Genomic DNA, 72,089 nt, shown 5'->3' with positions numbered 1-72,089 from the left:
CCAAGTCTCAGCTTGAGCTCTGAGTTAAACCCCCAAAAAAGTATTGCAAAGACAGCAAGCTGGGCAATGAACCGTGAATGGTTTGGCAATAAAGGTACACGTAGAAAAGACTTAAGACATTAAGCCCTCTCCCTCCCAAAGTTGAGTAGAATATTTTGCTGAAGTCGCTATGGAGAAATATAGGGCGGCTCGTGGGGTGAATCTCTTGTGGAAGCTAAGAGAAAACGAAGGAGCTCCTGCGGGGAGCAGGGGTAGAAATCACTGATGTGGTTGTGAAAAGATTGGAGGTTATTGTGAGTGGAGTGAGAAATCATTGCTGCACCGGGTAGAAATTTGCTTAAAAAAAATTTATTCTGAAAGCTGGTGTGAGAGCAGTGGCCAATATCACTGATGCGGTAGTGAGGAATGAAGTTTAATCAGAAGCTGGTGTGAGAGCAGTGGCCAATATCACTGCTGCGGTAGTGAGGAATGAAGTTTAATCTGAAGCTGGTTTGAGACCAGTGGCCAGTGTCACTACTGTGGTAGTGAGGAATGAAGTTTAATCAGAAGCTGGTTTGAGACTAGTGGCCAATATCACTGCTGCGGTAGTGAGGAATGAAGTTTAATCAGAAGCTGGTGTGAGACCAGTGGCCAATATCACTGCTGCGGTAGGGTGGAGGGGAAAAATTATGCAATTGCGTAGGAGGAGAGCAGGTGGAATTTATTTATTTATGAACACGTGCACAGCAAGTACATTGCTGAGTGGGCAATTGATGAGCTTGTGTCACAGCTTTGAAATTTGTCTGTTTGGAAAGCATTTTGGAACCAATGGTTTTTGTAAAGAGATGGGAATATAATTGTCGTTGACGAAGAGGGGATCGGCAGGACATACAATTTTGGAATTTTGTGAACTGAAAATAAGGAAACTGCCTGGGTGTTATATCCTTAGTAAGAAGGAATGAAAGGCATTCTTAATTAAGGAACTCTTTAATGAACAATAGAATATCACGAACCTCTATCGCCACCTACTGGCCAATATGCACAGAAGAACACAACATATTCCCCCATCACTTAAAGCAAACTGTCTACCCAGATATTTAAGAACAAAAGGAAACACAATAACAAAGTTACAAAATTACCAAAGCATTCACTTGGTTATGTAACATAATTACTTATCTCAATCAGACTAAAGAACAAAATAAGTTTCACGATAATCACAAAAATGTAGTATTCAGATCAAAATCAACAACAAGGTGACTTAATGAATTACTCATCCTTTATATTAACGCAATGCAAGCGACTAAGTAACACAGTCTTCCATCCAACGAGGAAGTCGTCTCACATGGGTAGAAACCCTTTGAAGAGCTTCAGGAGCTTGAGGAGCTTGAGGCGCCGGAGGAGGAGGAGGACGAAACTGAAATGACAAGTCCACAGTATCCATATCAGTAGTCTCCGAAACAGGTGCAACAGAACGAGCCAGGTGAGAAGCATGCCAGTTCTTCCCGTCTGATAACAGGTAAGTACACGCACCCAGTTTACGCACAATTTGACGTGGGTTGGTAAATCTTGGATGCGCTTTCGGAATGTGAGTTGGAATGCGCACACGCACCCAAACTCCCACTTTGAAATCAGGAGTGCGAGCCACACGTCTGGAGTCAGTGTATGCTTTCATTTTCTGTTGTTTCAAAGAAACTCGCTGAAGAAGCGCAGGAGCATCCTGACGTGTGGTGAGAAGAGGAAGAACATTAAGACGCATTCGCATCCTTCTGCCATGAAGCAACTCAAACGGGGATAGTCCTGTGGCAGAATGCGGTGTAGCACGATACACTTGGAGAAATTCTGTGACTGTAGGTTTCCACGGCTTAGTTTCCAGAACAGCAGACTGAATGCAGCTTTTCAGCACGCGATGAAAACGTTCCACAGCTCCATTCGCGGCTGGATGGTAGACAGAAGTACGTATATGTTGAATGTTTCTCTCTTTTAGGAATGTAGCAAATTCTGCTGACGTGAATTTGGTTCCATTATCAGACACGATAGAACATGGATTGCCGAATCTACTAACACAGATGACAAGAAGGCAATAACATTTTGAGTAGTGATGGAAACGGTGAAAGCAACTTCAGGCCACTTACTGTGATAATCAATTTATGTCAGCGCATAACGACAGTCCCACACAGCGGTTTCAAATGGACCCACCACATCTACAGCTACCTTGTCCCACGGTACAGACGGAAAAGGCACTGGCTGCAGCGGCGCAGCAGAGGTGTTGGCAGTTCTGTCAGAGGACAGACACATTTGACAGGTCTGTATGTGCTCTTTAACCAGACAATCTATGCCTGGCCTCCAGTACAGTTCACGAAGGCGTTGTTTTGTGCGCACAATTCCCTGGTGGCCTTCATGAGCTAACTTCACCAACGTGTGCCTTAGCGCGACAGGCACAACCAGACGTGATCCTCTCAACACATAATCGTGCTGCACACTCAATTCGTCACGTAGTTTGAAGTATGGACGTAGAATATTATCCACAGAAGTTGAAGAGGAAGGCCAACCGCGAGCTATTTGTGTGCGTAATGCACTCAGTTCAGAGCACGTCGCGGAGGCAGAAGCAAACTCAGCAGGTGACAGAGCTGACATTGCAGGAGACATAAACGCCACAAACTCAAGTTCAGCGTCCATGCAGTCTTCATCCGAAGCAGGCAAAGGCAGACGAGAAAGACAGTCGGCAGTGCAATTTTGAGCCCCAGGCCGGTAAATCACATCATAGTTAAAGCACAGTAACCGTGCTGCCCAGCGCGCAATGCGCATTCTGGCGCGGTCAGTACCTTTGGATGAGAGGAGCACAGTTAATGCCTGGTGGTCCGTCCGCAGGAGGAATTTACGACCCCAGAAGTAGGTTCGTCACTTTTCAACTGCCCAGACACACGCAGGTGCTTCCTTTTTAATGGTCGAGTACTTGCGTTCAGCAGGCGACAATGTCCGGGATGCAAAAGCGACGACGCGCTCAGTCTTATTCTCGTGAACTTGAGCAAGAACAGCGCCCAGACCATAATCAGAGGCATCTGTAGATACCACCGTAGGTAAATCGGGGTCGAACAATGAAAGTGCAGGACTGTCAATGAGCAACTTTTTTACAGCATCAAAGCATTGCTGAGCTTCCTCCGACCAGACGAAATCTGAGCCCTGCCTGATGCATGCACGCAGAGGTTCAACTACCGTGGCAAAGTTAGGAATAAACTTATTGAATTCCTTGCGCATTCACCAATTGGCCAATTGTGTGGTAGTGGGTAGCTATCCGTAATTACAGCCTTGTTGGGTTCTCTCAGATCCACGCACATTCTAATGGCACCCGACTTTTTCTGTACAACTACTATCGGGGGAGACCCACGGAGAAGCGTCTACTCTCTCTATAATGTCAGACTCGAGAAGGCGATGAATTTCCTCACTGACTGCGGCTCTAACAGACAACGGTAAGCGGCATAGTTTCTGGCGCACAGGAGCAACAGCTGGAGAAGTCTTTACTCTGTGCACAAAGCCTTTTGCTCATCCCAAAGCAGCTGAAGGCGTCAACGCAGACAATCGCAGCACAGGTGTTGATGACTGCGCTGGCAAAATTGAATTGCCTTCAAAACGAAGATGTAAGCCATTAATAAGATCCATCCCAAGCAGAGCTGTGCCAGATTCCACCACAAAGAATGACGTGGAGCAGGTGATGTCATCCATAGAGACAGTGGCAGGTAAGCAGCCAAGTACAGGAATCGGAGCACGAGAATATGTCACCATTTTCAATGAAGGAGGCAGCAGAGCATCTTTCTGGAAGTGTGTATCATACACAATTTTAGGCAATATAGAAACAGATGACCCTGAATCCACGGTAAGCTCGATAGGCACAGACGTAGTTGTGGTCGCAATGAGAGCAGTGCACCGAATTTTATCAGTTAGTGAGTCATGCATGTAAAGGATCTGAACTTCAGGCAAGTCAATTTCACGCACTGAGCAAGCTTGTCCTGAACGACACACCCGCGAATAATGTCCCATCTTTTGACAGTTATTACACTGTGCCGATGCAGCAGGACAACTACGATCATTCGCGAGGTGTTTCTTAGATCCACAACGATAGCATTCACAGGAGGACGAAGCAGGTGCAATAGTTGATGAAGGCTTTGAAGAACGCATTGTAGACGGTGGCTTTAAAGGTGGTCTACGATGGAAACGTCCAGCTGCAGGTGGAGGCTTTGCATGTATCACTTGCACAGGAACTGAACGAGTATTCGATAATAATTTGGCTTGTTCACCAGCAGCTTCTGTTTGAGTAGCTATAGTAATGGCTTTTGCCAGAGTCAATTCAGATTCCAAAAGCAATCTCTCACGAATCCGATGACTGGACACATTCTCCACCAGCTGATCACGCAACATGTCGTCCAAAGTAGCTGCAAAGTCACAAGTAACCGCTAAGTCCCGTAGAGCAGCTACGTACTGAATTATAGTTTCTCCTGGTGCCTGAACATGTTTCCTGAAAGCATGGCGCTCAGCCACTATGTTCCGTCGAGGGGTAAAATGCGCTTTCAAGGCCGCAATCGCATCTTCCATCGTATCACCTTGATTCGGCAAGGAATAGAACAATCTTTGTCCTTCAGTCCCCAGACAATGTAGCAGTAGTGCTCGTTTGCACTCGACCGGCCATGCATCTCCAAAAGCACCAACAACAAGCAAATAATTCTGAAACATCCGTAGCCACGTGTCGAAAGGAATAGTTGGTTCACCAGGACATGGCAAAAATGGCGTGGAAAAAGTAGAAACAGCTGCCATCTCCAAAAAGAAAAGTACCTCGTCGCCAATTTGTTATATCCTTAGTAAGAAGGAATGAAAGGCATTCTTAATTAAGGAACTCTTTAATGAACAATAGAAGTAGCAAAATAGAACAGCGCAGATAGCAGCTGGTGCAACACTTCAGACGCTCTTATTTTCAGACGCTCTTATTTTCTGTTCTCAATATCACATATCACAAACCTCTATCGCCACCTACTGGCCAATATGCACAGAAGAACACAACACTGGGTTAGGTTGGAAGGGTGTGGGTAATTTAACAATGAACATCAAATGGTTGCTCATTAACACATCTGTTTTGCTATGCTTGATATTAAAGTGAATAGTGTCCCTGTACAGTACTTGAAGATTGGAGAAAGACAAAATGGATCTGCGGATCAAATTTTAGAATTGCAAGTAGATTCTAAGCATCTGAGAAATCGGAAGAATGTGAGGATGAATAGAACGTTGATTGTTCTATTGGTGTTTTCTTAGTGACTTCCTGAACGGATGAGAAATAATCAGTTGTTTAATACTTCACGAAGAAGATTTACTTGGATGTCAGGTCCACGTAGAGAGGACACTGGGGTATGTGACGGGCCTGTATATGGAGCCAATGTCCTAAATCTCTGAAAGGCAGAATTTGAAAAAGAGAGATTTGTATTTTAAATCCTGCTATATGTTTTGCTGTGCTTATGAAATAATTGCAAGCGGAAGATCAGATTAGCCGTCTGAGGAATTGCATTAGTTCAGAAGAAATTAACACTTCTTTTTTTTCTGCTATCACAGATTGTGGTTTTGGCACACAGAAATATTTAGTGCGCTTACTTGCCTACCTGCCTGGCACTACCATAGCCAAAACTACCTGCAGTCCTCAGATCTTGTACGATGTTGGGAAAATGGCCGCCACAGCAGATACAGTTTTACTGCAAGTAAATATTTTATTGCATTCTATCACTAAAGGAATAGTTCACCCAAAAATCATGATTCTGTCATTATTTGTATTTTTTCCAACGGTTTCTTGTTTTATTTAGGCATTTGTTTGTTTTTGTTTCTTTTTTCTTGTGTAGATGGAGCATCCAAACATCAGTTCCCTTCAGAGAGAGAACTTTATATGGAATCTCACTAGCGTTCCTCTCTTAAATCAATATTTTCATTTGATGGACGGGGATCCAGTTCAAAAGGTTGTTAAAGCCGTTATTGAGCAGTACCAGATCCAAGTCATGCCAAAACTACCATTGTTTCGCAAGTGTAAGACATTATTTTAATTTAAAGTATTTCACTCCTAAGTCAACGCAGTTTTTTTCTTAACATTTTTATTGCATTACAGGCATTAACCATGGAGACTTCAATGACCACAATCTCTTGGTGAAACCTGATGGACCTTCAAAGTACAAGATCTCCGGGATTCTTGATTTTGCACACATGAGCAGTGGGTATTTCATATTTGAGCTGGCCATAACTATCATGTACATGATGATTCAGAATCCCAATCCGGTCGATGTCGGAGGGCCAGTGGTGGCGGGATGGGAAAGCGTTTTTCCTCTCAGTGAGGCAGAAAGAGATTCGCTGTATTTGCTCGTTCTGTGTCGGTTCTGCCAGTCCCTGGTTCTGGCCCGGCACACTGTCCTCCAGCAGCCAGAGAATGAGGAATATGTGATGATGACCTCCAAGACAGGTGTACATCACATCTGCCGTCTTTGGGAGCTGGGTAAAGAGGAAGTGGAAAGAATATGGTTCCAGAGTGCAGCACAGTTCAGCCAACCTTGACTGTACACTAAAGCATAACACCCCAATCAAATCAACTTGTCAAATTATGCCGCTACTGTAGTGTCTGGACTGAATCAAAATGACCGATTCAGTTCTAAGCTTCAGAAAGCTTTTAACATTTTGGACTCTTCGAGGAACATCCCCAAAGCTCCTACGTGACTTCAAAAAGATCTTAGTCAACTCAGATCAACTTCCCCAAGGTAGGCACGAAAGGCCATGTGGCACAGGACATTGGGAAAACACACCCAATATACATAGACAGAGACATTCTCTTCATTTAACTCATTATTAAGTCATCCCAGAATGTATATGAAATATTCCTGTGTTTGTATGTCCCCACATTATATTAGCCTAGTTATGACTTTTAGTTGTGTTAGTTAAATTTTAAATGCTCATATCCCTATGTGAGAATGTTTCACTCCTTTAAAGGTATAGTTCACCCAAAAATTAAAATTAGCCCATGATTTACTCACCCTGAAGCCATGGGATTTTATAATAGGAGTGAATGTGCACTATTTTTAAGTCCAACTAAAATAACTAGCTTCCGGCAGACGGCCCTACGCATCGATTTACGCCAAAAGAGTAACCCTTGAACTTGACGCACAATGTAATGACGAACGCGGTTGCCCAGCCCTGTTTGTTTGAACTGCGAGAGGCGTCAAAGCTTACGCTACTCATACGCCATACATCGTCAAGTGTTACTCTTTTGCCGTAAGCCTACTTGCATATGGCCGTCTGCCGGACTAGTTATTCTAGTCGATAAAGTTTTAAATATGGATATTTTTCTTACACCAACGCATAGCTTCGCTTCAGAAGGCCTTTATTAACCCCTCGGAGCTATTTGGGATACTTTTATGATGCACTTGTATGGACTTTCATTCACTCCCATTATAAAGCATGGAAGAGCCAGGACTTTTTTAAATATAACTCTGATTGTATTCATCTGAAAGAAGAATGTTATATACAGTGAGGAAAATAAGTATTTGAACACCCTGCTATTTTGCAAGTTCTCCCACTTAGAAATCATGGAGGGGTCTGAAATTGTCATCGTAGATGCATGTCCACTGTGAGAGACATAATCTAAAAAAAAAAATCCAGAAATCACAATGTATGATTTTTTAACTATTTATTTGTATGATACAGCTGCAAATAAGTATTTGAACACCTGAGAAAATCAATGTTAATATTTGGTACAGTAGCCTTTGTTTGCAATTACAGAGGTCAAACGTTTCCTGTAGTTTTTCACCAGGTTTGCACACACTGCAGGAGGGATTTTGGCCCACTCCTCCACACAGATCTTCTCTAGATCAGTCAGGTTTCTGGGCTGTCGCTGAGAAACACGGAGTTTGAGCTCCCTCCAAAGATTCTCTATTGGGTTTAGGTCTGGAGACTGGCTAGGCCACGCCAGAACCTTGATATGCTTCTTACAGAGCCACTCCTTGGTTATCCTGGCTGTGTGCTTCGGGTCATTGTCATGTTGGAAGACCCAGCCTCGACCCATCTTCAATGCTCTGACTAAGGGAAGGAGGTTGTTCCCCAAAATCTCGCAATACATGGCCCCGGTCATCCTCTCCTTAATACAATGCAGTCGCCCTGTCCCATGTGCAGAAAAACACCCCCAAAGCATGATGCTACCACCCCCATGCTTCACAGTAGGGATGGTGTTCTTGGGATGGTACTCATCATTCTTCTTCCTCCAAACACGGTTAGTGGAATTATGACCAAAAGGTTCTATTTTGGTCTCATCTGACCACATGACTTTCTCCCATGACTCCTCTGGATCATCCAAATGGTCACTGGCAAACTTAAGACGGGCCTTGACATGTGCTGGTTTAAGCAGGGGAACCTTCCGTGCCACGCATGATTTCAAACCATGACGTCTTAGTGTATTACCAACAGTAACCTTAGAAACGGTGGTCCCAGCTCTTTTCAGGTCATTGACCAGCTCCTCCCGTGTAGTTCTGGGCTGATTTCTCACCTTTCTTAGGATCATTGAGACCCCACGAGGTGAGATCTTGCATGGAGCCCCAGTCCGAGGGAGATTGACAGTCATGTTTAGCTTCTTCCATTTTCTAATGATTGCTCCAACAGTGGACCTTTTTTCACCAAGCTGCTTGGCAATTTCCCCGTAGCCCTTTCCAGCCTTGTGGAGGTGTACAATTTTGTCTCTAGTGTCTTTGGACAGCTCTTTGGTCTTGGCCATGTTAGTAGTTGGATTCTTCCTGATTGTATGGGGTGGACAGGTGTCTTTATGCAGCTAACGACCTCAAACAGGTGCATCTAATTTAGGATAATAAATGGAGTGGAGGTGGACATTTTAAAGGCAGACTAACAGGTCTTTGAGGGTCAGAATTCTAGCTGATAGACAGGTGTTCAAATACTTATTTGCAGCTGTATCATACAAATAAATAGTTAAAAAATCATATATTGTGATTTCTGGATTTTTTTTTTTAGATTATGTCTCACAGTGGACATGCACCTACGATGACAATTTCAGACCCCTCCATGATTTCTAAGTGGGAGAACTTGCAAAATAGCTGGGTGTTCAAATACTTATTTTCCTCACTGTACACCTAGGATGGCTTCAGGGTGAGTAAATAATGGGCTAATTTTAATTTTTGGGTGAACTATCCCTTTAATGTCTTTCCATCCTATTGGTATTTGGTATTGAAATGTTCCTCTCTTTACGCCTTAATTATGTGTTGTTACGATAAAATGCATTATAATATTTTTACCATCCTTTGGTGTAAAAACTACCAATTCTGACACCATCATAAAAAACATGCAAAAGCTGTCAGAAGGAGACAAAAAAAACTCTCCCACTAAAATTTCCTGCCTACTATTGGTCATTTCACTGATTTATCCTTAAAGGACGATGACGCAAGCTCATCTTTGCTCATTCTTCCCTGTCCGCTTATTTTCCTTTTCTTCGGAAGAGACAACATCATCTTGATTTTGAACTTTGCTTTCAAGTTAAACCTTGTTCGAACTTCCTGCGAAAGACGTGTCCTCCGGAAGAACCCAAAGAATGCCTCAGGCTCACGAACCACGCACCAGGAATCTCTACACACACGCCTCCACTCTTGTTTAGCACCAAAGATCCATGCAAGTATTATTTCTATCGATATATAGATGTGTTTAAGATTGTTTGCCCCTGCTTTAAGGTAATTTGATGCTTTGCTGGCTCTCAAAGGTTAACTGTTTGTGATATTTGCCATTCTTTGATCTTCTCTCTTTCTTTCTTTACTTTACATTATTCTGCACATTTGTATTCTTTGTTTAGTCGTATGTATTCGTAGTTTCATTTATTAAAAACCATTATATTTTTGATTGTCTCTGTTGCTGCTCACAGATCATAGTCACTTAAATGTTTTGATTTTTAATTCAAGCTTTTATACTGTTGAGTACTTTAGTAGTTAGTTAGTACTCTAATAGAACAGAAAAGTTATTCTTCATGGCCAGAAGAATAACCTTTCTTGAGAGTTGATAAGAAGATCGTTCAGTGGACAAACGGGCCAAAAAAAGGGAAGAAGAAGAAGAAGAAGAAGGAGTGGCCCTGTGTCTTAATGTCCATCATATCCATCCTAAATAGTATGTGAGATTAAAATAAGTGTGTCCCAAAGCATGGTATGTTTAAAAGAGTAAGTCCCAGGATGGTCTACTATTTCCAGTGGATTTTACAAGTGTGGATCTGTGTTTACTATAACAGCTAATATTGTCTACAACCCATTGCGCTTTGGAGGAGCATCCAGTTTGCTTGTTTGTAGAAGGACTCTTTAGTCCCTGACAATATCAAGGAGGATAGTTCACCAAAAAGGCTATTTAACCTCAGGACAACCTACTTCTACCCTCCATGTGATCCTTTGGGTCAAAGCACAAGCGGATATGTTTGATTGCACGCATGATATTTGATGGATTATATCAGATTCAGTCCACATTGTTCCAAGACTTTCGTGCACTTGTTTACAGCAGCAAGGACTTCGTCAAGAACTTTTGCAATCTCTGCATCTGTGAAAAGTGTTTTTGATGTGTGACTTTTTCCTCCCATTGTGAAATGCTTTGACTCTGTTTTTTATATGTGTGATCTCATATACTCTTACTGAGTATTTAGACTTTCACAGATCTCAGCCGGTGGTTCCCTCCCTAATATAAATCTTGTGACATTTAGTCTGGGTTTAAATACTAGACAAAGTGCTACAATACTTATTTCACTTTACTTAAGTTCACTTATAGTAAATGCTGTACAAATGAGAAATGTAGTTGTGAACTAATTGTGCACTTAAAGTTTACTTAAAAGTGTACTTTTTATATACTAAAAGTGGGCCAATTTAGTCCCAAGCAGTATAGACCCTTTTACAGCCCACGTGATCAAATAGTTGCGCGTGCATTTTGGCAACGGAAGTGGTGTTTTTCCCCACTGGCTCTAACGTGTTGGCACCTCCGAAAGTTTATCAAAACGGTTTCCCAGCATCAAAATGTCTGGTTGTTGCGTTTACGGTTGCACTAATAGATATTCCACCAAGGGGCTTAAGTTTTATAGGATTCCGACAGGATCACGGCCGTTTCAGAATAGTGGCTGCAGGCGATTAAACGTGTTGATTGGAGCGAGGACATAATAAAAAATGCTCGCGTCTGTTGTTTAATCCGCTCGCGTAGCTTGACACGCTGCTGATTCTCGCCATACTTCCGTTGCCAATATGCGCGCGCATATGTCATCATTGTGTACAAACAGTAAAAGGGTCTATTGAAATAGTACACTTACAAGTATACTACTAGTACATTGATATTAGTATACTTACTGCATAAAGTATACTTAAAATATAAGTGTACTTAAAGTATACTTAATGATCACCTGAAGGAAAGAGCAAGAACTTAAAAAGACCACAAAAAAAGTTAATAATAAGACTGAGTGACAGCCCAGATAGCAGACCAACATTGAATCTACATTGAATCAATGTTAATGCTTTAACCAAAAGATCATTGAATCAATGTTGAAATTTAACATTGATTTTTTATCAGGTTTGCACCCTGAAATAATGTTATATCAACGATGAAAAATCAATCAATATGGTCATAAAATCAATATTATTTCAACCATAATTAAATCACTTATTTAAAATTTAATCAACATAGAAACAATATAAAATCAATCTTGCTTCATGTACAGCAAGATTCTATGCTAGTTTATCATGCTTGCACTGTGCATTTTTAAATGACTCCTTTCAGACAGAGACCATGTAGGTGTTAGGAGTAACAGTAGGGTTGCAATTAAATATGTTTTTTAATCAAAATGTCATTCAAAGTAAACTACATCCTTCAGTTTACAAGCAAATGTATTTATTTATGCCCCCAAAACTGAACATGAAATTTCACATTCAGAAATAAATGGCATTTTGTGGTGACAAAGACAGCGCAGTAAGTTACTACGGTAAGAAAGAATGAAACATTACTCTGATAAATATTTCAAGTTCAATTTTCTCTTTCTCTCACTGTCTGTGTGTGAAATGCTCACCTGACTGAAGTTTGAGTATTTAAAGGTATTCTGATGTAGTGGGAGGAGCCTGAATATTCTGCTTAGACAAACCTCTAAGTTGCAAATTTTGCACACCACATCATGAATATTTAATTATATTGTAGTTCATTTTATGTTGGGAAACTAGTGAATCAAAATCTTTGTGGTGTAGAAATTGGATTTCCTGTCCAGTCAGACATTCACAATCCTATTTCTGTCAGGTCCATTAAGTCAAGAACACAGACAATAAAAAAAATTAAAGAATTTTTATTGAATAGATTGCAAACAAGTTGATGTTCCTGAATTGAAATTTGGCGGTATGGCTCTGTTCAGGGAGTTCTCTGACCTTTCATGAGCACCATGAAATAGCAGAGAGTCAGAGGACAGCAGCAGCAGCAGCATTAGGGAACGCTCACACAGTTTAGGACTGTGAGAGCTAAAATATCCCCCTGTGAACAGAGCAGGCAACATGACATAAAGCAAATGCCACATTATGCATGGGGAGGTGGCGGGCAGCAGAAGCGAGCAGCAAGCATGTATGAGCAAACTGAATGTGCTTTAAATAGGGCGCCTTGTTTGAGCTTTGGCCATTGAGCAGCGAGGGGAGTTAATGAGCTAATGCAGCTCAGCTGGAGCAGATTAGCTGACGGGACAGTGTTGTTAGCAAACAGCATTAGCAGCGTCCCTGAGGGTTGTTCCATAAAACAAGATTAGAATACAAGTCAGGCTTATTTTGGTTAGTCAGACTTAGGCACGGCGTCATGGGTGGGCCTGACGGGCCTAGGCCCACCCACTTTTCAACAGGCCCACCCAAAAAATAACTAAAAAATAATAATTAATATATTCTAATTTTGTCAAGAATTATAAAAAAAATCGTCAATAAGCTCATAATTTGTACTAAAATAGTCAAAATGTTTAGTTTTAAAAACAATTTTAAAAAGCTGGCTATGTCTATTTTGATGTTTCTGCGCAAGTTCAGCAGACAGTTCGGGTTTGTTCCGATCAGAGCTCGTGAGTGGAGAGCGCATTTCTGAATATTCCGCTCCGCTCATTCATTCCGCAGGGTCGCTCGCTCAACCCAGAATGGCCTGCTGGTTCGAAAATATGTGGAATAAGGGCTGCCTCCGACTAATTTTTTTTTCTAGTCGACTAGTAGTTGTTCATTTAAGCCATTCGTGGATAAATCGCCGCTTTATATTAATTTAATTACTTAAATAGGCTATAGCCTACAGGATAATAAGCGTTATGACCGCACGCATAAAACTTGCCACAAAGAACCGGTTAAAGTAATGATTATGAATGTGTCTAAATTAGCAAGGAGACATTTAATTGTTTAGTAATAAACTGGTGTTTTCTGTGTCGTTGCAAAGATGAAGTTGACGATGCGGACTCGCCATGAACGCCAGAGAGAAATGCACATTTCATATGGATTATATAATCAGAGAGTAGCCTATAGCCTATTTATTTTGGTTTTAATATTTTCGTTTAAAAGTAGACATTTCAAGCTTTCTGTAATATATAGCCTATATTTCTCAAATCTGTGAGGCACAAGCTGAGTTTCGGCGCCTTCCAGTTCACATGCAATGCAAGTGATCGTGTCGGCGCCTTATTACATTGTCTTATTTATTAAATACGGGCAATTGATTGATAAAACATTGATCAAAATTAAGATACAATTTATACAAAACGAAAATCTTTTAAAAAGAGTTTTCTATAAAACAAAACTTAATGAAGTCGTCAAAATCATGTTTTACCAAAAACAGCGCCGTAGGAGGGCGCCAGCGCCTCTGCCTCGCGAGTGGATGATAGCCCTGAAGACGCCTAGCAATGATATACCTTTAATGGTAGTATACCTTTAGTTAAGTTATACCTTAAGAGTCTTCGTAGCGCGCTAAGAGACAATGTTATCGGAAAATGCAGCCCAGGTATGATGCGTATGATGCGTAACGGAGATTCCAATTCCTTCTTTGGTCAGAACCATGGAGAGCGATCGCGGATAGGTCTGTCCTATGCACCGAAACTTTTAACAATGCAACAAAATATTTAAAGAGCATCAAGCTATTAAAATCTATATTATGTATACGCACAGATAATATAACTGTAGGCTATATTAGTCAATATTTTTTTATTAGGTTAAGCATTGATTGGATAACGTTTTTTTTTTGATGATTTTTTTTAATTTAACGTTTTTAATTTAAGGCCCACCCACAATTGGTCTGGCCCATCCAAAACTGGAATCCTGGCGCCGTGCCTGGTCAGACTTATTGTCGGTGGATTCTGTTTCATAAAGCAAACTTAAAATAATTCAAACTCAGTTACCCTGGCAACTTATGCTGGGAAACTAGCCTGGTCCAGGGCAGGCTAACTGTCAGGCTAAGCCTCAGCTGTTACACAGATCCTCTAACACTGACCAATAGGAACACAATGATATTACCACTGACACTCTCTCATACCATTATTGGACTTTATTAACCATTATTAGTCCAAAAATAAATACACAGTATACAGAAAATCAACTTAAATAAGGCTACAATGATAAATTAGACAATATAGACCTCTCTCTCTCTCTCTCTCTCTCTCTCTCTCTATATATATATATATATATATATATATATATATAGATTTATAGATATAGATAGATAAATACAATATATATACTACAGGTTTTCTTTTTTTACTGGCTGAATGTTTTGTGCCCAAGATTTAATTAGATTGTTTTAAAGATTTATGAATACATTTCTCTCGGGTTTTGTTTGGCAGCTGTAGTACATGTTTATGATTATTAGAAGAACATTAGAACACAATCTAAAAAAAAGCTTTTTAAAGCAGAAGTTAAAATCACAAAATTAAAAATAAATAATTACAAAAGCACAATATAAATTTTAACTGGTAAGATGAATCTGAGCTTAGTAATTGACAGTATATTAGCCTACATTTGATTTACCCCAATAGTCCCTTTACAGTTATTGCTATCATAAAAATACACTTGTACACTGTTAGACCTTACCGGGTTTTTTTACAGTAAAATACTGGCAACACTGTTGCCAGGAATTTACTGTTAATTGTACAGTTCTTTACTGTAATCTACAGTATGTTACTGTAAAAATGCACTAAATTAAAACTCGAGTTAATTAATTTTACTTGGAGAAACCAACTGCTTTAAATTGAACAACTGTCATTTAAATGTATTAACTAAAATGTATAATGCATTAGTAAAGTGAGCAAGGTATTACTGTGAACTTCTTTCATTTGAAACCACAACAAACTTTTGTAAATAAAGAGTTTTCCACTGGACCAGCAACTACACAGTCACCGCCTTTTAAATAAAGCAACATGCAGCATATCATCAATGTTTGTAGATCTTCTCCTGGACTGAAGCACAGGCTCTACTCTTCTGCACAACGGTGACCCAAAAAACAAGATTTTACAGTAAACTACTGGCAACAGTGTTGCCAGTATAAACCTGTTTTATAACTTACAGTTTATTACTGTTAAAATACATTCTGTGGGTGTGTCTTTTTATCTTACACTGTTAACCCTTTCAACCCCACAGGGAAATCCACACTACAAAGAGTAAGAAGTAACATTGAGACAGTGTTGCAGTGAGATAATTAAGGATATGTAAGTGATTGTTGAGCATTAGTGATGAACACCTGCTGTTAGAACAGAAAATAGAGAAACACAAGACCTACAACTGACTTCCAGCCATTACACATTATTACACTTATTATTAACCAGTATGACTTTATTTCATACATCTACAGAAGTTGTTATTGAGATGTTTAATTGAAAATGTTTGGTTTGAAGTTACCGTTATAGTGATCAGTGCTTGCTTTAGTTGGGATGCTGATGCTAAAACATTAGTTTTTCTTTTGCTGCTTGAGCTGTGTTTTTGCAAGTCACACTTGTGCACACACACAGTTTATGAATGATTGTGGTTATGTTGATTATGGCGATAAAATCATCATATTGCCTGTTCATTCACTAAGGAATTCATTCTCACTCATTCAGAGTTTAATCCTCAATCAAAAGTGTTACATTACCACCACAGTGAAACCACAACAATAAATTACAATGACTTATTTTTTTTAACACATCATGCATAAACCAAAAAAAAGAAAGAAAACAGAGCTATGCTGTCTTTTAGAAACACAGAGATATCACAATTTAGCACATGAATCTCAACAATGGTGGCAATATTTTTTTATTATTCATGCAGCAGTGCATGCTGGGAGTTTTATATTATCCTGGAACCCAGCATGCATTGCGACATGAGACTTTTGATTGTCACCATTGTTGAGATTCATGTGCTGTGTTGGTGTCTGTGTGTGTCTGAGTCAAGCAGGAGTTAAACATGTTTTAATGCACTATATGATTACAATATTCTTCAGAAGACCTGATTACAGAAATGTGATTTCATGTTGTAGATTCACAGATATATGCTAAATATGAAATACACATAAATTCAAAGAATATATACAGGAAAGATCAGAGAATCAAACATGTCCAGGATGAATGTTAAATCATCACAAAAGCCAAAACCATCTAATAATCTTCCTCTTGACTCTTTCTTGCCATAACAAATGTGCTTTATCAACGCACTGTTACAGCAGTCAGAGAGAGATGAGTGGTAAGAAGTCAAGGGACAAGAGACCAACTAAAGCAAATACTGATCTCCATCATGGTGACAACAAACTTTATTATTAACTAAATCTCTGTTAATTCTCAACAAGAACTTTTGTAAATGTATGAAAGAAATAATCGTAAACTGGTTTGTGAACTGGTTTCACACTCAGTGTAGCTGGAAGTCAGTTGTAGTTTCTGTGTTTCTCTTTTTAGCGCAATTTTCCAACGGACAAAATTGCAATTGTTAACTCATGATTTCTGTTCTGTCTGTGCGCACCAATCTTGCACTTCTATCTCCTCCTCAACCAGACCACCTAGAGACTTTGGGTTTTCGGCATTATGTTAAGGAAGGTCTAATCTCGGGAACGCACACAAAAAAAAAAAAAAAAAAAAAAAACATAAAAAGATTTACTATCTCTTAGTGTTGTGATCCCATGACGTCAGAAAATTTCGCTAAAACACTCACTGAGTTTTTATTACTTGTTTCTGTTCTTGTTTCTCTGTCCTTCAGTGATTCTGCTTATCAGGTGTTCATCAGTGTCTCAATTCACTCACTTCTTTTCATTCACTCTGTCAAGTTGACTATATTAGTGAACTAATGTAGGGAATAGTGAATGAGGGTATAGGGTGTGATTGGGAAAACAGCCTCTGAGTGTTGACTTTGAGCGCTGTTAATTCACAGTATATTCCTGTAGGCTATTTTTGTTTTCTATGGTATATTACTGTTTTAATGGAAAATGGTATGATATTGTCAGAATTTGGTCTTTTTTTACAGCAAGGGTTAACAGTGTAGGTTTAAAATTCTAAATAAGGGACATCTAATGTCCAACTAACAAATATTTTAGCATACATATATATATATATATATATATATATATATATATATATATATATATATATATATATATTATGTATTTCAATTCAAACACATTTAACACAATTATACAAATGGACAGTTCCTTTAAAGACATCATATTTCCCCCCAATAAATATTCCTTATTTTTCCTTCTACTTTTTTTCTTTTGTGATAATACCCACCAACACATACATATGATTTAAGGGGAAAAGACAAAAAACAATAAATAAATATTAATAAAAATCTAACATTCACATATTTATATCAAACTCTTATAATGACACATAATTCCTAATAGTTATTCAAGTAATATTATTTAAATATCAAATATTCAATATTAAATAAGTAAATAGATAAAATAACAAATAACTAGAAATAAAAGGGAGGGTTATAAAAAAATTTAGTTAATGTAGGCTAATATATTCCTTTATTTTATGGAATATTCTTTGATTTTAGAGTTGCACATATCTTTTTAAAATGTATACATTTGCTCTTAATTTCATGTTATCCTCTCCATAATGTACTTTAGAAACTAAATCTACTCATTTAAAACTGGGGATTCTTGCTTTCTCCAAAAAGTATTGCATTAAAAGCTGTAATTCTCAGCATTCTAAATAAGTATACATCATCTTTATTAAGTAGCATAGGTCCTATACCCAAAACTATATTTTGTATCTTTATATATTTAGTTTCTTAAAATAAACTTCCCTGAATTAGGCTACTTCTGTTCACTGAAGTACTTCTGTTCGCTAGAAATTCACTGCAACGTATCCAACATCCTAAAGATAAATTATTATAATTAGAAGATATTTCTAGTGTTATAAAATATCGCGTATTAATTTTCCAAGCAAAATGTATATTTTAGTCAGAATTATTGCGCTCCTATTTGGCGCGCATGCGCGCAGCAGCGCTCGTTCAATATGAAGATTAGCAGCAAAATGGATACATTTGCATGACTTTCTAACATTTACAGATGGAGAATATAACTGTAAAATGTAAGTTTTGCACTGAGGGGGGGGGGAAAACAGCATAAAATATACGCTGTTTGATGGTGGATCGATTTGATCCACGATCGACCTCTAGGGCTGCTTCAGAAACGCGTGCACACGCAATTATCTAGACTTGATAAACCTGGATCAAATTAGTGAGATTGCGTGAACTTCAATTACCTTTTATGGAACCACTTTAGCCCCAACTTATTTGTTAGGCTCATTCAAGTCCGGTTTTGGAGTTTAATCCCCGCTTTTCTAAGCGTCTTTTATGGAACAACCCTCAGGACAGAAAAGATTGCTGCACAAATCATCAAATCAAAAGCTGTTCTTGATCACAAGTAAATAGTCAACCTGAAAAACACATTGTGTCTCATATGTTCAGCAAATATTTCATAAACTGGTTTAAATGGTTTTAAATCTGGTTCTGGTAAGTCTGTGTTTGTAGTTTGTAAACTGAAAGCATTATTTGCATTTTTCTGTTCTCATCCTCATGTGCATCTGTAAGGTGACACTAAACGAGTAAAGTCTTTGGACAAAACATTATAATTTTGAGCTAGAAAAATCAACATTTCGCTTATTTGATCAGGTGAATGAATATTAAATGGCAGAACTGAAATCAACCGAATCAGCAGATTGTCTTGTTTAATTTGATATATAACATTTACTCAGAACATTCACCTGACTGTTAAAAACACCTATAAACAATTGACAGCTGTGAAATTAGATTGACAAACACACACACACACACTGATCTTACTGTCTCTATGAGGATTTATTACACACATTTATTCTGACATTATTTCAGTGACAGAAGTTCAGCTGTAATAATAATGTGATAAAGAGAAAATAAGAGACTCTACAACATCTCACTGTTGCTGATTTATCAAGCAATTATGGGCAAAATCTCTCTACAGTCTATTCTGAGGCATCAACACAGTTTCACTGATGATCCAGAACAAACATAAAACCCAGGATAGAGTGGCTGAGTGAATGTGGTCTGGACTGTATGGATGAGGCTCATTGTGTCAGAGACGCTGTAGAAGGAGAGAGTTCCTGCACTGTGATCCACATACACTCCTATTCTACGGCTGATGGACACTGCAAGAAGATCAGTCACTTTCTTATTGTGTCTGAATGAGTAACTAGAGGAAGAGCAGTGCAAACTCCAGGACTGATCACTCCCTCCAAATAAACACTCATAACCCTGTCCCTTCCTGCTGATGCTCTTATATGACACTGATATACACACACCACTATTCCCACTCCACTCAGTCTCCCAGTAACAGCGTCCACACACACTCTCTCTACACAACACCTGTGGCCAATAATCAAATCTGTCGGGATGATCAGGATACGGCTGGACTGTGTCAGTGTTAGTAATCACTCTGTTCCTCTCAGACAGACGGAGGTGTTTATACACTGTGTTCAGATCCAGAGTGAGCTGATGGGAATCTGATGGAGAGAAAACACATCAAAATCAGGAATTATGAATCTGTCTGATCTTTTAATGTAGCTGAACTCTTCATGACTTAGTATTCAGTGTATCAGCAGTGTCTCAGTACAGCTGATAATCGTTTAAATTATCAATTATTAAACTCATAAATTATGGTTCTTTCTACAGGAAGAACATGAACACAGTGAGTTTTTCTGCTCGTTTTCTTGGTGACTTACATTGTAGGAAGTCATTCCTGGTTTTGGGATTAATGTTGGTGAATGTGACTGTGGAAATAAACAGACATGAACAGTGTGAAGAGAAATGATACAATAAAATTCATCCATTTCCACACATTTCTAATATGATGTTCTACATTACATTAGATGATGTTGGACTTCATTGGACTTTGGATGTTGGTTTACTGTAATCAGCCGGATCCGGGCCGTATACAGACCAGATCTGCGCCTAGACACGACCACAACGCATCCCTGAAGTGTCAGCAAAGATTGTGTCAACTAGACTCTCCCCTGTGAAGGCCTCATCGACATGACAGCCATCGGCACTGATCCTCAACAAACCCATCTCCCTACCGGCGTGACTCTGATCTTCAACCAGAACTGGATAATATTCTGATTGTTCCAAACCAATCTGACTTCTGACCTATAATCCTGCCTGAATTATAACCATACACCGTTCGTTCGTTCGTTCGTTCGTTCATCAGGTGACTCCATTCTGTCAGCTGATGTAGTTTTGGTTCCTTGCCACTGTCACCTTTGTAGCCTTTAATTTAATATTCAACAATATTAATGATCTGCCTGCATTAACACCATTAAATGAAAACTGAACTGAGCTGGACGATGATATCACGGTTTTCTCCAGAGCGGCTGTATAGATAAATTAACTAAAAGAATAACTTTTTTTTACAACAAAAATGAACTATCACTGAAGCTACTTAAGCTTGACTATGACTCTATTTTCTTCAAGAAACAAACTTTGTTGCATTATTGTCCTGTTATCTCTGTAAAGCTAATTTGAAAATAGCCTGACAAGTCAGACCCACATCAAGATGTTGGGTCTGGGAACACACCATCGGCAGGGCTCAATCCGAGGGATTGGAAAAACGGTTGTCTTTCAAATTCCCTCTGCTCGCACTAGGATAGCGCTACAACCAACCAGAGCATTTTCCCACCAGCGGAGCTAGTTGATAGATCAAACTTTTGCCATGTCCGGTCGGCAAAACTCTGAACACATCTACCTTTTTTAAGAATGACTTCAGTGCCGTTCTTTGTTTTTTTTTTTCTCAAAGAAAAGCTTTACTCCAAGTCTTCCAGAGTCGCAGCCAAAGCCGAAAGGCCGCTGTTCGCCAGCAGCAGCAGCTCTTCTTTGTTTTCAAGTAGCAGGGAATTCGCACGGAACCGTCGCAACTCTGCCGTCATTATGTTAAGCCCGCCCACCGACTCTATACACGATGTGATTGGCCTGACTAGAGTTTGGTTTTTCCAGCTTGCAAGCCAATGGAGAGTTGCTAGACAACACTGCCTGCAAAATAAAATTTGATGCCGCTAGTGTGCGTCTAGATTTCAACAACTGGAGAGCTGGCTGACTACAGTTGACAAGTCAGGCCTACTGGGGAAATTCAAAGCTTGGTTATACCAACATGGAATCCTACCTAGGATATTGTGGCCATTGTTGGTGTACGAATTTCCAATTTCCACCATGGAAGGATTTGAGAGGAGGGTGAGCAATTACCTTCGACGGTGGTTGGGCTTGTCAGAATTCTGAGCAGCATTGCCTTCTATGGCAAGAAGAACAAGCTAACGCTACTGATCAACAGCCTCAGCGAGGAGGTCATGGTTACCAGAGCAAGGGAGGTGCTTCAGTACAAGGATTCCAAGGACCCAAGAGTATCTCAAGCTGGCATTGAGGTCAGGACTGGCAGAAAGTGGAGGGCACATGAGGCGGTGGACCAGGCAGAATCACGGCTGCGTCATAAGGAATTGGTGGGTCCCGTGGCTATTGGCCGTGCAGGACTGGGAAGCACCCCAATAACCCATTATAACAAACTGAAGGGTAAGGAAAGGCGGGACCTGGTCCAAAAAGAAGTGAGGGCTGGGATCGAGGAGCAGCGTGCAAGCCAGATGGTGGGATTGAGGCAACAGGGCGCATGGACCGGATGGGAAGATGCCAAGGAGAGAAAGATTTCATGGGCAGAGCTGTGGAGGGCTGAGCCCTATCGCATCAAATTTCTCATTCAGTCTGTTTACGACACCCTGTCCAGTCCATCCAATCTCTTTTGTTGGGGCAAAGTTGAGACTCCGGCATGTACCTTGTGCCAGGGAAGAGGATCGCTGGAACATATCCTCAGCAGCTGTCCTAAAGCACTTGGGGAAGGCCGCTACCTCTGGCGCCATGACCAAGTGCTGAAGGTGGTTGCTAAGTCCATCACTACTGCCATCAATCAGAGCAAGCGTTTACAACCACCAAGACAGACAGTTCAGACAGGCCTGCTGGGAACAGCGGAGGACTGGCAGCTAAGGGTGGACCTGGGAAAGCAACTTAAGTTCCCTCGAGACATAGTGGAGACCAGCCTTAGACCTGACATGGTTCTGCTCTCAGTAACATCAAAGCAGGTTATCTTGTTGGAGCTAACAGTGCCCTGGGAGGAGAGGATGGAGGAAGCGACTGAAAGGAAAAGGGAGAAATATGCGGAGCTGGTGGAGGAGTGTCGGAGACGGGGTGGCGTGCTCAGTGCTTGCCCATCGAGGTTGGGGGAAGGGGCTTTGCAGGAAGGTCACACTGCAGGGCCTACAGCCTCCTGGGAATCAGGAGCACGCAAGAGAAGAGCCATCAGTGCAGCGTCAGAGGCTGCAGAAAAAGCCTCACGATGGCTGTGGATCAGGAGGGACAAACAGTGGGCGAACGCTTCTTGGACACAGGCCGAGAACTGATCACTCTCGGTCGGGTCGCCTGGGTGAGGGGGTCTGAAGTTGAAAGGCCCGAAACCCCCTATGACCCCAGGTACTATCACTGATGATGTGTCCAAGAGTGCATCACAGGGTGTATGTAATAATCAAGGCTAAATTTGAAACAATCTGTATTTTAAAACGCGCTATATAAATAAAGGTGACTTGACTTGACACATATATTGGATTTAATCCTAAATTCCATGGAGGCCCAGGACTGGTTTCTTTCACCTTCAACAGGAAGAACATGAACACACTCAGTGAGTTTGTCTGCTAGTTTTCTTGACTTACATTTAAGGAAGTCATTCCTGGTTTTGGGATTAATGTTGGTGAATTTGACTGTGGAAATAAACAGACATGAACAGTGTGAAGAGAAATGAAAAGATAAAATTCATCCATCTCTATACATTTCTAATGTGATGTTCTTCATAATATTAGACGATGCTGGACTCATTTCTGAGAGCAAATGAATCTCCAGGGGCCTCATTTATAAAACACATATGATTTGATCCTAAATTCCATGGATTTCTTCCTACATCAATATATATGAATATGCTTGTCCATGATGATGAGTGCTAAACCATCCAGGGATTTTTGTGGCCGCTCTGTAGGTGAAGTTGATGTACTTATTCACTATGGACTTGAATTTTAGCTGAACTGTGATGCATTTACGAACATTACGAAAAATGATTGTTTATATGGATGTTTTATAAATTATAGTAACATTCCTTAAATTGTTGAACATTCACATTTCGGATCATTCTATACATGTGTTTATAAACGAGGCCCAGGACTTTACCTCTGTCAGAGATCTTCTTGAGCTCCTCTTTGTGGAAATCCTCCAGTTTGACTTTCAGCTGACGGACAGATTCTCTCACACCATCAAAAGAGGAGAGAGAACTGAAGGGAACATCATTTACATCTGTAGATTCAGGAGGTGCTGAGAGAGACTGGAAACTCTACAGAAAACAGAAATCAAATTATTTACTTATTTAAATGTAAATTTACATCTTTAAATGTAATTTCATAATTACTTTACTATTGTCTCTGCATGTGGTATTGAGTCACACGAAGATGAGGAATAATACTAGGAGATAGACTTTAATAACAATATTCTGGAAACAGGGATAAAAACTCAAAAGTTAAACACACGTTAACGAGAACCAACAAACACTAAAGGCGGGTGTACAGCGATGCGAGTTCGGACACTCGGGAGGTCTTGAGATATTGCACACGTTACGAGTCAGTATAACCTGATAAACGCGTCAAAGCAGCTGGTACACGGCACGACTGTCCTGCACAAATTTTATCCTATGGGTTTCAATCACGTGAGCTTTCGCGTTAAATACAAAGACCGGAGCTTTCAATGTTGCAGGCAACTATAGCTTCAGATAAAAAAATGACAGAAATGTGTGTGCAAATGATTTGTTGAAAAGCAGAGAGCAGTAACCATTCCTTTCAACATAAAAACTTTTGTTGAGAGAGAGAGAGAGAGAGAGAGAAAAGTGTGTGTATGCGCAGATTGCGCACGCTGTATGGTTGCTGCCACTGAGGTATAGACCTTAGGTATAGAGCATAACCGATTTCTCCCGAGTGAAAAAAAAATCATCTGCAATCTCGTAAAAACAGCAAAAATCGCACCATGTACGCCCGCTTTAAGGGGCTGTTTACACACCATTTTCAACTAAAAAGATAAAACTTTTAATGCGTTTTGGCCGCTCATTTACATGACAAAGGCGTTTTGGATGCATGAAAAAGCAAAGCTTTGAAAATGGGTTTCAAAGTGCAAGTTTTTGAAAACGGTCTCCAAGTAAACAACAAAACAATAGGTTACTTGCGTAACCCCGGTTCTCTGATAGCATTAAGTGAGGTGTCTCACTATGGGATATGCCCCTTCCGCGGATTCCTCAGAAGTCCTATTACATTACGCCAGCCCCAATTGGCTGGCAGACATGACGTAGTGTCTGGGAGTGGCTACCCCAGCCCTCAGTATAAGAGGAGCAGCACTACGTCATTACGACATTCAAAACAAGCACACCTCTTCCTCGCTTCACACAGCAAGGAGGGTGATTTGGTGAGACACCTCACTGAATCCCACCAGAGATTTTCTATGGGGTTCAAGTCAGGCGACTGTGATGGCCACTGTAGAATCTTCCAGGACTACTTCTGCAACCATGTCTTGGTGGCAACGGTCATGACGTTTTCTCCATGGATTTCCTGATATACTTCAATGAATCCATCTAGCCTTCCACACGCAGCAGGTTTCCAGTGGTAGAGGATGCAAAGCAGCCACAGAGCAAGTCCCACCATGCTTAACAGCAGATAGAGAGTTCATTTCAGAATATGCTTAATTCTCTTTGTCCTTCAGACATACCACTGATCCATAAGGTAGAAAATATAGTTTCATCGCCCCACAGAACAGAACACCAAAACTTCTGTGGCTCATTTATATGATTTTGAGCAAATTGGAGATGACTTTTCTTGTGCTTTTGGGTCAGTAGTGGTGCACGTCTTGGTGTTCTGGCATGCGATTAGTACTCGCCTTGCCGTGCAGCTGAAACCTCAGGAGCTGTTGCCACCAAGTCTTGCTGCAGGTCTTTTGCAGTCACTCGAGGGTTTTTCTGAACCTGTCTTCTCAGAAATCTGGTTGCAGCCGTTTGATAGCTTCCTTTTTCTGCCCCATCGAGGAAGTGTAACAACTGTTCCTTTAACTTTGAACTTGTAAACTATCCTTCCAACTGTATCTCTAAGAACATTTAGTGCTTTCGCTATCTTTTTGTATCCTGTTCCTTGTTTGTGAAGGGCGATTATACCTTCTCTTAACTTTTTGGACCATTCTTTTGACTTATTTGCCATATTTCTAACTTGCAGTCAAACGTCAATCTCAACAAACCTAGCCAGTTCAGATATTTTGTGTGTTCTAGCTTAAGCACACCTGGTGCAACTAATGAAGCCCTTGATTAGTTGCATCAGGTGTGGTTGAGACAACACCTTTTTTGCAGATTTGTGCTGTTGTGAGGGATTCTATTAAGGGGGTTGAATAATTTTGAAATGGCAGAAGTCATTAAAAGTTGCATTTTCAGTTAAATGTGGGGAAACCACTTGAAAAATGTGTTGTGTTTAGCTATTTCAATTACTTTTGTTTGATTTGTTCATTGCAAACAGCTGAAAGTCTGTAAATTTTGCCAATAAACCTGATTTGCAATGGGGGTTGAATAAGTTTGATTGCAACTGTATCGCTTGTGCGTTTATCTATAGGAAGTTAAAGAAAAGCAGAGTGATGCAGAGGTTTTCTTCTCTGATAATGGAGAGGTGTGACGATTATAATTTGTCGAGAAGGTGGAGGATGTAAGGAAGTCTGTGATTGTTGAAGAGAATCCAGTATAGTGCTTCTGAAAGGGAGTCGAAGATCTTAAGGCTGCTTCTGCAACCGAAGGTGAGGTTAGTCCGCTCTTCCGGAGGACTACAAAAAAGCACCAGAAATCTGTGTGGATAGGCACGTTTTAAGATATCAGAGTAACCAGGTATTGTATTGTATTGTATTGTTGTAAATGGCAGCTAAATTTGTGAGCATAGCAGCTGAAAAGGAAGGAGGGCGATGGACTGCTGAAGATGGCCGGGTAGGTGGCTCTGCAGTGGCTATAGTATGGGATGTTGCTGGATGTTAGGATGTAAGGCTGTTGGGGGAGGGGGAGGGAGGGGAAAGTATAGACTGGTTGAAGAAGTCCAGATTGGCCCTTATGAGGTATAATTGCTTGGGGACTGGAAGGTTTCTGGACTGAACAGTTAGCTGTTTGAGAAATATCAGAGTAAACCGAGGCCGTATTGCTGTGAACAGCAACTTAATTTGTAAGCGTAATTTCTTAAAAGGAAGGGCGGAGGGGTAGGGGTAGGGGTGGAGAAGGGAGTGAGGGGGGAAAAGATAGACCAGTTAAATAGAAATGGAGGTTGAAGGAGTCCAGATTGGCCCACGTGAAGTAGAATTCCTTGGGGCGCTGGATGATGTATCTGGACTGAAGAGATAAGCGCGGTCACACTACACTTCTCTTTCCATTGATTTCCTGGATGGATGGAACCAATGCTACGATTTCTATATGTCATAATCGTTTGTTAACAAACTTGTATTCATTACTTCGATGAGCTCATTGTTTCTGCCTTAAATTATTACATTGTTTAAAATAATACATTTTTAGCTAACTTGTGTGGTTTGTATATGTACATCTCAGAATACATAACCTCTGATAACAGATCACTCTAAATTGTAAATGTAGACTTTACAGCTTTTTCTGTAAAGCTGCTTTGAAACAATATGTTTTGTGACAAGCACTATACAAATAAATGTGAATTGAATTGAATGGATGGAGAAATGGATGAAGGGATCAATGGATGATGGATGGGTGAAGGGATGGATGAATGGAGATATGGAGAGAGGGATGAATGGACGGATGGCTGGATGGAAGAATGGGTGGATGAATGAATGGATGGAGGGATGAGGGAGGAGTGGATTGATGGGTGGATAAATAAATAGATTGAGAAATACCGGAGCAAACGTATAAATATATTGTTTGAAGGAGATGTAGAGGAATGGATGTTGGGATGAAAGGATGTATGTGGTTGGCGTTTCTGAGCAAATTGTGAGCACAGAGAAGAAAAGAATGATGAATTCTTAGAGAAAGACGAGATGGAGTGAATGCCGGTGGAAATACAGCTTGGATGCCGCTAGGGGGAGCTAGAGCTGCAGTCTGAGGTTGTTGTGGAGGAGAATGTCTTGTGACGTCACAGGTGACGGAGAGTGGCATGTGTAAGACTTGAGAAATTAGGAAATGCCGGGCAGTCTGGTTGAGGAACGACCACTCCCAGAGAAGACAAAGGACCTTCCTGGAAATTAACATTTGAACTCTCTCTTGAGAAACTAGCATCCCTGAGTCAATCATCTCCCCCATCTCGATTCACGTTCATGCTGAGATCACCTGAAATTCACCCAAAAATCTATATGGCTTGATGTGAATAATAATACAGTATTATACATGTTTGGTATCATTTGAAATATCTGTGCGACTGGTACAAAGGTCTCATTCTCCACAGAAGTAAACCAAAAGGTAATAAAGTTTAGAGTAGTAAAATAAATAATAAAGAGTTTAGAGACTTGCTTACAGAAGAGGGTGTGTCTTCCAGGCAAATGACATTCTGCTCTCAAAAGGTGTAAACTCTGAATGCAAATTCCCATTGTTATCAAATGTTTCCATGTGACAGAAGTCTCGGTCTGTGTATTTAAAGAAAGCGCACAAGAGGCTCAGTGCGATTTGTAATGAGATCGGCCCATAATGCATTATGTATTTCCTGAGTCAGGTACATCTTTTACCCTTCATCTCTGAGCATTTGATGTTATGTATTGATCTTTGAATTGATTATGTAATTGGCATGATACATTTACCTGACTAATAATAAATTGTTACATTTGGATTTATTCTTACTTACTCTGAAATTATTAACTCTAATAGATTATGTTGTATCCGTTGTTTTCACAAATCTGCATCAGATTAGTGACAGACCAGATTCCAGTTTTGAGTGGAGAATAGGGCACGCCAACTGCGATTTTAGAGTTCCGGCTAATATTTGGTTTTGTAAAGACAAAAGGGGTATTTCCGTTTAGGACAGCAAAATGCTGCTCGACCAACCTAAATAGGGTGTGTCTTACCTCTGTTTAATGTAATGTTACTCTAGTTAAGTGTACATGGGAAATCATGCATGGCCAAACTAAAGCTACTATCAGATAAGTAATATTATCTATCTTATATCTGTAGTAGTGTACATATATCTCGAGTAAACGTTACTTTAATTCAAGAGTGTACAAACCATGGGGGCTACACAAAATATCTTTGATTGAGTAAGCGTGAATGCGACCGTCTAAGGTATTATTAGCCAATTACCTCTGTTTAGTGACCAAAAACTGACGAGTTTTTGATCGTGGGCCCACATAATATGAAAGGCCGCTGTAAGGACCCTGTGCGACTTTGGCACCCGAATGAACGAGTATAATAAGAGTAAAGAGTTAGATAGAATAATCAAATGTGCTGTTAAACTATTATATAAATGACCAATAACCAATTGGCATTCCAACCTAAATTTGAGGTCGTGATAAAATGGAGTCAGATAAAAGTTGAATTGGAATTAAATGACTTTGCCACGCTGAAAAGACAGTAACACGCAATAAACCTTAACCCGCTTATCGGAAACTGTCATTGGACCGATTTGGGCAGGCCTTTTGAAAGGCTTGCTGTTGCCAGAAGCGCTGACAGTTTGACAGAAGTTTTGGTGGATGCTCATGCTGCATATAATTAGACTAATCTCGTTTTGTTATCGGAACGATTGGAGTGGATGCCTTTGCTTTTAAGAGTGTGTTGAAGGCGAGCAGCGGGCCCGTACCTGATGTTGTCCTCGGATCTGGTAGACACGCAGCGGCCGTGGGAGCGCCGAGGAGGTTTAACGGAAATTGAGTGTTTGGGATGTGGCTGGCGAGGAGAACGATGAAGCTGGTGTCCGCGTCTAATATGAGTATGGTGATCTCGGAGGGAGTCTGGGAACGAGTTGGTGAGTTTTGGACGAGAATGCTCGTGGTGAGATGCGAGATAATCCTTGATGGGGTGGAATTGAAATAGAACGATCGTCATCCGAATCGGGTGATTAATCTGTATCTTTGAATCCGTAGTAGTAGTGTTAACATATACCATGTGTCACTTTTGGGTTGATTTATGACCCCCTGTCACTCATGATTGACAGGTAATCCATGTGTCAAGAAAACAGTGTCTCTGATTTACAGTGCCAAACTGACTGGTCATTTGTTGAATCCTGGGTAACTGGCTCCTTCCAGTCTGTTGGGGGTAAACTGTTGCTGATTGTATTTTCCTTTGATTGTTGGGGGTGCAATTCACCCAAGCAAGTATTACGCAATGTTGACACCCTGAGTGTCAAAATCTTTGTTGGTTGATCAATAGGGTAGCCTATATGTTAATTGAGTCAAAATATTTGAGTCAAGACATTCAGGAATACCATTACATCTACAAAACACTGGCTATATTCATTAAAATAATATGTCTGGAGATGTTTTAAGAACAACTGTGTGTGTGTGTGTGTGTGTGTGTGTGTGTGTGTGTGTGTGTGTGTGTGTGTGTGTGTGTGTGTGTGTGTGTGTGTGTGTGTGTGTTGCAAAACAACAAATTACATATTCTGAGTAAAATAAAACGCATAGGGATTTGAAACATTCAAACATTTATAATAAAAAAAAAAATTTTCGCCACAAAAAGCAATGAAAGTTGTCTCTTTTCTTTAAATAAAACTTTTACTTTATTTTATTTTTTAAAACAGACTGATGACCAGCATCTTTTATTAGAACTGTAGCCGAACAGTTTCCTCACATGAGTAAAACACAATTTTCACTTAGAAAACTTTTTAAATGTATGACCGAACCTTTTTTCTTTTGACAAACCTACATTTCAAATCATACCTGAGGTGTGTAACAACCACAAGGGATACATGTTGATTCCATGTTTCAGTGTACAGTGCAAACATGCAATATTCAAGAAATCTAATCTTACGGTAAATCTTTGTGAGGTCAGAACACAAAACTTTGTGTTGAGTGATCCAGACAAAGCTTCATGCTAGAAAATATCATGAAAGTCACTAGCCCTTCAACATCCAGCACAAAATTAAAGAGATGAGCTTAAAAAGAATATTGGGTAATATCAAGGTTCTATGGTTCTATTAAAGCGACACAATATATAGTTAGATATTTGTGTGTGTGTGTGTGTGTGTGTGTGTGTGTATAAATAGTTGTGCTAAACTCTTTGTGTGTATTTTTACACGCCAACATATTTTGTCAGGGGTGTGTCACACCACTCTGATGCAAAGTTTCACACTCGTGAATAACATACAAACATAATCTTTATACAGGAGTTACTGTATGTGTGTCCGAAATACCTGTAAAATTCAAAAGACCAAATCAGTAAGAAAAGAGGGCTCAGCATACATTGAAAAGTAACATTTATAATAAATACACAAAATCCATTCGTGAGCAATTGTGAAAGTTTGTAAATTTTGTTTTGTAAGTGATGTTTTTATCACTCCACATGTTTTTTAGTCACTTTATTCAGATAGCACTATTGTGTTTGTTGGACTCTTCTTTGAGAACTGTCAACATTCAGTGTTTATAGGAATAAATGCAAATTAAGAATTTAAGTGAAAGTCTTTCTGCTTGAGAGTGTTTGACTAAATTGATATTTCTTTTAGTGCAACTTTACAGCTATCTATGATTTCGGATTACACAAAGCATCAACACGAAAAGTAAGTTATACTGTTTTACACTTAATCTGTTACAACTGAATCACATCTGACTATTGCACTGAGAGCTGCACATTCATTTAAGATTGAGGCTGGCAAACCCTGCAGATAAAATAAAAAAATGACGTGTGTAGAAATTCACCATGTAAATTCAAGACCCCAAATCAGTTACGCCATACAAACATCATTTATGATGCATACAGAATATAGAAAACTCAAATGATGAACAATTTGTTAGTTTGTTAAACGTTTGTAAATATGGTTTCGCAAATGACTTTTTATTACTCCACTAGATTTAGTCATCTTATTGAGATGACACTGTTCACATTTCTTTGTTTGTTGGTCTGTGTTTAGTTTTAGGTGAAACCGATGTTAGTTCATGCTATTCCACACATGGGAAAATGTGTGTGATGAACGCAGGCCTTTCATTTAAGAGGCTTTTTAAATATATGACTTTCTCTTTTTGACAAATCAGTATTTCATATTATATTATATTATACTTAATATTATATTAAGTTGTTTAACGTCCGCAGAATAGTTTATTTCAACAACCCGCTTAACATTAAAGATTATAGTTTTTCAATTGTTATCACCATCTTCTTTGACTCAAATAAAGTTACTATATGTGCTAAAAATCTTTGTAATGTTTTTTTTTTGCTCTTCTGTCAGATTTGTTAGAGGAACTATGCCACACTGTTGTAATGCAAACACATTAAGAACTATAAAGTTGCACGTCCTTGTAAAGACTATAGATAACATTCAAACATAATCGTTATACAGGAATTATGTTTGCACAAAAGTAAATTCAAGGTCAATTTGTGTAAGGCATATAGGAAAAAAGACAATTAGCCATAAAGAATACAGAATTCCTCGTTTATGTTGATACAGTATGTAAAATTATATTTTTCCACTAAACTATGTCACGCTTTACAATTAGTTTCTCTGTTTTTGTACAGTCTTTTGTACTACTCTCTGAGCGTGGTCAAATATGTTCATAGGAAGAATGAAAACATGAACAAATGCAGCATTTTGAGAATTAAATGTCAGTCCTTCTACATGACACTGGTTGAGACAAAACAAATGACATTTCTTTTAGGACATCTTTCTGGTCTGTCTACGCTGTGGGATCGCAAGACACACCGACCCAACATGAAAAGTGAGTTATGTCCTTTTTCTGTTACCTATTCAACCATTACACTTCAAACTTTTAGAACTATTACACTTAAAACTCTGCATTTCACCGCACAGTCATAGATACACAGTTCTTTTGTCTATGTCTCTAAACAACTGTTAAGTAAATGAAGTACAGTTGATAAGTAGTAATTTTAAGTGAAAGGTGGGATGATTCATGCCTTTTTTTGTATTATTCTGTCCACACCAATACTATGACACCAGTGTTTTAGGCGTCTGTCTTTTAGGTTTGATACAGAAAACAGAACTTGTGTTTTATGGCTCAACATTTTGTTCTCCTTTTTAATGAAAACATGCAGTTGTAGTTCTCAACAGCAGAATACCAAAATGTCTTAGCATATTGTAAATTTCAATAGTTAGCTAGCAAATGCATGTGAACTGTTTATTACTGTGATAATTTTATATGTGAAACAAGCTCATCAGAGTTGAATTGGAACAGTTATTGTCCTGCATGTTTAACAGTGCTAGTGTTCTCACAAGTCACAACGTTTTCATTGTAGTGTGTTTCATTGTTCCAAAGTTCCATTGTTTCAAAGTTTCATTGTAGCATGTAACAGTTTGGAGACATTTGGGGGGGGATTTTATTTTATTGTATTTTCATGCTACTTTGATTTTGTTTGTACTTTTACTGAAACAAACTGTTTTAGAAACTGTTGACCGTGTGATTGCACAGTTGTGTGTGTGCGTGTGCGTGTGTGTGTCTGTTTTCCTTACACTTTGCAAAGCAACTTTGAAAAACAAATGTTTCCTCTAATCTGCTGTAATTTTAGTGAGCTCTAGGTGTTCTCGGCTTCTCCTTGTTCAAATAAGACAATGCTCCCATGAATTTTGGGGTGGTATGTGGATGTAGAATGCAGCACAAGGAACTCTTATATATTTAATGTAATAAAACATCTATGTAATGTTTTTAAAAACACAGTAAAACAAAGGTATGAAGACATCTGTCTATCAGAGACCTTCACAAATATGGTGTAAAACAAAATTCAGTGCATCAGTGTACACCGATTTGCCAGCATATTACTTTTATCACTATTGTTTGAAGAAAAAAGAAAAAAAAACAGGTTAATCTCCCTAAGTGTGGTGTTTTATGACTACTGAAGGTGTCACATCCTTAGAGCATTACATCCTTGGACGTTTGACACCCACAGCCCAGCCTCCTGAATTTGGTATTTAAATAAGATTTAGGATAGTAATTAAATAAATAAAACAGACATTCTACAACTCTAGTGTTGCAATGGCTACTCCAAAAACTCCTGAAACATCTAGAGAGATGTGTGTAACACCGACAAGAACAGCAACAGCTGAACAGGACTGACCAGTTAACAAGCTTAAACAGATGAAGACCTTCACTATCTACGCCAGAAAATTAGTTTGACAGAGTTTCTCCATGAAGATTAAGATTTTGTGAAACAGGACTTTCTGATGTCTGATGATCGTGTAGGAAGATTTGTGTTTGAAAAGGGGTCACACACACACAGTCAAACTCTGCGCTATGGAACCTTACGAAGATTATACATCGAATGTGCTTATCTGCTTTCGACGGCCATAGACTTGCCATTTTTATAAACCCAAAAAATGGAGATTTTATTGGTATTGGTGGGGGAAAAAAATTGGTACTTTTTCAACTGGGATGGCACAACACCCGATGTGTGGTACGTGTCAAAGCAGCGATACAATAAAATAATAATACAATAAAATAAAATCCCCCCCCAAATGTCTCCAAACTGTTACATGCTACAATGAAACTTTGAAACAATGGAACTTTGGAACAATGAAACACACTACAATGAAAACGTTGTGACTTGTAAGAACACTAACACTGTTAAACATGCAGGACAATAACTGTTCCAATTCAACTCTGATGAGCTTGTTTCACATATAAAATTATCACAGTAATAAACAGTTCACATGCATTTGCTAGCTAACTATTGAAATTTACAATATGCTAAGACATTTTGGTATTCTGCTGTTGAGAACTACAACTGCATGTTTTCATTAAAAAGGAGAACAAAATGTTGAGCCATAAAACACAAGTTCTGTTTTCTGGATCAAACCTAAAAGACAGACGCCTAAAACACTGGTGTCATAGTATTGGTGTGGACAGAATAATACAAAAAAAGGCATGAATCATCCCACCTTTCACTTAAAATTACTACTTATCAACTGTACTTCATTTACTTAACAGTTGTTTAGAGACATAGACAAAAGAACTGTGTATCTATGACTGTGCGGTGAAATGCAGAGTTTTAAGTGTAATAGTTCTAAAAGTTTGAAGTGTAATGGTTGAATAGGTAACAGAAAAAGGACATAACTCACTTTTCATGTTGGGTCGGTGTGTCTTGCGATCCCACAGCGTAGACAGACCAGAAAGATGTCCTAAAAGAAATGTCATTTGTTTTGTCTCAACCAGTGTCATGTAGAAGGACTGACATTTAATTCTCAAAATGCTGCATTTGTTCATGTTTTCATTCTTCCTATGAACATATTTGACCACGCTCAGAGAGTAGTACAAAAGACTGTACAAAAACAGAGAAACTAATTGTAAAGCGTGACATAGTTTAGTGGAAAAATATAATTTTACATACTGTATCAACATAAACGAGGAATTCTGTATTCTTTATGGCTAATTGTCTTTTTTCCTATATGCCTTACACAAATTGACCTTGAATTTACTTTTGTGCAAACATAATTCCTGTATAACGATTATGTTTGAATGTTATCTATAGTCTTTACAAGGACGTGCAACTTTATAGTTCTTAATGTGTTTGCATTACAACAGTGTGGCATAGTTCCTCTAACAAATCTGACAGAAGAGCAAAAAAAAAACATTACAAAGATTTTTAGCACATATAGTAACTTTATTTGAGTCAAAGAAGATGGTGATAACAATTGAAAAACTATAATCTTTAATGTTAAGCGGGTTGTTGAAATAAACTATTCTGCGGACGTTAAACAACTTAATATAATATTAAGTATAATATAATATAATATGAAATACTGATTTGTCAAAAAGAGAAAGTCATATATTTAAAAAGCCTCTTAAATGAAAGGCCTGCGTTCATCACACACATTTTCCCATGTGTGGAATAGCATGAACTAACATCGGTTTCACCTAAAACTAAACACAGACCAACAAACAAAGAAATGTGAACAGTGTCATCTCAATAAGATGACTAAATCTAGTGGAGTAATAAAAAGTCATTTGCGAAACCATATTTACAAACGTTTAACAAACTAACAAATTGTTCATCATTTGAGTTTTCTATATTCTGTATGCATCATAAATGATGTTTGTATGGCGTAACTGATTTGGGGTCTTGAATTTACATGGTGAATTTCTACACACGTCATTTTTTTATTTTATCTGCAGGGTTTGCCAGCCTCAATCTTAAATGAATGTGCAGCTCTCAGTGCAATAGTCAGATGTGATTCAGTTGTAACAGATTAAGTGTAAAACAGAATAACTTACTTTTCGTGTTGATGCTTTGTGTAATCCGAAATCATAGATAGCTGTAAAGTTGCACTAAAAGAAATATCAATTTAGTCAAACACTCTCAAGCAGAAAGACTTTCACTTAAATTCTTAATTTGCATTTATTCCTATAAACACTGAATGTTGACAGTTCTCAAAGAAGAGTCCAACAAACACAATAGTGCTATCTGAATAAAGTGACTAAAAAACATGTGGAGTGATAAAAACATCACTTACAAAACAAAATTTACAAACTTTCACAATTGCTCACGAATGGATTTTGTGTATTTATTATAAATGTTACTTTTCAATGTATGCTGAGCCCTCTTTTCTTACTGATTTGGTCTTTTGAATTTTACAGGTATTTCGGACACACATACAGTAACTCCTGTATAAAGATTATGTTTGTATGTTATTCACGAGTGTGAAACTTTGCATCAGAGTGGTGTGACACACCCCTGACAAAATATGTTGGCGTGTAAAAATACACACAAAGAGTTTAGCACAACTATTTATACACACACACACACACACACACACACACACAAATATCTAACTATATATTGTGTCGCTTTAATAGAACCATAGAACCTTGATATTACCCAATATTCTTTTTAAGCTCATCTCTTTAATTTTGTGCTGGATGTTGAAGGGCTAGTGACTTTCATGATATTTTCTAGCATGAAGCTTTGTCTGGATCACTCAACACAAAGTTTTGTGTTCTGACCTCACAAAGATTTACCGTAAGATTAGATTTCTTGAATATTGCATGTTTGCACTGTACACTGAAACATGGAATCAACATGTATCCCTTGTGGTTGTTACACACCTCAGGTATGATTTGAAATGTAGGTTTGTCAAAAGAAAAAAGGTTCGGTCATACATTTAAAAAGTTTTCTAAGTGAAAATTGTGTTTTACTCATGTGAGGAAACTGTTCGGCTACAGTTCTAATAAAAGATGCTGGTCATCAGTCTGTTTTAAAAAATAAAATAAAGTAAAAGTTTTATTTAAAGAAAAGAGACAACTTTCATTGCTTTTTGTGGCGAAAATTTTTTTTTATTATAAATGTTTGAATGTTTCAAATCCCTATGCGTTTTATTTTACTCAGAATATGTAATTTGTTGTTTTGCAACACACACACACACACACACACACACACACACACACACACACACACTGTTCTTAAAACATCTCCAGACATATTATTTTAATGAATATAGCCAGTGTTTTGTAGATGTAATGGTATTCCTGAATGTCTTGACTCAAATATTTTGACTCAATTAACATATAGGCTACCCTATTGATCAACCAACAAAGATTTTGACACTCAGGGTGTCAACATTGCGTAATACTTGCTTGGGTGAATTGCACCCCCAACAATCAAAGGAAAATACAATCAGCAACAGTTTACCCCCAACAGACTGGAAGGAGCCAGTTACCCAGGATTCAACAAATGACCAGTCAGTTTGGCACTGTAAATCAGAGACACTGTTTTCTTGACACATGGATTACCTGTCAATCATGAGTGACAAGGGGGTCATAAATCAACCCAAAAGTGACACATGGTATATGTTAACACTACTCGTAGTGAGTGAACTTCGAGAGAACGAGACAAACAGCACTGGAAGGGACAGCCCAATATAAGAAGGTTTTGAGAAGTCAGGTGACTGGTTGAGGCATAGCCCCGCTCCCGGCGTAACTCTCTCACTTAAGTGGCCTTATATTTTAATAATATTATATGATCTGCAAGATCTTTTTTTAAAAAATGCGTTGAAGATTTTAAGTTCAATACAAGGGTCTATATGTGAACTTTCTAGGAAATCGTTTGGATGATAAAACCAATTAGGTGGAAATTAATGCCATCAAGTTCACTGATTTCATCATGACAGAAGAAATTAGTTAGTGATAAATTGTTTCCTATGAGATTTTGCTGGGCTTTGCATGTGTCGTCTCTTTAAAAAGAAGATGATCAGATGAGAATCTGACTGAGGATTATATGATACCACAACCCCCTTGACTGAATCTGACTGAATCCCTTTCAACATCTCAGTCAACAGGTCATTCAGTTCTCATGAAATGTTTCCCTGTCATAGCAGGATCTTGCTCAAGTCCACTATTATCCTGTTATTTTAGACCTCTGTTACCTGGAGGAAATGGATATGATGCTGTGTGTGTGAAAGCTGCTCCAGCTCAGCGTCTCTCCTCCTCAGATCATTGATCTCCTGCTCCAGTCGCTTCAGTCGTTCTTCAGCTCGACTCACTGCAGACTTTTCCTGATCTCTGATCCACTGCGTCGCCTCAGAGCGGCTTCTCTCAATGGAGCGGATGAGCTCAGTAAAGATCCTCTCACTGTCCTCCACTGCTGTCTGTGCAGAGCGCTGTTACACACATCACAATCACACAGTGAGTTCAGTGGGATTGAAGGAGGAGAGTCCTAACTGAGACGTCTCAAACTTCTCTTCTTCTCCAGACTCACCTTATGAGACGCCACAGCCTCTCTCAGCTGCTGAAGATCTTTCTCTCTCTGCTGGATTCTCTGACGGAGCTTTATCTGAGTCTCCTTCAGCTGAGTCTAAAGGTCAAAACAACAACAGGAAATGTCACATAAAACTAAAGATTATGAACAAATATGAAGCCAAAGTGTCAGCATTATTTCATTTACTTTTACTCGTTAGTGGCCTTTTATGTAATTAACATTATATTATCTGCAAGTCCCATTTTTAAAGATTTGAGATTTGAGTCAAGTCATCTTTATTTATATAGCGCTTTTAACAATGTAAATTGTTCCAAAGCGGCTTTACATTGATAATAGGAAATTAAAGTAACCGAGATTGTTTTGGCTTTATAGCAGCTCTAGAATAAAGTTATTGTCCAGCTAAAGTTAGTTTTGATTGATTCACTTCCGTCGCAACGATCATTAGTTATTAACTTAGGGGCCGCTAACACGACACCGTTTAACAGAACACTCTCAAGTTATTTAAAAACCTGTGATGGCGTGCACATGCGTATTACGAGTTCAGTCTATAGGTATGCGCGTTTGAATATATGCAGAGGCGGACAGAGTACACAGCTTCATTACTTGAGTAAAAGTACAGATACCCCTTGCTAAATTTTACTCAAGTACAAGTAAAAGTACTACAGTCAGATGTCTACTTAAGTAAAAGTACTAAAGTACATGTTTTTAAAAGTACTTGAGTATCAAGAGTGCAAGAGTACATTTTCTAAATATTGCATTACTACTGCCACAGTGCTTACATTGGTAAACACAGCAAACACAGCAAAGCGAAAACTATCATTAACTTGTTCAGAAAATTGAAATAGTCTGGCGAGGTGGGGGCACGGGCACATTCCCGGGATGTGATATTTTTTTCCCCAGGATGGTAGGGGAAGACTCATGAATATTCATTAGGGAAGTCATCCCTGATTGGTCTGATGACCTACCCCTAACCCCGCCCCTAAACCTACCCGTCACTGGGGTTAAGACCAATCAGGGATGACTTCCCTAATGAATATTCATCAGTCTTCCCCTACCATCCTGGAAAAAAAAATATCGCTCCCGGGATGGACCTGCTGCGTCTTCATCCATTGTTTCGTCCATGGTTTCGTCTCTTATCTAAATCTGACCATGGAGTTGACTTTGGCGGAAAGCTGAAGGTGATTGCTGATAGGCTGTCCCAATCAGTGGCGCCTGCTTAATCCAATCACATTTGAGAGGGAAACAACAAATTGAGGGTTTCCAAGATGTTTCTTTTTTCCATTTTTTTTTTTTTTTTTTAGAAGAAGTAACGGGTACTCACGGTTATGGATAGAAATGTAGTGGAGTAAAGAGTACAATATTTGCCTCTCAAATGTACTTGAGTAAAGTCATGAGTACTCCCCAAAAATGATACTCGAGTAAAGTACAGATCCCTCAAAATTGTACTTAAGTACTGTACTCAAGTAAATGTACTCCGTTATTGTCCGGCTCTGAATATATGTGCTCAGGCGTGTAGTCCTTACCTACAAATCAACCCTCAACAAACTCCGGATAACCGGAATTATCCCGACAACGCTTTATCTGTAGATAGGTAAGGGGGGGGGTCTAACATACAGTACATGTTGTCGATTTAGATGATTTAACGAGTTTAGTAAATTCTTCCTCTCCTATTGCAATGAATGAATTTCCTTAGGGAGACTACAATGCATTCCCTGATGCAATACTGTAGTAGATGGTTGCATAGTTATAATTTTCTCCCTGATGTTATCAATCTGTGATAAAAGTGAAGAATTTCATAAAGTCATTGCTGCTGTGCTGCTTGGAAACTTCTGGGCTTGAAGCTTTCTTTTTCATTAGTTTAGCCACTGTTTCAATTAAATACCTAGGGTTTTGTCTATTTTCTTCTAATAGGGTTGAAAAATAAGCAGATCTAGCAGCTTTTAAGGCCTCTCTGTATGCAATCGAGCTCTCTTTCCATGAAATGCGAAATACCTCTAGTTTTGTTTTCTTCCAGTTGCGCTCCATTTTTCTGGCTGCTCTCTTAAGGGCCCGAGTGTTCTCGTTGTACCACGGCGTTGGACTATTTTCTTTAATCTTCTTTAAGTGCAATGGAGCAACTGTGTCTAAAGTGCTGGAAAAGAGAGAGTTAAAAGTTTCTGTCGCAATATCGAGTTCTTCTAAGCTATCCGGGATGCTGAGATGATGAAACTGATCAGGAAGTTTATTAATAAAGCAATCTTTAGTGGCAGAAGTGATAGGTCTAACATATTTGTAACACTGAGTCGGCTTTGCAGCCTTGGCTAAATGAAGTTTACACGAGACTTGATAATGATCTGAGATGTCATCGCTCTGCTGCAGAATTTCAACGGCATCGACATTGATTCCGTGTGATAATATTAGATCTAGGGTATGATTACGACAATGAGTAGGTCCTGACACGTGTTGTCTAACTCCAATAGAGTTAAGAATGTCTTTAAATGCCAATCCCAATGCATCTTTTTCGTTATCTACATGTATATTAAAATCACCAACAATAGGTGGAACTATTGAGGAACACTACAAGTGCACATTCAGTACAGTTAAGCTGACTTATTTTTTTAAAACCACTGAAGTTGTTTAGATTCTTTTTGTCTCCTTTTGAGGTTAAAACTGTGAATGTGTGACTAAAATAGATGAGATGTTCTTCAAAATTTCATATTTTACATTCCACAGAAGAAAGTCAAACCGTTGAGAGAAGAGAGAATTTTCATTTCATTTTTCACTTTAAGTTCATACCTGTTTCTCAGTCCTCTGTGCTGCTGCTGATACAGTTTGGTGTTTTTTATGTTCATAATCCTTACACAGCACACAAATGTATTGTTGATCAGTGATACAGTACATTTCTAGCTCTTTATCATGTTTACGGCAGATCATGTCCTGCAATCGTCCAGTGGCATCAATCACTTTGTGTGGCTTACGTGAGTGATATTCCTGATGACGGTCAAAATGAGTTTGACAGTAAGATTCCTGACACACCAGACAGGACTTGACGGCTTTGTATTTTCTTCCAGTACAGACGTCACACTCCACGTCTCCAGCTCCAGCGTAACAGTCAGCAGGAAGTTTAGTCTTCTTCAGTTTCTCCACCAGTTCAGCCAGAATGGTGTTTTTGCCCAAAGTAGGTCTTGGACTGAAGGTCTGTCTGCACTGAGGGCAGCTGTAGACTCTCTTCTCATCCTCCTGATCCCAGCAGCCTGTAATACAGATCTTACAGTAACTGTGTCCACAGTGGATGGTCACTGGATCATTCAGAAGATCCAGACACACTGGACACATGAACTCATCCTGAGAAAATCTGGCCTCTGCCATTTTACTGCATGAATACAGAGAGACACAAACACATAAAGCTCAACAATACTTTAGTTTCTGTTTCCCTGAACTGAGTCGAAATAGTTTATTGCTTCTATGTTTGAGTGACGTGTGTAAAACAGGTGTGTCTTAAAGCTGTTTCCTCATTCCTGGTCAAGGAGAGTCAATTTCCTAAGCTGCATTAAAGTGCACTTTTTTATACATACAAGGAGCCCATTTAATTAATAAATTTATGCACACCAAAGCACGAAGCATGAAAAAAAATATATATATTATATAAAATAAAATAAATTCACAGTGTATAATATGTGTGCAACAGCAAAGAGCTTGTTTACCTTTTAGACAAGTCAAGTTGCCATACCAAACAGGACCACATGTTTGTGCAAATAACAGACCCATGTCATCACGACTCCTGTACGCCACTGCAATCATCTGCATCTATATATATATATATTATAAGGGGCGCCTAGAGAACATGTCATCCTCTTTTCGTCTTGAGGGACTGATTAGTTAGCACGCTTCAAACTGAATCTTCAAAAGGTATCATGGCTTGTGAAAAACACTTCAAGAAATGTGTGGGTCCGTGTCCAAGATATTTGACACCGGATGACACACACAACTTGTGCGTTTACTGTTTGGGCTGAATATATTTGAAATATATTCCCTTTTTCAATAGTACATTGCAAATATACTAACACAAATTTTACTATCTTTAAATATATTAAAACTAAAAGTATATTATCAGCATCATGCTTTTACCTATTAAAGTATCATGTTTTTACCTATTTTCACAATACAACTTTTAACACACTTTAAAATAATTGTACTTTAGTATAAATATAAATACATTTAATAAAAATATAGTTTAGAAAAAATATACTTGAAGTGAAAATTCAGTTTATTTTTTAAAAGTGTATTTATTTGCACTTAATTAAAAATATATTTTAGGTACATTTTAACTGTGTGCTGGAAATGATCATTGTAACAATACATTGAAAGTATACTTTCAAAATACATTTTAGTATACAATAGTATTTTGTACAAAGTCTAGATAAGTATTATTTGTCTATTAATGTGCATTTGTTATTAAAGACAAAGTGTGCAATTTGTAGTATAAACTTATGGCCGGTGCCAATAGCCTCGTGGGTAAAGTGCACCAACATGTAGCGCCGTTGTGCTTCGGGAGACCCGAGTTCGAGTCCCGGCTTGTGGACCTTTCTCGATCCCATCCCCCCTCTCTCTCACCCACTTTCTGTCTAGCAACTGTCCTATCCTAATAAAAGGCAAAAACGCCAAAAATATATCTTTTAAAAATAAATATATATATTTATAAATAAACTTATGGTATATTGCTTGAATGTTTCGAAGACACTCGTAATGAATTTGTAATGTATTTGTAACACAAATAAAGTACACTTTAATATCACTAATCAAGCATGTAATTAGTCCCTACACAGGCATATACTTAAAGTGTACTAAGTATACTTGAAGTTGTTCCAATTTAGTACACAAAAGTACACTAAATACACTTAAAGTTATGCTTTACTACAATTTAATTACAACTAAAATATACTTTGTACAAAATTAGTTTCAAAATAGCACACTTCAAGTTAACTAATAATTAACACACTTGAAGTATACTAAATTAGTCTGGCTGCAAGTATACTTAGCCTTTTTTTTTCACCAGGGTAGAATCATGGGGTTCTCAGAGGGAGCTCGCTGAGGAGTTTGAGAGATGTGTTAAGCCCCCTCGCGAGATTAAGTTAAGTTACATCCTCTGATCTGGCAACGAATGCTCTGCTGGCAGCCCAAGAAAGCAGAAGATGGCTGATGAGGGTGAAGAAGAGGTACAACCTGAACCCTCACAGCCACCCTTCCCTGCGTATGTTGAGTTGTTGAGTGTTATGGAACGCACCCCAGATTTAGCTTTCCGGGCCATCAAACAAACAGCCGACGCGATGGTGGCCAGGGAGAGGCATCTGTGGTTGAACTTGGCTAACATTGGGGAGACAGAAAAAGCCTTTTCTTCTCGATGCACCAGTGTAGCCTTCTGAACTTTTCGGCACCTCTGTGCGCGAAGGCGCGCTTGGCTGCATTTAAATCTTACTGTGATACCTGTGGTCCGAGTCTGCTCCCAGACAGCCAGGGGTCCTGGCCCGTCCCAGTTCGAGGATCGGAGACAGAGCCAGAGGTTCAGCGCTGCTTCTCGTGCCCCTCCTCCTCCTAGGAGCAGGTCGCAGAGAAGGCACGACTCTAGGAAGAAGAAGGATTTGAGAGAGGTGGTCTAGCACAAACGTTCTTAGCGTCAGTGAAGGATCACCACTCTCTCCTCTCTTCTCTCTTCTCTCCTCTCTAGTATGCTAGCTGGGTGCGTCAGACAGAGTTACGGCACGCACAGAGATGAAAAGGGTATGTATGGACTTATCTAACTCTGGGAAAAGTCAGCGTGTTCCTTTAACTCCGTAAGTCTGTTGGGAAGGTCGAAGGACTCTCACGAGGCCTCCCTATTAGATCAGCCCTAGAGCTGGAGCCTCTCCCCTTATTAGGGTCCCTTTAGAAAGCCCAGCCTCCATGGCCTTGAAGCACTGTGTAGATCCAGGATCCAGTAGAGTAACTCCCCTTGTTTGCAAGGGTTAGAAGGCGCTATGCTGAGTTCTACTCTCCAGGGTGCCCGCCTCTATGATCTGGTCCGTCAGAGATTACTGCCACTGTCTGCAGTCCTCTCTATCGGATGCCTCCACAAGTTGAGGCAAATCATGTCAGAGACCAAGCCTTGGTTCCAAGCCTTTGAGCGGCCTTCTAGAGCACAGATTTACAAACCCTAGGTTAAAATCAAAAAGGTCAAAAAAAGCAATTCTGACTTTTTTTCTTAAAAGTGCAAGTTTATTTCTCGCAATTCTGACTTTATAACTCGCAAATCCGAGTTTATATCTCGCAGTTCTGAAATCTTTTCTCAGAATTGTGAGATACTCACAATTGCGAGTTGTAAAGTCCAATTGTAAGGAGCATTTTATTGTTAGAAAAGTTTATAGGCTCACAATTCTGACTTTATAACACGTAATTCTGACTTTATAACTCGTAAAGTCTGATTTTGTAATCTCGCAATTGTGATGAAAAGAAAAAAAGTCAGAATTGTGAGATAAAAAGTCGCAATTACTTTTTTATTTTTTTTATTCTGTGGCGGAAACAAGCTTCCATAGTTTTGTGATGGATTTTTAATAGTAAACTGTATTTTAAAATAATCATAATTATAATAACTAACATTTCATTTCCTGAATAACATTTATATGCTCTTGAAACCTAAATGTTTCCAAACACTTTATTTCTCGCTCCAAATTAAAGCAGTTTTTTAGAGTGACAGACAAATGTGCCCATCTTTAGCTGCTAATTATTTTATATTTAATGAATTGTAACTATGTATAATTCATATAACTATTATATAAATTTACAATTAATAGTAAACTTTGCTTTTAAATGAACATAAATATAAATGCAAGCTTTAATAGCCTATATATTTAGCTTTTACACAGAATGTAAGCTTCTTTCGAGCTCTTTGTGAAACTAAATTATAAGGCCTATTTGTTTGATGTACTTGCATTAATAGTCAGATATTTTCTTTCAGCTGCCTTCTCAAACTTTCGCGGTTTCGTGTTTACTCCTGCCTTGTAAATGCGTTTAATTTCATGATTTTTTTTCATAATCTTCAAAAGATAAATGAATTGTACCGGCTCTCTCGGCGAGAACTTTATAGCGTTGTGAGACCGCTGACACTGATCTAAACCAGATTGGATTTATATGGATTTGTCAACTCAAAACCTACTCTGAAACTAGTTTGCTCAACTAGCTTCATGCAACAGGCCTCTGATCTCTCTTAATATCTGGAAGTTCAATAATGAATTGTGATGACTCTCATTGAGGAGACAAAACAAAACATTAAATAAAACTCATAATATAAAAAAATCGCAGATCTTTAATTATTATAAAATTATATAAATTATAAAAATGGAGGTCTGAAAGCCACTGAATTTGAATCAATGATTGGAGTACTCAAACTGAATTGGATTAAATAGCATAATTCAATATGTTTTCATATACCAAAGTGTGTTTTCAAGAGAGTCTTCGGATTAGAATTTTTGCTGAAATGTGATTTTGACATTTCTAAATAGCCTATTAAGTTTACGTTTTTCCACAAGCAAATATTTCGATATACTGGGAAATTATACCTGTTAACTTCACACCGCATGGCGCCACCTTGTGGAATAATAGAACCAATACAATAACTAGGAAGACATTATTCAAACGAGTGGTATGAGAAAAAAAGTTTTATTTGTTGTCGATTTGATAGATGAAGCGGGCCGATTTATTCAATATAATTCATTAATGGAGAAGTTTGGGATAAAATGTTCCTTTAAAGAATGTAATAGTTTGTGTAGAGAAATCCATCTTTCATTAGAACAACTAATACAAAACACTCTTAACATATTGAAATGTATATGTTAAGTTGCCTGAGTTGAAGTTTGGCAAAGAATACATTGGGGACAAAGGGTAAATTATTTTACGATAATGACGAATTTTTTGATAATGAAACATTTAGAAACAAATGCTTTAATTATATTAAATGGGCAAATGTACCTAAAATGAAGAAAAATCAGTTTAAAGTCATTAATAATGTTTATCCTGCTGCTGAAATTTTTCGGAAAACCAGGCCTATACACACACAATGATATATATATGCATATTATTGTTCCCTATTTAGTTTGTTTATACTGATGTTGTTCAATAAAAAATAAAAAATGATATATATATATATATATATATATATAATTTTAAATTACGTATGGGGTCTATTACGTCAGAGTAGTGGTAGTGAGCAAGGATTCGGTTTGAGTGACAACTGCTTTCTACCAATAGCGTACAGACTCAGAATCCCCTCGGCCCAATCAGGAACAGGTGGGCGTGACCAGAGGATTAGTGCGGAATCAAGCTGTGTTATTGAACTGGTTACTGTTATATTTATATAATATCTCCAGAATAACGCAGTAGTGTCGCAATGGTTTCGCACTCGCTGGCGTTACCCATGATCTGCTTCACCACGCTGTGGGGTCTGGTCGGGATTGTCGCCCCGTTTTTTGTCCCGAAAGGACCGAACAGAGGGTGAGGATTGAGGAATGATGCTGGAACAGGCCGAACAGAGATTCATCCATCCATCCATCTTTAAACGCATCCATTCGCTTCATTTAAATATTATTGCAGTGCTATTCCTTATTGCATTATTACATTGATTGTGTTTTATATTTGCAGTGTCATCATAACCAGTTTGGTGCTGACCGCCGTTTGCTGCTATCTATTGTGAGTATAATGTAAAATAACATTGGAAGTACTGTCAAATATATCCTTACATGCTAAAATAGTCGTTTATTCATATTTGGTAATTGGATTAAAATATTAACCCTCTATGCATGCATGATAATGTAGGATATCAGCGTTACAAATTCACTGTTTGCAGTGCATTTGTTGCTGATATTGTAACTAAAATGTATGAAATAATATACAGATTATCCTGAATGTTTAATATCGTATGCACCCATTTCAGCTGGTTAATTGCAATACTGGCCCAAACAAATCCTCTATTCGGACCTCAGCTTAAAAATGAGACCATATGGTATCTGCGGTACTTCTGGGAGTAGATGGAGGTAAACCTGCACTCACGTCAGATTCGTTGTTGAAAACTGGATTCACGAGGATACCTAATGATTGAGATTTGATTCATTCTTATTCTCATGTCTTGCAGGTTTCGTTTGGAAGATTCAGAATATTTATCTCAACCGGCTTTACTATTACAATCAATAAACCCACAAAACAGTGAAGGATCTACTTCTGTAGATTAAACAACAGTTACAATGTGTTACATAATGCAACATAATGAATAAAATATGTGGAAAATACTACTGAAAGCATTCTAATTATGTACAAAATGATGTACAAATAGTGATATTATTGTGATATGTGAAGAAATCTATTTGTCTGAGAGTAATATGACTGTACTGTATGAGTAAATGGTTTTTGTTTTGTTCAGTAAGGCACTTGTTGAAGAATGTGTGACTTTAACTTATTTTTATTATGTTGTCCTCACTTGCATGTGACACTGTATCCACTTTTACTTGCTTGTTAAAATTATTTTCATTTATCGTTTTTATTTTTTTATTTGTACGTGAATGGCGTCCTATTGATGTTTTCTGTCATCAGATGTAGATTTTGAAGCTGTGTCAAACGTGTTAATGAAAAACCATGAAACTCTTAAGAAAATAAAGCGGAGTATTGAAGCGACTGAGGTTCTGTGATGTTGTTATGATGGCGTGACCTGCTGTATATGAAGTATGCAGGGTTGGAGAATGTTTGATTTATGAATGCGTGTCGGGCCACAGGTTTACATCAGTCATGTTTGCATGGGTAGGGCAGAAGAAGTGTACAGATTTTTTTGCAATTCAAGGACAGTGTACATCAGTAAGAATTGATTAAAAACTATTATGACTCATATTGAAAGGATTTGATGTTAATACTTAGACAAGCAAGAAAACAAGCAAACGGCCTTGATAGCATGCGATTCATCTGTGTTTTTTGTCCAAGGTTGATTAATTGTGACCTGTTTGGAAGAATTGAAAAGCGTTTTAAATATATTCTGTGTATTCATACCATAATAATAACTACAAAATTTGACTGTAAATTAATATTTATGTGTTAACATTGATAACTGAATGAATCAGAAAGTTTATAGTGATCTGTTCTTTTTTTTTTTTTTTTGAGCCATTTTTAATTTCTTTTTTAACTTTAGAAATGTATTAGGCTACAGTCTTGATCATATTCATGACTTATGGCTTTCATAAAGGAAAAACTAAATAAAAATATGTATGCTGATCTACATCTATATGCCAAAATCCTGATGCATAGTTAATGCTTAAGAACAGGTTTTCAGCCTTTCGGTAAATATTTTTGCCTTTTTTTTATTTTTTTAAGTGTTCATCTATGAGGTAAATCAGAATATCACAAACTTTAATATGAAGCAAAAAAAAAAAAAAAAAGTATCTGAAAATCCGACTATGTGCTTAACATCTTTAATAAAGAAATAAGAAATGAACTACAATCCCATTAAACATTGTGAACAACGTAATACATTTTTTTAAACAGCAGAAAACCATGAAACAATTTTAGTTGTTTATAATATAAATATTTTTGTTTTTTATAATATATATATATTATTTGTTTAGCAAAATAACCAGATTCATATATAGAGAGAGAGAGAGAGAGAGAGAGAGAGTAGCCTATACTAGGTACGTGTAGAGTTTACAGAGTGGGCGTGGTCACCGCAGAGCTCCGATTCTGTGATTGGTCTATATTTCTCTGCAGGCTCATGGGTAGTGTAGTTTTTAACTAATGGTAAACATGGTTTTAAAAAAATGAAATAACGTGAACTGACCGCTTAAACTGAAGTAGGCATGCATATAATTAATAAACAAGCTCGGAGCTCATGGTACATCTGACTTTACAGACTTTATAAGTTGTCGTTCAAAGTTAAGTCCCATATGGAAAAAAATAAAAGGGATTTATTGCCTACTTCCGGAGTCTGACTGCGCTGGAAGGCAAACGCTGTGGTGAAACTACCAAATTATTATTATTTACAATAAGCGACAGAACGTTTTAAGAAGGTTTCCATGCAACTCCAGGACAACCTCCTCATTTATATTCAAAAGCTAAACCTGCGCTACTTTGCATACGGACCTTTTTCATTGAATGCCGTCACGTGAAGACCCATTTCTGCTTATGCAGGAGAAAGTGAACAGAGCACGCTCCAGGAGCTAATCACAGTTTCTCTCCTTCACATACAATAATAATACACATTAATAATAACGAGACACATTGTGACACTGTTTGACAAAGTTTGTCTGGACATCTGCAGCAACCAGGTATGCAAATCAGCAGCATTTTAAATGCTTTAGCTATATTGTTTTATTTATGCAATATGTTGCCTATATTTTAAGACTGTCTATGCTTCACGAATACATTGCGAGGTTTAAACAAAACATTAAGTGTTTACTAGTGACTTTAGTTTTCCTAAATATGTGTTCCTACATTGTCAGCATGTTGAGTTGATAAGTGTGTTGATTATTAACTGCTTGGTATAGAGTTCACCTTTTCCTTTAACCATCTATTTTTCTTCCCCCTTTTTCTCCAGTCGGATCCCAACCAGAGGCATGTTTGCAATTCGCAGTTTCAATCTTCTGTGCAGAAGATCAACAGTGTCAACATGGAGAAATACAAGTCAGAGTGCTGGGAAAAGGCTGGATATAAGTGGGATTTATCCTCCCATCGCCACTCCATTCACCCAGAGTGAAGATGTGGACTATCAGAGACTTGAAGACAATCTCAAGAAGTACAGCAACTTACCTTTCAGAGGCGAGTTAAAGAGGTTTGCAGTCATTGTTTGACACGTGCAAAACTACAGTACAGCATATCATGTAATTAAATTTTATATATAAACCTACAACACAGAATATGTGGCATATACAGTAATAATGTAGATGTTGTGTGACTCGTCTGTATGCAGGCAATAGTAAACAGATGTTAGTGAACCGTTGCAGGTTAAAGTCCACCTTCAGACCTTTAACAGTGCTCGACCTAGTGGACTTTTTGAAAATTACATGTCAAGATTTTTCCTCATCCTAAAAGTCAGTTGAAATGTGTTATTTGACAACTCCTCCACTGGCAGGTCTTGTAGTGCAGGGCTCTAATGGGGAATATCCATACCTGACCGCGGAGGAGAGGGTGGAGGTGGTGAAGAGGGTCAAACAGGCCCTGCCAGAACACAAGCTGGTCATGGCGGGATCTGGCTGTGAATGTAAGTCTCTCTTCTGCCTGGATTTTATATATATATATATATATATATATATATATATATATATATATATATATATATATATATATATATATATATATATATATATATATCAAAAGTTTTAGATCTGTAAGATTTTTAATGTTTTTAAAAGAAGTATCTTCTGCTCACCAAGGTTGCATTTATTTGATTAAAAATACAAACAAAAACAGTAATATTGTGAAATATTATTACAATTTAAAACAGCTGTTTTCTATGTGAATATATAATTAACTGTAATTTATTCCTGTGATCAAAGCTGTATTTTCAGCATCATTACTCCAGTCTTCAGTGTCACATAATCCTTCAGAAATCACTCTAATATGATGATTTGATGCTCAAGAAACATTTATGATTATTATCAATGTTGAAAACTGTTTTTTACATTTTTATTTCATGATGCTATGATGAATAGAAAGTTCAAAAGAACAGCATTTATCTGAAATCTAAAGCTTTTGTAACATTAAACACTACCCTTCAAAAGTTCGGGGTCAGTAAGATTTTTATTTTTATTTTTGGGGGAAAGAAATAAAATAAATCAATACTTTTATTCATCAAGGATGAGTTAAACTGATCAAAAGTTACAGTAAAGACATTTATAATGTTAGAAAATATTCTATTTTAAATAAATGCTGCTCTTTTGAACTTTCTATTCATCAAATAATTGTGAAAAAAAAACTGTTTTCAACATTGAAAATAATAATGAATGTTTCTTGAGCATCAAATCATCATATTAGAATGATTTCTGAAGGATCATGTGACACTGAAGACTGGAGTAATGATGCTGAAAATACAGCTTTGATCACAGGAATAAATTACAGTTTAAAATGTATTAAAATAGAAAACAGTCATTTTAAATTGTCATAATATTTCACAATATTACTGTTTTTTTGTTATTGTTTTTTCTCAAATAAATGGAGGTGAGCAGAAGAGACTTCTTTTAAAAACATAAAAAATCTTACCGATCTAAAACTTTTGACCGGTAGTGTATATAAATCAGGGCTGTATGTTCACTTTTTTGCACATAGCACTGGCTACCAGAGGTTGAAAGTTTTGTAGCACGGGTCACGCAATTGTAGCGCAAAGATAAAACAGACATTAATGTTCCTTACAAGACACACAAAATACAAACATTAACAATAATTAGCTTTTTTTGCCCTTAATGGCAGATTGCAGGAAGGCAACAGCTCTTGCTTAACATTAAGTCAATTCTGTTTACATAGGCCAACATCACTAATCACGATCCAAGCAACATCCGTCCGTTTTGGTTGAGCGCTTGAAAATACCACTTTGTTTTCCTACAAATCATAAGAAAAGTGTACAATTTTATTATAAAATATTAAATTATGATAAAAATCTGTGACGACAATTTCGTAATTTTGGTAAGGAAATCTTATATATCCACTGAGAGGGAAAAAAAACCTGTACACTTCTTTACACTGGAGGAAAACGTATGGATTTACATGTTTACTTTTCCCTATTTTTCCCCAAAATAGAGTGTTGTGAGCATTATTGTGGTCACACATGTTATGTAATGTCCGTTTCATTCATCCTCCTTGCCAGGGGGCGCCCTCGTGCAGAAAGTCCACAAGTGAGACTCATAGAAGTCATAAAACTTATGATGTTCCAGGAAGTCCTTTATATGGATAAAGACATCCAGATATAATAACTATATACTATATATATATATAAAACATCGAGAATAAAACATAGAGAGAGACGTATTGACTGATGAAGTATAAAGACAATAAACAAACTGCGACAATATGATGGCCGTGTTTTTCTAGACATCTCGGGTATTTTCATAAGCGCAAAGTATATTTATAATGCAATGCTAATCGACAGCCTTTATCACTGTATAGAATAAGATAATATAATCTATGATAAGAAGCCGCATCCACTCACAAAAGACACTCAATGGCGTTATGAAGTGAGTCTGGAATGTTTAAATGTTCTTTTTTGTTGCACAGCAGGATTGTAAGCGCTTCTCGTTACAAGTTTGGAGAGATGTTTGGCGCATATGTTGCTTTCTCAAACTCGCAGTGCTTTCAGAGATGGAGCATTTACTGCGAACCGATCGATCCGCTCTGCGCTTTACCAATGAATCGCACTTTAAAATGTTGCGGTTTCATAATCACATCAAGCCACATTTGACTCAATTTCAGTTTAATCAGACAACAAACTCTCCCTTCACACAAACGGCTCGGCCTCACACACATGCGAAACTGAATCGCACGCGAGCTACTGTGGTAAATGTATTCATCGCACAGACCAGTGTTTTTGTAGCACATGCTCTGTATATAATACATAAGATTTACACACCAGATGCCAGTAGTTTTGTCCTTCTTTGTCTGTTGTTGCAGCCACCCGAGACACGATCCTCATGAGCCAGAGAATGGCTGAGGCCGGGGCCGATTGTTTGTTAGTGGTAACACCTTGTTTTTACCGAGGTCGGATGGACAGCCGAGCTCTTATAAACCACTACACCAAGGTAAGTCTTGAGTAATTGTTTTTCATTCAGTTGATAATATGGACTGTATAAACTGGAGAGAATATTTTCATGAATAATTATCTACTTAATCAAGGACTGTTCTCTCCGTCGTGATCAAATGAAGCCGTGGACATTATGCATATCTTTTTTGCTCTCATTTGCATTTTACTTAGTTCAGTTGTGGCTGAGCTTCACACTCCGTCTTATTAAAATGCATTGTTGCTTCTCTCTTTCCCGAGGTGGCAGATTCCAGTTCAGTGCCCGTTGTGTTGTACAGTGTTCCAGCAAACACTGGTCTGGACCTTCCAGTGGACGCAATCATACAACTCTCACAGCACCCCAATATCGTCGGCCTCAAAGATAGTGGTGGTGATGTAAGAGCTACCATTAGACAGATTTAGTATAGTAATATATATATTTTCCATAATAATAATAATAATGTATAATTAACATTTCAGTTTATTAGCTGTATAACATTTCAGTTGAGAGCTATATATATATACAGTATATATTATACACTCAGACCAGTGCTGGTAGTAACTGATTACATGTAATCTGAATTACATAATCGGATTCCAAAAATTAAGTTCTTGTAATTAGATTACATTACATTTTAAAATACTCGTTATCAGACTACAGTTAATTTTTTTATTGATTACATGTTATTTTCACAATGGCAGTAAATTATTCGTAATTCATTTATTCTTCCAACTACTTCCTTTTTATCTTTTAAATTTTCCTTTCTAAAACGTCCACTGCTTATATCCGTTCAGAAGGTTTTCCAGGTTTGTGGAATCACACACACACACACACACACACACACACACACACACCATCAGACACTGGTCATCAGACACTATCACTGAAAACTGAGACCCACAGCATTTGATCACAGAAAACAAGTGTTTTCTCAACATTGCAACAGTGCATCTCTAATCAGCTCCTGACGAACACATTAATTATAATTTGAATTATCACACAGTGAGTAATTTAACCATGTATTGCTGTCTTCAGAAGGATTTTGTCATTCAAACACATTAAAATCTTCAAATTCACTTAATTTCATATTTACATGCAATGCAGGGATTCCCCAACTTTTTTGTCAGCTGAACCTCTTTGACCTAATATATTTACTTAAATAGATTATAAATTAATAAATTGAGCCAGTAATAAAATTAAGTCAATAATAATAAATAAATGAATAAAATTAAGTTCAGGGTTCTCTGATTTCGGTTAATGGACATATGACACGCAGGTAAACAAATACAATTCATTTTGGTTGTTTTTATTTTTAAATTATTTATTTTAATTAAAAAAAAAATATATTTAATTACTTAGCTTTTCATTAAACTCACAAACCCTCTGCAGTTCCACCACGAACCCCAGTCTGTAATAATAATAGTATTATTTTAAAGTAATAAAAGTAATTTTGTATATATAAATACACACATGTGCATATGCATGTATATATTAAAGAAAAATATTTATATATATATTTTTTTATATATATAAATATTTTTCTTAAATATATATATATATACAGTATATGTTTGCAAATATTTCTTAAATATATACATGCATGTGTGTGTATTTATATATACAAAATAATTATACACAGTACACACACATATATTAACTTTATTTTGGATGCGATTAATCACGATTAATCTTTTCACAGCCCTACAAAGAATGGAATATATTTTCTTTCTCTTTGTATTTTATAAAGTACAAGTTTATATTCAAATCAATGTGATGAACAAATCAGTTAAAAAGTAATCTAAAAGTAATCCAAAAGTAATCCGATTATAATACCTTAAATGTTTAATATGATGGATTATGTTGCTAACTACATTTTTTGTAATGTAATGTGGAATCAGTAAATGACTAAGTAATCGACCCAGCACTGTCTCGGACATAAGTGACAGGAAACAAAATTACATGGAAAGAAACTGGACTCTCTCTCTTCGTCACTGGGAGTGTGTTAATTTCCCACAGATGCTCCAGTGTTATTTTTTGACTTGAGTTGACAGAGTAATCACTGTATTCAAAGTTAAATGTTTTGTGCCATTCTTAATTGCCCTCGCCTCTAACCACTCTAAATACTGTGTGGCAGTTCTGTTCACGATCTCCCTTATTTTACAGTCTTCTATCACCTTAAAACACATTCATCTCTGATAATTGACAGATCACCAGAATAGCTCTGATCGTGCAGAAAACCAGATCTCAGGGTTTCCAGGTGCTTGCAGGATCAGCGGGTTTCCTCATGGCTGCGTACGCTGTAGGTGAGAATGACTTCCTTATCATCTTTACACAGTCAAAGTATTAATACTCTTATAAACAATAAACTTGGATGCACTCTGTCATAAAATATGTATGTATAAATGTATGTAGGTTTAAAAAAAAAAAATCAGAAATTCAGAATAAATTAAATTGAGAATGGTGGGACATTTTGTGTAGAGTGAGAAAAAATGTTATTAATCTTTTAGGTTAATTATTATGGAAGCTTGTTTCCGCCACAAAATAAAACATTTTAAAAGATAATTGCGATTTTTTTTATCTCACAATTGCGATTCTGACTTTATTTCTCAGAATTGCGAGATATAAAGTCAGAATTGCATGTTATAAAGTCAGAATTGCGTGAAATAAAGTCGCAGTTGCGTCTTATAAAGTAAGAATTCTGACTTTTTTTCTCGCAATTGCGACTTTATATCACGCAATTCTGACTTTATAATACGCAATTGGGAGATATAAAGTCAGAACTGCATGATATAAAGTCTTTATAAATGATATAAGGTGATATAAATTGGACTTTATATCTCACAATTGTGAGAAAAGATGTCAGAATTGCGAGATATAAACTCGCAATTGTGTGTTATAAAGTCAGAATTGCGTGATATAAAGTCGTAATTGCGAGAAAAAAAGTCAGAATTCTGACTTTATAACACGCAATTCTGACTTTATATCTCTCAATTCTGACTTTATAACACGCAATTGCGACTTTATTTCACGCAATTGCAACTTTATTTCACTCAATTCTGACTTTATATCTCTCAATTCTGACTTTATAACACGCAATTGCGACTTTATAACACGCAATTCTGACTTTATATCTCGCAATTCTGAGAAATAAAGTAAGAATTGCGAGATGTAAACTCGCAATTGTTAGATAAAAAGTCGCAATTATCTTTTAAAATGTTTTATTCTGTGGCGGAAACAAGCTTCCATAAATTATGACCTGTTTTTTTTTTTTTTTTTAGATTTTTGGCTTTATTGTGATAGGATAGTATAGAGTGGATAGGAAGCGAGGTGGGAGAGAGAAGGGGGACGGGATCGGGAAAGGTCCATGAGCCGGGATTCGAACTCGGGTCACACGAAGCGCAGCGACGCTATATGTCGGTGCCCTGCCCATGAGGCTATCGGTGCCCACATTATGACCTGTTTTTGAGATTGCACATTGCACAACTGATTAATATGTACTGTTTATCTACACAAATCGGTGAAAATTCATCATAATGTACAGGTAGTACTTGTTGAACATGTCGTACGATTTGCTATCGTGATAAAAAAACTAATCATGCAAATTCGGTCACCATCCACCTTGAAGGGCGATTGATTCATGTACATTCACAGAACATGACAATGGAGTAACAGTACAAATAGGGTCCTTAATAGAAACATATCAGTCATAATACAATATCCACTGCATTTTTCTCATAATGGCAAGGTTTGATAACTTCCACGGAGACTAAACTATGGTTAATCGCATGTCAGCTTGTGGGAGAGCGTCTGGTGTCTGTCAATTAATCAACACAATCAAAGTGGCTTTAATGTCTGTCAGAAAGCCTGGCGAGGTCTGGGCGATTATAATGTGCATGGGTGGTGTCGGCCCGTCAATCAAGCTGTTGTTTATGTTGGAGTGGGTTATACGGTGTCAATCAGATTGTAGAGGGAAAGTAGGGGTATTGAATTGCGAAATATTTTTCACTTGGACATTTTCGGGCTGTATTTGTTGCATGCATGTTATTAATGTGGTTAAAAGGGACCAATTATGCAAAATTCAGTTGGCAGTGTGTGTTCACAACCACCCTAAAATGGTAAAAATCCACCCACTCCTCTTTTTTTAATCCCTTATATCATAATCAGTGTCTCAGAACAAGCCGTTTGCAGTTTCTATGCGATGTCACATTGCACAGGCCCCGCCCACGACTGCTGACAGGCTCCGCTCTATTAGCTTAGCTCCTCCCTATTAGCTTAGCTCCTCCCCTCAGTGATCTAAACACAGTCCGCCATGTTTATCTCCTCGCCAGAGCATTAACAACAGCATTCAAGTAAGAAATGTATTCTCATTAAAGCTACTAATGTTATTCAGTCAAGAGCAGTGTGATTTTCTGTTTTTCTTTTGTTGTTTGATTCATATTAACAGCATATATAGCATTAAATACTGTATACTACGCTGCTTTCACTTTAATACACTAATATACACATGCGATTTCTTTCCCTGCTGTTTATGTTCACAGACATAACCGACTGTGTTTATGTGAACTTTGTGTGTATTTTGACAGTTTAAATACAATAAGACTTAGTTTAATACGGGACGCGCCGTCTGACATCCAGCTTTCTGTGTGTGAGCTTCAGATGTGTGCACTCAGAATACCATATATCAGACGTTTAGACTGATATGGCTTTAAAATACATACAGATATTAAACTTTTATGATAATGAAGAACTGCAATGTCACGTGAGAGTGACCGCGATAGAGATTTTGGGAAACAGATGTTTTAGTTTTTGGCAGAGTATCTGAGACACAAGCTGTAAAGGCTCCGCCCTCTTCTGGAAAGTGGGCGGGGAGCAGCAGCTCATTTGCATTTAAAGATACATGCACGAAAACAGCATGTTTTTTTGCTTTAAAGGCACAATATGTAACTTTTTTGCTTTAAAAATAGCAAAAATCACTATATCTAAGTTATATATTTTTTTTTGTTGTGTAGTTACATTATCCCGACTGTTTCCAACAACTTTCAAACCAGGAGAAATTTTAATTTAATTCGAAGACACGTCCCGTTTCTTTATTTCCGTTTTGTCGCTGTCAATGTCGTCATATCCGCGTTGTCCCTGGTTTCCGCTCGTGCTGCCATGGCAACCAGAGCTATGAACCAGAGCCGTCTGATAGTAACCAAAGCGACAGACGCAGACAACTGTGTAGTTCGCAATGTCTATTTGCACGCTGTTGTTGTTTCGTTCAAACATTATGGACCATGGCAAGCAGACTTTGGATAAAAAAGGAGAACTAAAACGAGAATCAATATCAGCGCAGTGTCAATGTATCAATATCGATATGCCGAGAGCTCCCATAGACAGTATATAAACGAGAGCTCCACGTCCGAGACTTCGACCGCTCCTACATGTACTTTATTAAACAGGTGAGAACATTTACATAAAACTAATCAATGTTATATAGTTCAACAATGATAAAATGTTAGAATATGATCTGTATGTTATTCTAATGTTGATCTAGTTTACTGCTAGTCTCATACAGACAAACTAACACATACATTCCAACATATTTCTTTTATATCCGCGGGACTCGCGTCGCGTGTGGAGCTGATAGCTGTCTCTTAGCAATCCCGAACTGCTTCATATCACAGTCATGATAAAAACATTGATGTATTCACTCATCCATAAACATTATTAGATCGGCTTGACGTTGACGACAAGATCCATAATTCTTAGCAAATGTTGCATCATCAAACTACGAGGTTAGTGACCCCTAGCGGCAAAAAAAATTACATACTGTACGTTTAACTCAAAAATGGCCATGTGCAACATGTTATAATAAATGATCTGGGTAACACTTTATTTGACAGTGTCCTTTACATGTACCTACCATAATAATAACAGTAAATTATTAGAGCCCGACCGATATATCGGCGGACCGATATTAGGCATTTTCCAAACTATCGGTATCGGCATTTATAACAGCCGATAAATGAATATTTAAAAAATAAAATAAAAGCGGACGAAACACCCTTCAACCATGTTATGAGTGTTGGCGCTGCATAGTTTGTCCACCAGAGCGCACTCTACAAGGAAGACTGCTAACATCAATGAGCTTGGAAATCACAACAAACTTATTCTGCCTAAATAAAGTAATGATTACTGTATTTATAACTAGCATATCTGTAGTTCCAGTCCCTGCATTTTTAAACGTAAGTTAGGCACGCGAGGACTGAATATTTAGACATAGAGAAAAAGTATCAAACATAGCCTGTGCATAAAACTTAGCTTTTCTTTTACACGTGTGTGAAATCCAAGTGTGCGTTGCTCACTTCGTTTAGCCTTCGTTTAGCAACGAGTCACATAATGTATTTAGTGCATCACTAAGTAGTAGATTTTAGAAGGCAGGCAGCAAATGATGATTGAAAATGGTTTGTTGTAGCTTGATGGAATAGATGGATAGAATTAAAAGAGTGCAGGTAAAGGGATAAGCAAGTTGACATTGTAATTATAAGGTAGCTTATAACATTGACATTTGGCAGACGCTTTTATCAAAAGCGACTTACATTGCATTTCAAGTTACACATTTACAATCTTATCAGTTCTTCACACACACACACACACACATTATTACATAATTTAATTATTACTGTCAATATTAATAATAATAGTTTTTTGTTCAAATGACTTTAAGTTTCATATCTTAAGTTTGTATTTTTATACATTATATTTATCAGAACTTTAATATATTCTGTTCTGTTGTGACAATAAAACAAGTTTATTTTTAAACTGCATTATCATATTATTTTAGTAAGGCTGAGGACTCTTAAATAACGACAAATAACTAATGTTAGGGAAATCTGTTCATGTTTTGTAAAGCGTTTCTGGATTTTTTTTAAAAATATATATCGGCCGATATATCGGAATATCGGATTTTTAAATCACCAAATATTTGTATCGGTATCGGCCTTAAAAATCCTTTATCGGTCGGGCTCTATAAATTATGCATAATTACATGCAACTAACCCTCGACCAAACCCTAATCCTACCCTATCCCTATAGTAAGTACATGTATATTACTCAGTCCTTAAATATATAATTACACTGTAACAATGACACCTTAAAATAAAGTGTAACCATGATCTGTTTGGTATTTTGAGCTGAATCTTAACAGACACCTGAGACTTATATTACATATTGTAAAAAGAGGCATAATAGGTCTCCTTTAAAGGCCGCTTTCTCTCTGTTTGTTGCAGGGGCCGTGGGAGGCGTGTGCGCCCTGGCGAATGTCCTGGGTCAACAGGTGTGTGATCTAGCACAGCTGTGTGTTTCAGGACGCTGGGAAGAGGCCAGAGAGCTCCAGTATCGCCTCATCGAACCCAACACAGCAGTGAGCATCACATCGCCATGGCAACGCCGCACATTTATACCACAGATACATTTACTGCCATATAGGCACGATAAACACTAGAAGCAACCCTTCCCCCAAGAGCTGTTGAGCTTTGCTTCAAAGGCCAAGACAAAGATTTGCATTACGGTGGTAAAAAAGAACATAATTGTCTGGGTCCATAAGGTTTGATCAGAATGAACAGACTCTGAATGATGTCTTTGACCTTGTTAGAAAAGAGAACCTATGATTGATTTTGACTGTATTCATTAAAGCACAATGTCTCCCTCTGGTTTTATAGGTAACTCGACAGTATGGCGTTCCAGCTTTGAAACTAGCAATGGAGTGGTTTGGATATCATGGTGGCGCGTGCCGGTCCCCTTTACAGCCGCTATCAAAGGCAGATTTAGCTCGGCTTCAACTGAGCTTCTCCTCCAATGGATGGCTGGAGAAGTAGAGAGGGCAACAGAATCAAAGTGTTACAGTAAACCCAATGATTAATTATTCTTTTTGTGATATCATTCATTTAAACTAATGTTCTCATGAGATTTTCCCTTTCAAGAAACGTAAAATATTTCCATTGATTTTTTTTTTCTCTTTCATTCTGGATGTTTTATGTTGCGTGCTTATTATAAACGCTTCTCTTTCATTGCTAGATGTGGATGGACTTCAAAATGTAACATGCAACTGTATGTACAGCTTATACAGTTGAAAATAAAGCAAAACAACACACAGTATGAAATACTTATTATATATTAAATAGTAAGAGAGGAAACAATACTTTCGATATTTGTTACATTCTTATTTTAGAAACGGAACAACATTTTTATGATTTTGACTGGACAATATTATGTTGTTTTGTAGTAAAAATGCTTTCCATATTTTGAAAGTACAATATTTGTATTCATCCATCTATTCTTCCAAACCTATTCTCTGTAGGATCACGAGACAATATTAATACATCATGGTTTTTTTAATTAAAACAATATTTTCAATACTTCTGAAACTTTTAAATACAATATCTGTGAAACGAAACGAGTTTTTTTGCATTTGTGATTTAATAATGAACCAGAGGGTTCAGTTTCATGTGTGACCACAAGTGGGCGCTCTTCACCACCAAGCGGCGTTTAAATTGTCTGATGAAGTGCAAACCTGTCTTTTTTAAAGATATAAAGCATAAAAAGCATTGGTATACAAGTCATGCATCTCTAAATGGTAGATTGTTGGAGGATGAGAGAAAATGAGAGAGAGAGAGAGAAAAAGAATATTGCTTCTGACACTTGCTGGGAGCAAAATGACAAGAAACTCTAGACTGAGAGCAGTCATTATCGTCTCTCTTCACCTCATTCTCAGTCTATTTAGAGAGCTGTTGCTCTGACATTTCAGATTTTTTTTCTCTGTAAATTTCTTGTCTGACTGTCCTTGTTGCCAAACCTTGTGTGAACTATTCTTTTCTTCTCACATCTCCACAACCATTTCTACAGCACGGGTCCTCACCCAAGGCGATGCGTCGACCTCGAGACAACACCAACACGTTGCCCCCTCAGTCATTAATGCAGCGGTAATGAAGAAAGATGTTTTAAAGGTATTCATATCATTCTTCATCCTCCTGACCCGTCTGCTGTTTCAGCTCGAACTCTTAGCGCTCCTCTACTGAGCCGAGTTGCACATGAACTAGTTCCTCAGGCAAAGCCTCGTTTCTTCTGACAATCTCTAACATTTAGAGCTTTAATTAAACTTGAAACCAAGTTTGCAAATATGTTGTATATTTACATTCTAAGTTTTGGGAGTAAAAAATTTATTTAAACAGCGCCTTCAGGCACATGACCAGAAGTGTGACTGTTCACAATTCACACTTGGTTTGATTGCCTGGTCCGAACCAGAGTTGTAATGTATATTGTAATTATACTTTAAATCGGACTACTTTTCAAATTGTATTTCATAAACCAGCATCTAAAGGAAAACGTAATGGGGTTTCAAATCAAAATATGACTTTCTGTTACAAAACGGCATTGATTTCACCGTATGAACATCAGGACTTAAATCATGTTTATCTGGCATTTTGGGAGACACAACAAGTGAATAGGGAAAGAAATTATACATTATTAAAATTTTTATTAAACTTCTCTCATTGCATGTTGCCCCAAGAACACATTAATATACAAATTAGATACATTGCATTGAATGGGAATATTCATTTATGGACATTTAACTCACGTATTGCATAAAGAAAAATGGTGTATCAATCATTCCATTATATCTTTCATAACATACTTGAGAATCATCTTTATGCAAATTTTGGTTTAAAAAAAAAAATCCTTAAACCCAAAAATTGATTGGTGAAAAGTGCTCACATTAGCTAAATATAATCGAATTTAAAACCAAGCAGCTTTCTATGGAAACTGAATAAAAAAGAAAAAAGATATATGTATTTTTTTTTTACACTTTTTTTCAGAATCACGTGATATAAACTCACAATTCTGGGAAATAAAGTCAGTCTTTGTCACCGAATTTGACCTTTTAACACACAATTGTGAGAAAAAAGCCAGAATTGCAAGATATCTCACAATTGCTAGAAAAAAAAAGATCAGAATGTTTTGATAAAAAGTTGCAATTATCATTTTTAATATTTTTTATTCTGGGGCGTAAACAAGCATCCATACCTTCATTTTCTCCGTGTCAAATTCTGCATGGAGAAATCTCTTTGCCCTCAAGCAACATTCCCGATCACATGGATTCCTATTGAAATGACTGGACTTCGCCTGCCAAAATTCGCTGAACAACAGTAAAATGGGACCACACCTTTATTGGTTGGCCAGTTTTTATTTGCAGTGCTAGTGGAAAAGAATAGCATACAAACACAAATTCAGTCATATTCATTGCATGCGAACGATTGTGTCGGTCAAATAGATGCATTACCTGCCGCTCATTCAAATGAAGATGTGAATTGCACCAAATAATCGTCTTGGTCGGCCTCAACGATCAGACTCAAACCCGGTCTTATGTTGAAGTTGTGTTTCCCCTTAGGTTACTGCTAGGGTTAGGGTTAGACAGTTAGTCAGACACAACACCGACTCTCTACGAGCACATCAGCCATATTTAATGTAGAGTTACGATAGTGATGTATTATGATGATATAATTGTCTAAAATGTTGACTAGACTACGCATTTGAAACTATAGTGTCATATTGCTTCTTGAAGAAATTATTTCAAAATGTAAAAAGATCAATTCCAGAGCAAATCCTTGGCCGTTCCTACACTTGCACACACCTGTCATTAATTTCAGTACACATTTAGTATTTCTGATCGATGTCTTTCCAATAATATTGGGGAAAAAAGCTTCGAGGGAAAGTCATGCAACTCCGCTTTCATACTCGTATACTTTGGTCAGAAATGTAAAGCTGCCAAAGATTTAACTGAACACAGAGGGGAAATATAATGTGCAAAATGTGTCAAACAAAACACACCTTGGTTTCAGTCTATCAAAAAAATATAAAATAACTCTAAACTAAAATAAAACGATACCATTAAGTATAGTACAAATCCATGAACATATTTACTGGCATGTCGCTTGAGACTAACTGGTATAGATATTATAATTAAACTTTATTTGGAGTACTTCTTTATTGCATATTTCTTAATATTAAGCCTAAAATGTGTTTTAATATCACTATTAGTAAGGATAGTATGATGATCACTGTATAATATCAGTCTTTAAATGCAAGTTATTTAAAGAAAGTATTCCAATAGTTCCATTTTAGCACAATCAAATATACTTATCTTTAAATATCTTTAAAGACAAACTAAATATCTTTAGTTGGACCTCAGCACTAATGAAACAAATAAAGTGCATTAAGTATAACAGTAGTTGTTGCAATTTAGCAGACTTCAGGTATATCAATTTAGTAAACCAAAAGTACAATTGCAGGGTATTTTTTTTATTAAGTACATAAATATGTAAATGCATTGGTAGTATACTTAGCATGAAATAAATGAATTTCAAATACATATTGGTATTTTTTATTTTTAACTAGGGGATAGAACTGGCAAATATATACAGTATGTTCAGTCCCTGAACAAAGAATATATTTCAGAACACATTTTGAATGCCAGGTAAAGCCTGAACAGTTCTGAATATTTCAATATTTTGCCATGGCAACAGGCCCTACGCTTGGAACCGGCTAAATTGTTGCAGCACTTCACATACTGCAGCATTGCAAGGTGATGCAAATTAAGGTGACTGCAATGTCCCTATGTCAACAGAGCAGTTGGTGAGGTTAAAGTCCATTTTAAACAGACCTGAAGCAAGTTTTGTGATGATAGGAAGATGTAAATGGGCATATGGAAGGCATATGGACATCAAGTGATTCACTCGAGTTATGTGCTCACTTGCAGACGTATAATTATCCATACAATTATGAAGCAAAACAAACTTTCAATATCAATCCTGGCAATGTCTTTCTATTGTATTTGCTTATGTCTTAATCTATAATTTTACTTTACAAAGGTCTTAAAGGCTTAAAATCAGTCATCCTTCATATACAAAATAAAGTTTCCAAAAAACTTTTGGGAATAAAATCTGCTCTTAAGTTATCTAATTAGAAGGTTGGTGTATATTAGTTAAGTTTTCCTTTTGTTGTCTTTCTTTTTTTATTAAAAATGTTTGCTTGTAGTTATCTTAAGAACTTTTAAACAGTAGCCTAAAATATCTCTGTTTATATATTAGGATATGGTTTTTATATAATACTGTCTCACTGTAAAATATAATTCTGGAAAAAAAAACGGTAAACTACTGGCAGCTGTGGTTGCCAGCATCATACCGTAAAAATATGGCGTGTTACTGTTAATGTTTAAACAGCTATATGCAGTTATACTTTAGCTGACAAAACAATATTTAGCTGTTCATTTCAAAAACAGTAACATACCGTATTTTTACGGTATGATGCTGGCAACCACAGCTGCCAGTAGTTTACCGTTTTTTAACAGGATTATTTTTTACAGTGGGGTCACTAAGCTTTAGTTACCAACAAATACAAAAAAACAAAAAACTGTTCTGCTTGCTGTGACTTGAAATACCTTCGTCAGCCAAAGCGTCTTGCACTGGACACTAATTAATTAACAAATGATTTACCTAATTAGTCGTTTAGCGGATGCTTTTATCCATAGTGACACTGAACAAAACAGTTAGTACAGAGAGAGTCCCCCTGGAGCAACCTGGGGTTAAGTGCCTTGCTCAATGTTGCAATGCTTACTGGATCATCCTTGAGGAGTTTGAACCTACAAGCCTTTCAGATACCAACCCAGAGATTTAACTACTACTGGGCCACAGCACGCACATTCATCAAACACAATGGCCCATGGACACAACATTATTATCCACCTGTTAAACCACCAGAGCTGTTTATTCCTGTCAAAACTGGCATAATTGTTTCTTGATGGCTTATTTCCTAAATCATCTCACATCTCTAATGGCTAACCCACACTTTCACCACTGGAATCCCACAGGGTTCAGTACTGAGTCCGCTTCTAGTCTCCAAATCGGTTCACAAAATTGCTCAGTAATTTCACCAAAACGTCTCCGCCGTTGCAATCTGAGAAAAGATCTCAGCATGCCGATCTGATATATCAACCTGGTTGACTACTATCAAGAGGCTGATGTGACATTTACACCCACAAATTCTCCAAATTTTGAACACCATTCACAAACACATCCTTACTTGTGCGCTTGTTAATTATAAAGATTCTGAATTACAAATGTAACATTTCTGAGGTAGTAGTAAGTCATGAAAGCCCTTCCCGCACACAATGTCCTTCGATTAAATGAAAATCTGCTAAAGTAAATGTCTGAGGTAGTATCACACAATCTGAAACAAAAATGCTTATTTACTCTACATGATAATCAGGAACTGAAATGAAATCAGTTCTGTAATATTCAACAAATACAAACCCCAAAACTTGAGCTTTCTCATGTCACAACACATCGCTCACTGCCAAGAAGAGTGAACTTCTTTCACTGCTAGATGTGGATGGACTTCTAAAATGTAACAATTCGTAAAAACATCACAGACAACAACAGAAAACAGGAAGTAAAAGAATATATAATCAATATAAACAACTGAAAGTGACAAGGAAAGCAGCAGTAGGAATAAAAGCAGTAAACATTAAAACAAATAGTAATTTGCATAATGTATTCTTGCCGTGGTGCATTACTGAGAACTCAAGTGCCGCATCTATCACAGTATTTTTGTCCACAGATTCCACACCTCGCACAAAATGCCCTCCTTCAACAGACACAGAAAATAAGTAAAGCTGACTTTGAGTCTTAGTGCTTAAATTATCACAGCACAAGCATGAAAGAAACACAGATTATCAAAAGGACATAAGTAAAAATAAATGCAATTAGTCTGCGAACTAACCTTTCTGCAAAAGTCTGCTCTTTAAGTGGTCTGTGTACAGTGGGTACGGAAAGTATTCAGACCCCCTTAATTTTTTCACTCTTTGTTATATTGCAGCCATTTGCTAAAATCATTTAAGTTACGTTTTTTTTCCTCATTATTGTACAAACAGCACCCCATATTGACAGAAAAACACAGAATTGTTGACATTTTTGCACATTTATTAAAAAAGAAAAACTGAAATATCACATGGTCCTAAGTATTCAGACCCTTTGCTCAGTATTTAGTAGAAGCACCCTTTTGATCCAATACAGCCATGAGTCTTTTTGGGAAAGATGCAACAAGTTTTTCACACCTGGATTTGGGTATCCTCTGCCATTCCTCCTTGCAGATCCTCTCCAGTTCTGTCAGGTTGGATGGTAAACGTTGGTGGACAGCCATTTTCAGGTCTCTCCAGAGATGCTCAATTGGGTTTAAGTCAGGGCTCTGGCTGGGCCATTCAAGAACAGTCACGGAGTTGTTGTGAAGCCTCTCCTTCGTTATTTTAGCTGTGTGCTTAGGGTCATTGTCTTGTTGGAAGGTGAACCTTCGGCCCAGTCTGAGGTCCAGAGCACTCTGGAGAAGGTTTTCGTCCAGGATGTCCCTGCATTCATCTTTCCCTCGATTGCAACCAGTCGTCCTGTCCCTGCAGCTGAAAAACACCCCCACAGCATGATGAGGTGATGAGCAGTGCCTGGTTTTCTCCACACATACCGCTTAGAATTAAGGCCAAAAAGTTCTATCTTGGTCTCATCAGACCAGAGAATCTTATTTATCACCATCTTGGAGTCCTTCAGGTGTGCTTTCATGTGTCTTGCACTGAGGAGAGGCTTCCGTCGGGCCACTCTGCCATAAAGCCCCGACTGGTGGATGGCTGCAGTGATGGTTGACTTACTACAACTTTCTCCCATCTCCCGACTGCATCTCTGGAGCTCAGCCACAGTGATCTTTGGGTTCTTCTTTACCTCTCTCACCAAGGCTCTTCTCCCCCGATAGCTCAGTTTGGCCGGACGGCCAGCTCTAGGAAGGGTTCTGGTCGTCCCAAACATCTTCCATTTAAAGGATTATGGAGGCCACTGTGCTCTTAAGTGCAGCAGAAATTTTTTTGTAACCTTGGCCAGATCTGTGCCTTGCCACAATTCTGTCTCTGAGCTCTTCAGGCAGTTCCTTTGACCTCATGATTCTCATTTGCTCTGACATGCACTGTGAGCTGTAAGGTCTTATATAGACAGGTGTGTGGCTTTCCTAATCAAGTCCAGTCAGTATAATCAAACACAGCTGGACTCAAATGAAGGTGTAGAACCATCTCAAGGATGATCAGAAGAAATGGACAGCACCTGAGTTAAATATATGAGTGTCACAGCAAAGGGTCTGAATACTTAGGACCATGTGATATTTCAGTTTTTCTTTTTTAATAAATGTGCAAAAATGTCGACAATTCTGTGTTTTTCTGTCAATATGGGGTGCTGTGTGTACAATAATGAAAAAAAAAAAATTACTTAAATGATTTTAGCAAATGGCTGTAATATAACAAAGAGTGAAACATTTAAGGGGGTCTGAATACTTTCCGTACCCACTGTATATATGTACTTTTTAGATATATTTTTGAAGTCTTGTGTTTCTATTCTTTCCTAAAAATTCTAGTTAACAACTTTGGAATTCATGAGGAAAAAACGCTCTTCTACCCTTTTGATTCTAACTCAATTGCAATATTTACAAGTTCAGATCAAAACCATTTTGTCTTTCTGCATCTAATATGTAGAGCATAACAATATTTATGCATTGCCGACAAAATGCCTGCAGTTAAAGAAAAAAACAAGGAATGTTATTTTCTGGGGTTGTTCTCCAAAAGGCGGCAAACTCAATTGTGAAAGGGTACAAATGTAATACATTAAGTTTTTATGTCAGTTCACTTAAAGGAGTGGTATAATGCCCTTTTCACAAGATGTAAAATAAGTCTCTGATGTCCCCAGAGTGTGTGTGTGAAGTTTTAGCTCAAAATACCCCACAGATATTTTTATATAGCATGTTAAAATTGTCACTTTTTTGAGGGTGAGCAAAAACATGCTGTTTTGTGTCTGTCCCTTTAAATGCAAATGAGCTGCTGCTCCCGGCACAGGGGGCGGAGCTACAAGAGCTTGTGTCCTTGTACCTCACACAGACATGCACTGAAAATTTAAATGTTGATGTTCAAACCGGATTCAGACAATAATGGAGAGACTCAAGAAGAAGTGACAACATGTAGAAGCAACAGGACATTTCTGAATGGTTAGTTGATGAATTTATGTACTTTATGTGTAGTATCTGAGTTCTTGATTAGCATATTCTGTCATGATAATCTATAAATCGTGTGTTCAGGGGCCGGGGTTTATGTAAATTCTAGGGTTGGTGATGTCACTAACCCGTGAGGAATGTCGTGTAGTCTCTACCAGCCGTTTGTTGTAGTCCTTAAAAAACGATTTCTTTAAAAGCAAATATCTCCCTTTGCTTTGAACTTTGAGCGTTGTAACTTTGCAGATGTTGTTTATGCTCAAACAGCAACACTATACACTAACTAAAGTTAGAAAAGTGAAATCATAATCAACCACCCCTTTAAGATGCATTTATTTCTGATCATGCTGCCGAGTGAGATGATGGGTCATGATTATGATGTTTCCCTGTAGATATGTGGTACAAAAAAAGATGTGTGACAAAAGACACAGTTTAGATGAAATATCTAACACAATGAGATTTCTTGGATTGAATACTGGAAATAGTGGACATATTATGAATTGAAGTACTTAATAAAATGTATTGGTAACACTATTTTGATGGTCCCTTTTGAACATTTTTCAATTAAACTTTTGAAGTAACTTTGCAACTACATGTCAACTCTCATTAGAGTTTTAGTAGACTGTTTGCTTAATATCAGTCAACATGTCCAACCCTACCAGTCTATTAATACTCTAATGAGAGTTAGTAGACATGAAGGTGGTACATTACTTATAGTCAACAGAATGTGTTAAAGGGACCATCAAAATAAAGTGAAACCGAGTCTATTTATTTATACTCATTAGACAGGAATGAGAGAGAAGTGAAGCAATAGAAAGGATAAGCTGATAAAAAAAAAAACCTGATATGATCAGTAAGTCATAACAACCTGTTGTCATGGCGGGTCAGGCAAAAATGAGAAGGAAGGATCTAAATGCAGCAAAGAAGATAATCCAAACATGAGAAAACATGCAGGAGCAAACGCAGGGCAATGCAAACAACACAAGACAATGAACCAGTGAGTAACCATAACAACCAATATAAACATACTTAGATACTATACAAATATCTTTAAAAGATTCATATATATATTTTTTTTTTTTACGTTTTTAGCTGTAGATATGTAATAATGTTTACATTTAAGTGTTGTCAATACATCCATATTGTACGTTTAAGCATCTAAACGTACAAAAATGTAACTTTTGTACCTGTAAATGTTACGTCTTTATACCTACGTTTAACAACAAGACCAGGCTGAGAATTAAACTAAAACCAAAAAAGAGTGTTTTTCCCATTACTTTTCATCAAAATAATGTAAGCAATTTAACCTTGGTGTAATATTTAAAAAAAATGAGTTGAAATTACTTGTGCAGCCAATTTTTTTAAGTTGAATCAGAGAAAGTTTTTTACAGTGAGGAAAGGATCAAGAAACAGTAGCCTACATATCATTCTTAAAAAGACAGAGGGGGTATATGAACGAAATGCTGAGTTTTGCCATTCATTTAATTCTACCCCACCGTAAAATAACATTAAAACTGAGCATGTGTTTCTAGCAGGTAATATGCCGTAAATACATGACATCCAATCAAATTACCTCATCTTTCACGGTCAAAACTGACTGCATCCACACAAGCACGGTGCATATGATAGGTTGCGAGTGTGCTGCCTTAGCAAACTGTGCTACATTACTGCCATTCTTGACCATGTACCTTTGGAAAAGCGAGAGAAAGGCTTGTCCCTTGCGGTCTTCCAATGAGCAAAACTCAGTCCTTCGCCTAGCTGCCACAAAGACATCCGCCAACCAGCCCTCCTCAGTAGAAGATGGATCATGATTTTTAATCCAGGTTTGTAGTTCAGGACACAACAATCTCAAAACTGTTCCATGATTATAGTCTCTGCAAACTGCTGTATTGTCTTTTCTGCAGGTTTCACCCACTTGTAGAGTAAATCCTTCAACCGAACATACAATTCCTTAGGAGTTTCCTCCATCAGCACCTCCATGGAACGAAACCACTGTCGATAGGTCTCAGCATTGATAAAATATTTCTCCAGGATTGCCTCTCTCACCTCCCCATAGTCGCTCGCTTCTTCCACATCCATAGCCACATATAGGCAGCACGGGCCTTGCCAGAGAGTAGAGGAACTAGTCGAATGGCCCAATCCTCTGGAGGCCATTTGAACACGGTAGCAATTCACTCAAAGGTAGTCAGATAATGCTCAATGTCATCCATCTCACCGAGCTGCTGCATCTTTGGCTCTTTCAATGGACCCCCAGCAGTTGGATGTCGAACTCCATCAGAATTTCTCGAAGTGTCTGGGCCCTCACTCTCCCCAGGCGGTGGATTTGCAGTAATCGAAACTGATGTTGCATGGACCTCCATCTTGTTTCTTGTGGTGCATTTTCTTGTTCTTGACGAACTTTTCTTTCTTGTTGATCCACCAGGAATATCTGGAACATATCCTTGAGCTCACCAATGGCCTTAGAAGAAGTCTCAGAGGGAATCAGCTCAACAGCACCTCCACTAGCCCCATCGTCCTCCCCATCTTCTCCAGGGTTCATTTGCGCTAGTGTCTCAGTAGTGCTGGCATCACACCTGAAGATTTCACACAGAAATGCTCTTCTGGATTATCCCATCGCTGCCACCATAATGTGGGGACATGGACACCAGAGGAATGGGCCAGGGAGGGCTGTCACGAGGAGCACCAGTTCTGGGAACTAGGTCCGGTTGGTAAGTAAGTAAGGCGCAACTAACAAGACCTGCTCCTCGTCCTCCCTGACCTTGCAAAGTGTCTGTGTGAGAAGGCTCGCTGGGGGAACTCATACTTGCATTACCAGCGCATCCG

The 72,089-nt window shown here is 37.8% G+C and overlaps 4 protein-coding genes across 5 annotated transcripts in view; 3 read left to right on the top strand and 1 right to left on the bottom strand.

Annotated features, from left to right (window-relative positions):
• Positions 1 to 6,552, top strand: part of LOC311085839 (hydroxylysine kinase-like) — a gene marked incomplete at both ends in the record, with an annotated part of 10,087 nt that extends 3,535 nt beyond the window's left edge. The window contains 3 exons of the mRNA XM_084118459.1: positions 5,572 to 5,714; positions 5,853 to 6,033; positions 6,113 to 6,552. Coding sequence (XP_083974585.1) covers positions 5,572 to 5,714; positions 5,853 to 6,033; positions 6,113 to 6,552 — 764 coding nt within the window. The remainder of the gene's footprint in view (positions 1 to 5,571; positions 5,715 to 5,852; positions 6,034 to 6,112) is intronic.
• A 12,741-nt stretch (positions 6,553 to 19,293) lies between these two features.
• Positions 19,294 to 41,862, bottom strand: LOC311085539 (tripartite motif-containing protein 16-like). 2 transcript variants are annotated; one of them, XM_084118032.1, is made up of 7 exons: positions 41,188 to 41,862; positions 38,413 to 38,508; positions 38,081 to 38,314; positions 23,736 to 23,895; positions 23,228 to 23,275; positions 20,210 to 20,257; positions 19,294 to 19,990 (listed from the first exon to the last, which is right to left on the bottom strand). In XM_084118032.1, exons 1-7 carry the CDS (start codon positions 41,758 to 41,760, stop codon positions 19,467 to 19,469), a joined length of 1,683 nt encoding a protein of 560 aa, XP_083974158.1. In that variant the 5' UTR covers positions 41,761 to 41,862; the 3' UTR covers positions 19,294 to 19,466. The 2 variants fall into 2 exon arrangements, with proteins under 2 accessions (XP_083974158.1, XP_083974159.1); XM_084118033.1 differs by lacking the exon at positions 23,228 to 23,275 and having other exon boundaries at positions 41,188 to 41,834.
• A 4,839-nt stretch (positions 41,863 to 46,701) lies between these two features.
• Positions 46,702 to 48,087, top strand: atpv0e2 (ATPase H+ transporting V0 subunit e2). Its single transcript, XM_084116819.1, has 4 exons — positions 46,702 to 46,914; positions 47,062 to 47,109; positions 47,354 to 47,453; positions 47,552 to 48,087. Exons 1-3 carry the CDS (start codon positions 46,811 to 46,813, stop codon positions 47,445 to 47,447), a joined length of 246 nt encoding a protein of 81 aa, XP_083972945.1. The 5' UTR covers positions 46,702 to 46,810; the 3' UTR covers positions 47,448 to 47,453; positions 47,552 to 48,087.
• Positions 48,088 to 49,171: 1,084 nt separating this feature from the next.
• hoga1 (4-hydroxy-2-oxoglutarate aldolase 1) lies at positions 49,172 to 61,593 on the top strand. The gene is made up of 8 exons (XM_084117922.1): positions 49,172 to 49,721; positions 49,991 to 50,211; positions 50,525 to 50,653; positions 53,053 to 53,180; positions 53,420 to 53,554; positions 55,366 to 55,462; positions 60,431 to 60,564; positions 60,863 to 61,593. Exons 2-8 carry the CDS (start codon positions 50,010 to 50,012, stop codon positions 61,016 to 61,018), a joined length of 981 nt encoding a protein of 326 aa, XP_083974048.1. The 5' UTR covers positions 49,172 to 49,721; positions 49,991 to 50,009; the 3' UTR covers positions 61,019 to 61,593.
• The last annotated feature ends 10,496 nt before the right edge of the window (positions 61,594 to 72,089 follow it).

Source organism: Abramis brama (genome assembly GCF_963993115.1).
Source record: "Abramis brama genome assembly, chromosome: 6".
NCBI classification, from domain to species: Eukaryota; Metazoa; Chordata; class Actinopteri; order Cypriniformes; family Leuciscidae; genus Abramis; species Abramis brama.
Note: the sequence above shows the minus strand (reverse complement) of the source record. Positions and strands in the feature narration are given on the sequence as shown.

Excerpts from the sequence above, each read along its gene's own strand:
- atpv0e2 (XM_084116819.1), top strand. The coding sequence starts at position 46,811 with ATGGTTTCGCACTCGCTGGCGTTACCCATGATCTGCTTCACCACGCTG. Across the intron at positions 46,915-47,061 it reads CCGAAAGGACCGAACAGAGG|TGTCATCATAACCAGTTTGG; the intron begins GTGAGGATTGAG and ends TTATATTTGCAG. Across the intron at positions 47,110-47,353 it reads GCCGTTTGCTGCTATCTATT|CTGGTTAATTGCAATACTGG; the intron begins GTGAGTATAATG and ends CACCCATTTCAG.
- LOC311085539 (XM_084118032.1), bottom strand. The coding sequence starts at position 41,760 with ATGGCAGAGGCCAGATTTTCTCAGGATGAGTTCATGTGTCCAGTGTGT. Across the intron at positions 38,315-38,412 it reads AGGCTGTGGCGTCTCATAAG|CGCTCTGCACAGACAGCAGT; the intron begins GTGAGTCTGGAG and ends TGTGTGTAACAG. Across the intron at positions 23,896-38,080 it reads ATCATATCCATTTCCTCCAG|AGTTTCCAGTCTCTCTCAGC; the intron begins GTAACAGAGGTC and ends TGTTTTCTGTAG.
- hoga1 (XM_084117922.1), top strand. The coding sequence starts at position 50,010 with ATGTTTGCAATTCGCAGTTTCAATCTTCTGTGCAGAAGATCAACAGTG. Across the intron at positions 53,181-53,419 it reads TTATAAACCACTACACCAAG|GTGGCAGATTCCAGTTCAGT; the intron begins GTAAGTCTTGAG and ends CTCTTTCCCGAG. Across the intron at positions 53,555-55,365 it reads TCAAAGATAGTGGTGGTGAT|ATCACCAGAATAGCTCTGAT; the intron begins GTAAGAGCTACC and ends GATAATTGACAG.